Source organism: Acomys russatus, chromosome 16 (assembly GCF_903995435.1).
Source record: "Acomys russatus chromosome 16, mAcoRus1.1, whole genome shotgun sequence".
In the NCBI taxonomy this organism is placed as follows: Eukaryota; Metazoa; Chordata; class Mammalia; order Rodentia; family Muridae; genus Acomys; species Acomys russatus.
In genome coordinates, this window is record NC_067152.1 from 25,304,119 (window position 1) to 25,371,445 (window position 67,327).

Consider the following 67,327-nt stretch of genomic DNA (forward strand, 5'->3'; position numbering starts at 1 on the left):
ATGGATTGAGGCTGTTCAGCCTGTCAACTCCCTTTGGGTCCCTCCAACTCCACTGGGACCCGGTGAGTTAGTTACTTTGTTCCTTTCAGGCTTAACCCAGTCATAGACACACCTAGTGGTTTGCAGCCGAAAGACCGAGCACAGGAACTCCCTCCATCTCTTCTTCTCTCTCTCTCTCTCTCTCTCTCTCCCGCCTCCTCTCTCTCCCTCTCTCCTCTCTCCTCTCCGCATCTCTCCTCTCCTCCCCTCTCTCTCTCTCTCCCCCTCCTCTCTCTCTCTCCTCTCCTCTCTCCTCCTCTCTCTCTCTCTCCTCCCCCTCTCCCTCTCCCTCTCCCTCTCCCTCTCACTCTCTCACTCTCTCACTCACATACACTGGGCGCTGGTCTTAGCATGACAACTACTCTTCAACATTTATTTCCTAGTTTGGGTGGAGTGGGGTGGAGGGGCTCAAAGGGCAGCGGGCTGCCAGCCAGAGGTAGGGAGGGAGACAGGTGGGTGAGAGAGATCGGGAAATGAGTTAGAGGAGGGATTGGGTGACGGCCCACCCCCGTTGGCTTTGGTAACTCAATCCCTGGACCCACCCTCAAGATTTCTCTCCTCCTGCTGAACAACTTCAGCAGCTGCTGGCAGGAGAGAGGGAGGGAGGGAGGGAGGGAGGGAGAGAAGAAGGAAGGGAGGGAAGAAGGAAGGGAGGGAGAGAGAGAGAGAGTGGGGGGGGGGCAGTGGGGCGTGTGAGAGGGGCTGTGGGGGCAGGGGTGCTGCCAGGACATGTTTAAAGGAGACTCATAGCCTGGGTACAACTTGGGTGGCAGGAGGAGGTGGGGCAAGTCAGAGAGTGGGTGGTGAGTGAGTGATGGGCATGGGGCCGGGGGTGGGGGGGTTGGGGGGTGGCAGACTGCAAAGGGGGCAGGGCAGCCCAGCCCAAGGGTCTCACTAAACTTATTGTCCCTAGAGCAGAGCTGGTGTGTCATGGAGCTGGGCAATAGTAAGGGAGGGACGGGGTAGGGGCCAGCTGAGCCACAATCCTGGATGCTGAAGCCTGCTTTCACCAGGGGGCGCATGTAACCAGGAAGGATGTAGCTGGCCCCTGTCCCTGATCCTTAGTCCGTGCCTGCTGGGCAGCACAGCCCTGGTAGTGATCTAAGTCGCTTCTGTCGCGGGGCTGGCAAAGTACCAGACTCAGCTCTTCTCGGTAGGTGAGTCACTGCCCTGGCATCTTCCCCGGATGCGGCTGAGTCACCACCAGCCATGCCCGCCTGGTAGGTGGGCATCATGCTAGAGTTAGGGTGGGGGGGTTACATGTGTACCCCCCCCAAGAGCTTCCTCTAGGCTCTTCAACTCTCTCATCTCCTAGCCCTACCCACATACCTGCAGAGCTAGGCAAGCTCTGCAGAGATTCTTCCCCCACAGGCTCTGTTGAGGAGGTAAAGGAAGAAGTAGCAGGTTTGAGACTAGAGTAGGGTATGTTTGATTTAAAGGTTATCGGGAGTGGTGGCAGTGGTGACAGGAGAGTGGAGCAGACAGCTGTGAGTTTTGAGTCCCAGATCTGCATTGACAAACTGTATGACCTTGGCAAAGCACTTCCTTTTTTTGTTTTGTTTTGTTTTTTATTTAAGACGGGTTCTTTTATATTATTTTATTTTTTTGTTTTTGATTTTGTTTTTCGAGACAGGATTTTTCTACATAGCCTTGGCCGTCCTGGACCCGCTTTATAGACCGGGCTGGCCTCGAACTCACAGCGATCCACCTGCCTCTGCCTCCCGAGTGCTGGGATTGTAGGCATGCACCACCACGCCCGGCTTATTTTTTTGGTTTTTCAAGACAGGGTTTCTCTGTGTAGCCTTGGCTGTCCTAAACTCACTTTGTAGACCAGGCTGGCCTTGAACTCACACCGATCCGCCTGCCTCTGCCTCCTGAGTTCTGGGATTAAAGGTGTGTGCTACTACCCCACCCCACCCCCCAACAATGGCTTCTTACTCTGTAACCCAGGCAGGCTAGCCTGGAACTTACTATGTCGCTCTGGCTTGCCAGGAGTTCATGGCCATCCCCCTGCCTCAGTCTCCCAAGAGCTGGGGACTATAAGCAGAAACTACTACATCCAGTTGGTTGGCAATTTCTTTTTAGCCTCAGTTTCCTCTTCTGTACGATGATGGCAACAGGACCCCTGTTAGACACGTAAGTGGCTCCAGGATGCGCACTGGAAGGTCCCACCCTTTGGATAAATACGCTGAGAGGCTGGGGAGGAGGAAGTTGAGGCTGGTCCTAGGAAGTACCTCTAGCCTTACCCACTTCCAGGTGGTCTGGGAGCAAGACATTCTTTCCCCACGCCTACTTCAGGCCTTTCTTAGTGCTTGCATGTATGTGTGTGTGTGTGTTCTCTCTCTCCTCTCCATCTTTAGGCTGTCCTCAAACTTACATAGTTGTTTTGTTTTAGATTTATTTATTATGTATACAATGTTATGCATGTATACCTGCACACCAGAAGGGGGCACCAGATCTCATTATAGATGGTTATGAGCCACCGTGGTGCTTGCTGGGAATTGAACTCAGGACCTCTGGAAGAGCAGCCAGTACTCTTAACCTCTGAGCCATCTCTCCAGCCCGCCCCCCCCCCTTTTTTTTTAAATTGTTTTTGGTTTTTCGTTTTCTGAGACAAGGTTTCTTTGTGTCACCCTGGCTGTTCTGGAATCACTTTGTAGACCAGGCTGGCCTTGAACTCACAGAGATTCAATGGTCTCTGCCTCCTGAGTGCTGGGAGTAAGGGTGTGCACCACCATGGCCTCAAACTTCTGATCCACCTGCTTCCGGAGTGGAGTGCTGGGTGCACCACCAGGCCAGACTTAGTGATATTCTTTGGTTGTTCTGGTTTTGTTGTTGTTTCTTTCTTTCTTTCTTTTCTTTTGTTTACTTGGTTCGTTGGTTTGATTTTTCAGGGTCTCTCTATGTAGCCTTGGCTGTCCTGGACTCACTTTGTAGACTAGGCTGGCCTCAAACTCACAGCAATCCCTCTGCCCTCTGAATGCTGGGATTACAGGCGTGCACTACGATGCCCAGCTTGGTTGTTTTGTTTTGAAACAAGGTCTCACTCTTGTAGCCATGGCTGGCCCAAAACTTACTACCTAGCCCAGACTGGCTCTGCACTCACTCCAGCGATGCCCCCGTTGAAGCCATGCGTGCAGACATGTATGTAGGTGCTTTTTTTGTGCTAGGTGCTTATCTGTTTTGGGGGTGTACACATCACACCATGAATTTATATGGCGTTATAGGTCACAGGTGTACCTGGCTTAATGCTGTTCTTCAGAAGTTCCCACAGGCTGCAACTGACTAGGAGCTGTCACCGGGCAGTTGCCATTACCTATCTGAGCCCTCTCTGATGTCTAGTCTGAAGGGGACTCTTGTCTTGGAAAAGGAGTATTTTCCCATCCCAACAGCTTATCATCTGTGTGCAGGGACAGTGGAGACCCTAGCAGTCTTTTCCTAAAGAGCCCCGAGGCTCTTCTCTTCCTTGATAGACTCTTGCTGTATTCCTGTACTCTGCCTTTCTCCTGAAACAAGGTCCTGGCAGAAGTTGCTTAGGAACCCTGTTTTGAGACCAACATTGCTGCTGTGGATTCCTGGCTCCTGGCCCCCTACCTAGGGATCTCTTTTGATTCCACAGCCATGCTTAGGTAGGGCTGGATTTTAGACCAGTGGCACTGAGTGTCCTGGGCATGAAGGAACTGTCCTAAAGGTGTGTAGGCTATGTGTCCAATCTTGTATGTGTGTCTGACCCCTGTAGGAAGTGGTTTCTGTGAGCACGGATTTCCTCTCTCATCTCCATATGGATCTCTACCTGCATCAGTTCAGAAGCACACTCCACTCTGTTTCATGCCCGTGTATGCATAAATGCCTATAGGTGCTCTTTTGTGCGGGCTGTGAGTATCTGTCTTGGGGGGTGTACACATTCACACTCTGCATGTATGTGAGGTTATGCATTTGTGCAAGGGCGTGTTTGCAAGGAGACTGTACCTTTGAGGGTGGTGTCGGCGCATGCCTGCCTTTCATCCCAGCACTTGGGAGGCAGAGTCAGGCGGATCTCTGTGAGTTCTGAGTTTAAGGCCAGCTGGGTTTACAGAGTGAGTTCCAGGACAGCGCATGCACCTTCTCTTTTGGCTTTGTAGGATCTAGGCTGGGAGGAGGCTGTGAGAGCTAGAGATGGCCTGGCCTTAAGCCCCCTCTTAGCCAAATTCCTCTCTTGGATGAAGGCACCTGTTGATGCTGGAGGTCGGGCTGGAAGGATTGATGGGGGCTTGGGGTGGGGGCGGCAGACGTGGAGGGGAATGGGTTAAGTGAGGGCCTCCACATCTGGGAGCCATTGACGCATTCTTGCCTGCTGAGCGCATGTTTGTGGATGAATCTGGACGGGACTGAACGGGATGGGGAGGGAGGGGCTGGGCGTGTGATTTGCAAGGCGGAAATCCAGACGGGAGCCGGGAGCTGGAGACTGCTCTAGCCCAGCGGGACGGGAAGGGTCTGGGGGAAGCGGCTCTCCTTTGCTGAGTTTTCCCTGTGGGTCGGACCTCTGGGCAGAGCTTGCCACCGACCTGACCTGTGTTACCTTCCAAGGCCACAGGACAAGCAGAGACCTCAGTTCTGATCAGCCACCGTTGCAACTCTGGACAAAATTCCATGTGGGCCTTGAAGTGCTTGTTCCTAGTCTGAAAATCAGGCCACCGGGTCAGACTTAGAGTCTCTTCTCTAGGGTAGATCCTTGGGCAGGTGTGTGGCACTTCCTTTTCCAGTGGGATGTCCTGTGGGGGCACTTGCCACTTCTCTGTCCAGGACCTTGGTGAGGGAGGGCTGTTAATAGAGCTGTTTTTTGGGGTGACGAATACTGATACTTAAAGCTACTTGAGGGAATTCAGTTGAGCTAGAAGTTTCCTCTAGCCTGCTGGAGTTGGAAAAGTGTTTGGGGGAAAGATGGTTTATTCTTCCTACTCTTTGCATTTCGGTTTTGCAGATGAAAAATAGTTAAAGTCCAGAGGAGGGAAGTGGCTTGCTCAAGGTCAGAGAGCTTTCGGTTTCAGCTGGCCCCGGAGGATTGCAATTAGGAGAGAAAGACTTGACAGCTGGGGCAGGAGTCAGTGAGTCCTCTTCCACATTACACCACCTCCTCTCTTCCCAGGTTTAGTAGGTGTGTGTGTCCCTGTGAGTGTGGGCGTGTAGCTGGGGGAAGGGGCTGTGTAGGTTACCGCACACTGAGGTTCTTTCTCTGCTGAGTCTTATTTTTATTCTTTTCTCTGAACTTCGCACACGCACACGCACACACACACCCTTCTCACTCCGAATCTCTTCCTGGCGGTTTTTGAGGGATTCTCCCGGATTCCCACGCTCCAGGCGTAGGCTGGATGCGTCTCCTTTAAGACTCGCCCTTCCCTGGGTCTATTAAGGAGAGAGGGGCGGGTGTGAGCCTGAGAACCCGCCCCCGGCTAGTGATTGGCCCTGTGGCAGGCAGGGGCGGACCTGCGGCAGAGGGGGGTGCCTCCCCTCCCACCCCAGTTCCATACCCTCCGCCCCCCCACTCCAGTCTAGGGCTCCGGGTAAAGTTTCAGCCTCTGCACGTGACTCGCCATGGCCGCTGCCGTCGCCCTGCGCCCCTGAGCTGCGGCCCCCCGGACGGCTCCTCTCCGAGGACCTCACACCCCTGACGCTGGGCAGCGCCGAGGCGCCTGCTTCGGGCAGACCCTGTGCCCGCGGACACCCAGACGGGTTGCATCCCCCCCTCGCTTCGAGGTAACCTCTCCCTTGGCATCCTGGGGAGCCCTCAGCTCTCTCGGGTTTCGGGGGCCCGGTGGCCTGCCCTGGATGGGAGCTGCGGGCGGGGACCGGGTGCCGGGCGGTTTCGACGGGGACCTGGGATTTCCTGGGATTCCCAGGCTGCCGCTGGCGTGTCCGGGGTTGGGCAGCCCCGTCTGCGCCTTGTCTTCCGCGCGCACAGCCTTGAGGCTTTTGCGGCCGTCTGCCGCGCGTGTCCCCAGCGCTCCAGCCGTGGCGGATCCACCGCTGGGAACTCTCTTTCTCTCTTCAAGACCAACCCAAACAAAAAGACTTCTTGAAACCTGTTTGGGGAGAGATCATATACCCAACGGACTAGCCCCCTCCTACTCTCTCCTGTTACCTGAGCCGCCCGTGGTTTGGGGAGAATCAGCCAGGGGCCCACCCCCACCCGAGGGAACTGGCTGAGGGGGCGGGGCCCGCTCAGCTGGCGTCTCGGTCGGAGTGTGTGTGTGTGGGGGGGGGGGAGCCGTCAGAATTGGGTGCGGGGAGCCAGTGCAGTTGGGTGAGAGGCGCCTTAGCCTTGCGTTACTTGGGGGTTGTGGGAGGATTTCGGGGTGAGGGAAGGACAGAGTAGACTTGCCGACCTTGCCTCACTGAGGATGTCTGGGATTTCGTGCCACCCACGAGGCTTGGAAGCTGCTAGCCAGATGTGTGTATGTTGAGGGGTGGTTGGCAAATCAGTTTAACTGTGTCCCCTTTCCTTTCTGGGCACTGCCCCTGCTGTCAGACCGTTCGTGGGAAAGGGGGACAGATCCCCCAGTGTGCTAGGCTGGGGGGTGGGGGCCAACTCATATGGAAATAATTTTAAAAGCAGCAGCAACAACAACAAACAACAAACTCGGTCTTGAGAAGTTTCTCGTTTCCCACCCCCCCCCCCCCCACTGTCTTGGATAGGATGCCCAGCATGTTAGCATGAAAGGGATGGTACCCCTTCTACCTGGTGCCAGCTCCGGATTTTGCAACCAGATTGCTACCTTCTGCCTGCAGGCCGCGTGCACATGTATATGTGTACGCTTTCCAACACAATTGTTTCCCCTACTCTTTGCTCTTTCCCCTAGCTCTCAGTTCTGCTCTTGATCACCCCCATTGATTGAGCCTGGGGACTCAAGGGTGCCACCCCTTTTGTCTGTCTGAAGGGTCCATAAGGCGAAACCTCCAGGGAAGAATTATCCAGTAAGGACCCCTGTGTCCCGCTATGGAATTAGGGCTCAGGCTCCCAGACTTCTCCAGCACCTCCAGGGCTTTGTATGGAGATGTAGGTGTGCGGGGGAGAAGGCCCCAGTTTGGAGTGGGTGTGGCCTGGAGCCTTGAGGACTCCCTTGGGAGGGGTGGAAATGAGTCTGGCGGAGGGGACAAAAAGAGTTTTTGGAGTTAGATCTGTAGAAGAGGTGGGATGTCACGGAGTCACAGAGTTTGTGGCTGTCAAAGAAGGTACACAGGGAGGGGCTGGCCTATCCGCCCTGCCTGGGAGTAGGGGGTGGGGCAGAAGCAGAGAGGTCAGTAGGGTCAGAGTCAAGTAGTCCCTTGGGAGCCTCGGATATAGATGTGCAGGCACTTGGAGGGTGGGAGCCTGTGGGGTGTGTGTGTGTGGGTGTGTGCGCGTGCACAGACGTGCTCACGTGTAAGGCCGTCACTGTAGGGGTTCCTCAGATCTAGTGGCGGTTCTGAGAAGACCCTAGGCTGAGAACCAGCCTGTCCTGACCACAGCCCTCCTGAATATCTTAGGCTGACCCTGGATGCACCTGCTGCCACCCTGGGATGCCTCTCTAGTTCACCTCTTAACCATGTGGCAGCCCGGCAGGAAGCTAGCTGTAGGCAGTTGCATCCTGATCACCCCTGCGCCTCCTCCTCCGATGGGCACAGTCACCCACACAATGCTATGACGTTGGTTGGCTGTTCCTGTCAGCCTGTCTAGTGTGTGTGTGTGTGGGGGGGGGTGAGGACATTGTGAGTGGCCTTGATGTCGGTCTGCTTGGGGGGTACACTGGCACAGACCCTGAGGAGCTGCCTTTCCTTTTAACCGTTTGCTCTCTGAAGCTGGCTCTGCTAAGATCTTCCTCACCTACTCAGAAACAGGTTTTAGATGGATGGTCCTCAGAGAGGTGTGATAGGGTAGGTGGGACCATGATGACCTTTAATGCCCAGATCCCTGTCCTGTGGGGTGCCTGAGCCCTCTTCTCAGTTGTTGGGGAGGTGAGCTGAGCCCTCAGTAGGGTCTGCTGGGCCGCATTGCCTTCTCTCTAGGATGAGGAAGGTAATCCTATCGCCTTGACAAGTAAGCCGAAGAATTCCCCTCCCAGCACCCCACACTCCTGTCTGCTGGCTGGTTGGTTTTAGGATTGTGGGAAGCTGGCAGAGCCTCTGGGCAAGATGACCGAGGTTGTCTTGACTTACCAAGTCTTGGGAAAGAAGTGTAGCCACTGATATGCCCTTAGCTTGCAAAGGCTTTGGCTCCACACATCCTAGCTGACGCCTGCTGCCTTCCCACCCGGTGTTACCCTCCACCCTCCTGCTGCTTGTCTGGAGCCCTCACAGCTTTCTGTGGGATGTTGGGGGTGAGGGGGGTGGGCGGGCGGATCTCCTTGTGTGTCCAGGAGCGTTCTGGGAATTGGCAAGATTGGTGGAGGGTGTCTGGGTGTCCCTGCAGGGTGGGCGGCATGAGGGGACCTGGCCCAGAGTGTGAGAATCTCTGTGTGTGTGTGTGTGTGTGTGTGTGTGTGTCCCTAGTCTGCTGTGGGTGTGGGTGTCTCTTGCTTCGTCTGGATCTTGTCTGGATCTTGCCTCCCTCTCTGGTCCTCACCCACTCCTTGGATCTCCCTCCCTCCCCCCTCCCAAGCTGGGACTGCCTGCCTGCTCGCTCTCCCTGCAACTGGAACCTCCCTTGCCTGTTCCAGGAATTTAGTAAGGAGGAAGAGGCAGGCAGGCAGACAGACCTCCCACACGCTAGTTCGCCCGCCGGCCTGGCATCATAGGGACGAGGAAATAGGTGTTCTGGTAGGTTTTGCCTGGCTTCACTGGTTCCTCCATCACATGGGGGGGCTGCCTCCTGCAGAGGTCCCAACCTCCCTCCATTTAGCATCCTGGCCCCCAAAGCTTCCAAGCTGGACCTCCAGGCTCCACACTTAGTCCCAGGAGCTGGTGGGGGGGATTAGGTTGTTGCCAGTCTGGCCAGCACCTGTTGCCAAACCCTAGCCTTGTAACTGGAGCTGGCCAGTGAGGGGGCTGCAAAATGACAGGTGGATTTCGGCAGCCAGCCCCCAACCTCCACTGGATATGCCTTTCCCTTCTGGCTGGAACTCGGAAAGCCCATCCCCCACCTCCCCAAGATTCAACCTAATCTGAGCCTTGATGTTCCTATCCAGCCTGAGGACCCCTTTACCACTCTATCTTTGGCTGCTATAAAGCTAGGCGGCCCTTCTTCAAGTTCTTAGAGCTCTGCTGCCTTCACGGGGCTGTGTGTGTGTGTGTATGTGTGTGGGGGGGGGAGGCACATGGGGTGGTTCTCCTAATGTTTTAATTGCATAAAAACTGGGAGCTCAGCTCTCGGCCGGTGGGGAGTCTGGGGCTGGCTGGCCGCCCGGTTTGAGCTAAATATAGCCTGGGACATCTGCAGAGAAGGGGAGGGGAGGGGAGGGAGGTTCCATCCGCTCCCCCTCACCTTAGCCAAGGTGCCCTCGTCTGGGCGGGCACCTTGGAGCAGGCGTGGGGATTCCTCAGCACAAAAGGCAGGAGGGTGGTAGTAGGGGCCGGGCATTTTGGGAATTAGGCTGCTTGGAGGCCGGCAGAAAATCAGAATGAACGCGGAGGCTAAGGATAGGACCCATGTGGGGTACATGGGGTCCTGGTTTGGTCTTCTGGGCCTGGCTCCCTCTTCCCCAAAGTTGTCTAAGGTCAGGTAGTCTCAGTGTGTCACGGTGACCTACTACTCACTGTGTGCCTGTGAGTGTATTACCCGTTGGGTGGCCCCTCCCTGCCCCTCCTCCTGGAGCATTTGCCCCTTGGGGCCCTGCTGCAGGTCCCCCAACCCTTCTGTCCCTTGCCCCAGAGCGAAACCTTCGGCCCAGGAATTGAGACTTGAGAAGGGGAAGCTGTGGTATGGAGTTCTCTGATCTCCAGTCACGGCAGGAAGTGGAGAGGAGGGGGAGTGGGGGGGCACCCTTGAGTGGCAGGTGGAGAAGGAGGGCCCTGTATGAACTGACCGTGCACACAGCGGTGGGGAGTAGCCACTCCTCTGCCGTCTCCCTCTCCTCTCCAGCTCCAGGTATAGGGAATGTTGCGGGGAGGACAGCTGAGATTTGCCCCCCAAGGGCTGCAAACTCTCCTGTCAGCACCCCCTCCCCCCAACAGTGAGGGAGAGGAAAAAAAAGCCTTCCTGTCACGTGCCCACCACTTCCTGTCCCACTGTGGTTCCTGGGATGTTTGTTGTTGGTTGCCATGGTGACGGCCGCCCGTAGGCACTACCCCTGGTTTTTGTGGGGAGGGACCTGTCCCTCCCTTCTAGGCCCATAATTGGGGGGGGGGCACTTGGGAGGCCTGACTAAGGGGGCCCTTTCCATCTGAGTCTGTATGTGTGTGGTCTCTGACAACTCAGGTCCCTTAGGGCCCTCAGACTTGTGTCTGTGGGAAGGACTCGTCAGAGCCACCTACTCAGACTGTTGTGAAGATTGACTTGTGGCCATGACTGTGAGACTGATGTAGTAGCCACATCCCCTTAGTCTGGGTCCCTCTGCCCCTCCAGACCTCACTTCACAGACCCTTGCCTTCCTTCCTGCGGAGTTTGTCGCTTCTTGGATCCAAGCTGGAATATACAGTACTCTTGGGCCACTGGCTCCCTGGTTATTTTATGGGTGGGGAAGAGAGTGAGTGGCTGTGCAGCCAGCTGGTTTGTTCTCCTACACACAACGTGCAGGCTTCACTCTGGTGCAGCAAGCCCTGTTCTTGCAGGGAAAGGCTCAGTGACCAGATTTCCCCCACCTGATGTGGGCTTCTCTGCTCACTAGAGGGTCCCCCTGGTTCTTGCTGGATTGAGGGGCTCCCTGTGGAGTAGGAAGTTCCTGGGGGGGGGTGTTGGTCCTAGGGTGTGGGCTTGTGGGGTGGGGAACACTCTGACTCAGGCCTGGTCTGGGGTCAGAGCCAAAAGGATATCCTGAGGTAGGGGGTGTTCCTGGCTTCCCTGCAGCTTGGGTCCCCAGGGAGGGGTGATGGGAGGGGACTGGTAGCATCTAGTTCTTTGGCAGTGTGCCCTAGGACTCAGAGCACAGCGGGCTGGGCCAAGCAGAGGAAGACAGTGGCATTGAGTGGCCCACCCTTATGCTGCTGCTTTGTGTGCTTTTCTGCTCACCGCCCCCCGCCCCACATACACCGTCTCCTACTTATGACCGAATTGTGCATCCTGCATGGTGGAGAGGAGGTGGGGGGGCAGCTGCCAAGGTGAGGGTGGGGAAAGCCCCATGCCAGGCTGGGTTTGCACGTCGGGTGGTTTCCAAGCTGGGGGGTCCCCTTTGTGCCCCTTTGGTCCCCTACAGAGTTGCTGTTGTACTGTCCACACACTCCTGTGGTCTGGCTGTGGCCAAGGCAGTCTCATTTCTTCCTCTTCCTGTTTTCTTCCTTCCTCATGGGTTGGCCCCCCTCTTTTCCTGTAGGCCTGGGCTGCCCCCTGCCCTTTCACCTACTCTCGGCTTCCATGGAAGAGTCAATTACGGCCCTGGTTCTGGATGGGCCCCCTCAGCCACCCTGGGCGTGGGGCGTCCTGACTAAATGTGTACCTTAGGAACTGTTGAGGTGTGGTCCCCAGAGGTATGGCTCAGAGCCCTTTCTCCTTTTTCTTGTGACCCAACTTGTCCCGGGCTCATAATTGGTCTGATTGACCCTCATGGTTGCTAGTCAGTCACAGCTGACATGTGGTATCTGGGAGCTGGGACAGAATTTGGAATGTTGTCGAATGTACATTGGATCAGAACCATTCTTGTGGGACAAAGTGCTGTGTCTTAGAGCTGTGGGCAGCATTGGCACCAAACAGCAAAACACCTGTATTTCCCCGTTGCTAACCCTCTGAGGACATGCTGAGTGCCTGCCTTTACATCCTGGGGCAGGTTGGCCAGCCAGGCCTAGCTGTAGAGACACGTGCCGGCAGTGTGTAGGATGTAGGCTGCTGCTGGAAAAGATAGACCCTTCCACCTAGCCTTGCCTTTGGGTAGTTTTTTCCTCAGTGAGGCTGAGCAGCTTGCCTGTGAGGAGGATATTGAGTGCTATATCTGGGGAAGGACCCTTGGAGAAAAGAGTAAAGGCCACAACCACTTCTCTTCCCCCACCCCACCCCACCCCCACCCCCCCCCCCCACCCCGGTCTGGTCCACACATGAAGCTGTGTTGGGGAGGGGAGAGGTTGTGGCTTTGTGTGTACAATCATTTTTCCTGGAAAGCTTATAAATAGTTGTAGCCCACTGTTCTGGTTTGAAATTGGTCCTGCCCTGTTCCTGCTTGGCCCAGCTCAACCATCCCCAGGGCTTGCTTGGTAAAGGGGTCCAGAGGGTGAAGGGCTCCCTCTTTGCCAGGCCTGAGGCCCTCCCACCCAAGTTGTGTCTGAGCTGCGTGTAACATTTGCATATGATTCATTAGCTGTCTAGAATGCTTAGGAAACTCCCATCTCCCCTCGTTTTAAGCTCCCCAGTCTTTGCCCCTTCACTCAGCCCCTTCGGAGGGAAGCACTTGGGGCTGGGTTTGTAACTTGTTTTGGCAAATCCCTTGCGGTGCCGCCTGCTTGCCTGTGCGCATGCGCGGTGCGGTGAAGCCCTGCGGTCCATCCATAGCACCACGTAAACCTGTCACGGGTGGTGCCTACCCACCACCCCCAGGATTCTGGAAGCAGAGGTTTCCAGAAACTCGAGGTCGTCAGCTAGTTGGAGGCCAGCTTGGGCAGCAGACCCTGTGTCAAAAAAAAAAAAAGAAAGAAAGAAAAAAGAAAAGGAACAGCTTGACGCTTGTCCCTGGGGGACCCTTGTTTTGAAGGAGCAGAGTGCAGGGGATGAGTGAAGCGAGGCTGTGGGTGGGGGTTGTAGCTCAGCTACGTTTGGGGGGCCCTCTAGCTTCTCTCTCCCCAGGCCACGGGAGGAAATGACCTATTTCTCTTCCCTTTCTTCCCTCCCCAAATCCAAAGATTTCCCTTTTTTGGTTTATGAAATGCAAGAAGGGAATTTGGGAAAAGGTTTGCGGTCAGGCCTCTGCCCACACCCCTGATAGCCCTCTCCCCACAACCCTCCCTTCTGTCTGGAAGGAAGTAGATCCAGAAATATGGGTACTGTTCCCTGCTAGCCTTGTCCACAGAAGCTGGCTCTGGTTGGGGCAAGGCAAGGGGGGGGGGGTAGAGAAGAGAGAGAGAAGGAGGAGGCAAAAGAGCCCAGGGACCGGTGACGGTGAGAGATGGGGGGGAGGGGGGAGGAGGAGGAAGACTGCGTGCTTTCCCCGGGCCAGGCGGTGCTAGGTGCTTTCCAGGACCTCCTTTGTCAATGGAAGGCAGTTCACAGGCAAGTAAACTTCTTAGAGAGGTTAAGCCACTCGCTTAAGGTCACCCAGAGTGGCAGAGCAGAGATTTGACCCTTCAGACAACGTCTGCTTTGCTTTGTTCCCCCCCCCCCCACCCCCCCCTTCATGGCTGCCGCAGATCTCACCTCCTTTTTTTTTTCTTCTTGTAAAGTGTGAGACAGACTCTGGAGTGGTGTGCACGATTGGAGGGGTGTGTGTGTGTGTGTGTGTGTGTGTGTGTGTGCGCGCGCACGTGCGCACTTGGCCATGTATCCGAGTCTGAAGATGGCAAGCGGTCCTGATAACCTTTTAGGGATTAAAAGGCCTGGTAAGGAGGGGGTGTGTGGCTGGTGGCAGCACTCTTGCCTCCCACCCTCTTTTCTGTTGGGCTCAGTGGATTGGAGGTACAGGTCCCGTGGTGGTTTTCTTTCTTAGGGCAGGGTGCCTGTGAACGGTGGGGGGTCGCTGGCAGAGGGTGGAGGCTAGCTGTGGGTAGCTTCTTGTTTTTCCCTCTGTGGTGCTGGCTTAAATTCTCTGGCCTGGGTACAAGGAGCCAGGGCCAAGGCATCTCTGTGAGGGTCATGGCTCCCAGAGGCCCTTCGAAGCTCCGCCCTCATCATCTTTGTCCTTGCCTATCCCTGTTCCCTGGTCAGCCTGGCCCTTGGCCCATTTCTGTGACCTTTGTCCCTGCCCTCATTGGAGCACCCTCCCTCCTCTCTCAGGGAGCATTGAAGAAGTTTGCAGGCGCCCCCCCCCCCCCTCCGGTTAGGCTACAAGAGGCTTTGAGGCCTTCAGAACTCTGTCCCTGGAGGTGTGTGTTTGGGGTGGGCTGGTGCTTTGAAGTCCGATCCAATTTTAACCTCTTCAGGGACAGAGTTGAGCGTTTGTTCTAAGGTAGATATCACTAGTGGGCTCTGTGGGCAAAACTGGATCCTAGAGGCGTTACCTACTCCCAAATGTAAGGTCACAATGCCTTGGATTTGTAGGGAGTGGCTTTCTGCCTTCAGCCGTCGCTCTGGCTTGTCATCTCTTTGGTCAGCTGCCTCCTAGGCCTCACCTGTAGGGAGGGAAGCCCCTGTGTAGACATGAATCCACCAGAGGGTTTGGGAATCCTGCTGTCACGTTGGTGTTGGGGATGATCCACAGAGAGGACGCTGGAAGAGCTCCTGGCATGGGAAGCAGGTCCAGGGATCAGGTAGGGTGAATGTGCACTTTGGGAGACTGTAAGGTGGCAGTCGGTATGTCTTGCACAGCGCCATGCACACAAGTCCTGAGCTGCACTCTGTGTAGTTGGGAGACGCCATCTTTAGGCTGCCTCTGCTCCCGTGCTTGCCTGTACTCAGGCTGGGTAGCAGGCATGCTCTTGCCCACCCGGGCATTTTCTGGATGCCTGCCTGCAACGCGTGAGTTTCTGCAAGCGTGTAAGAGTATCCGTATGAGGGTCCAAGTGTATAGACCATTGCCAGTGAGGTCAGCCAGCCCTCCTCCTCCTTACTCCTGGCTTTTGCCAGCTCGTGCTCCTGTTGTAGGGGACCCCATAAGAGAGTGGGGACAGCGTGTCAGCTGGCCCTGTACGTGCCCCCCTCCAACCAGCCATCAACTTGTGAAGAGAAAGGAAACGCTGCATTTAGGAGTGAGGAGGCTCAGTGTGTAGTGTTGGGGATTGCAGTGGTACGGGTGTTGGTCTTCAGCACAGTGCACATTTCATTCCTGTGGCGGCAGATGTTGCTTCTACTACCTGCTGGCTGCTACCTGTCCCCTTTCTCCCTGTCTTCCTCAGTTGACAGAAGACACAGGCTGGGACAGTAGGCAGAGGACTCAGTGCTCTTCCACAGTGGCCTTGGCAAGGACTCACCCATCCTCATCCTGGTCCCCAGCCAAATGCTGGTTATGTATGCATCTCCCAGCCTCCAGGTTTAAGCCTGGAGTTTGGAGCTTGGAACCTGGTATATTGGGGTGTAGGGATGGAGGAAGAATGTTGGAAAGGGACAGTTCTTTTTGTTGTTGTTGTTGTTTGTTTGTTTGTTTTTCAAGACAGGGTTTCTCTGTGTAGCCTTGGCTGTCCTGTACTCGCTTTGTAGACCAGGCTGGCCTTGAACTCACAGAGATCCGCCTGCCTCTGGATTGCTGGGATTAAAGGCGTGTACTACCACCGCCCGGCTGGAAAGGGACAATTCTTATCTTCAGTGTCTAGGGCTCTCTCTCTCTTCCCTTTTAAAGAAAGAGCTTTACTGTGCGATATCAACTGACAACAAAATGTATCCATTAAAGTAGCCAGTTTAAGGCCAGCATGGGTGATGTACAGTAGTAATCTCAGCACTCTGAAGGTTGAGGCAGGAGGATTGCAAGTTCAGAGCCAGCCCGAGGCATTTAGGGAGTGAGACCCTTTTCAAAAAGAAGCCAGAGAGACGAAGAGTGTACAGTTGCACTGTTTTCACACATTTAGAGTCATGTAGCTGCCGCCAGCATCAATTTTTTTTTTTTTTTTCAAAACATTTCCAGCCACCCCAGAAAGTTCCGGTGCCCATCAGCGTTACTTCTCCTTTCCCTCACTTCCACACCCTAGTTCCTGGTAACCACAAATCTATGCACACAGATCTGCTTTTCCTGGGCATTCTTAGAAATCGAATCACACAACGTATGGTCTTTGGCAACTTTATTGTTCTCAAGAGTTTGGCCATGTTATTGTGTCAGCTCTTTGTTCCCTTTTTTTTGGGGGGGGCTCAGAAATAGTCTAGTGTATCGGGTCCCCAGCGTTTTCTTATCTGCTTACCAGTGACAGACATTTGGGTTGGTTTCACTGCTCGGCTATGATTTGCACTCCTGCTCTGAACATTCACACACAAGCATTTTTACACATGACTTCCATTGTTTCTTGTGTAGAACACCTAGGAGACGACTTGCTATGTGCACTAGCGCCATGTTGGAGGTTTTGAGGAACTGCTCAACTGTTGTACGGAGCAGTTGTAGTGTTTGACACTTCCACCAGCAGGGTGTGGATTCATTTCTGCATAATATCAACCAGTACTTCCTATCTGACTTGTATGTGTGCTCAAGTATATGTGAGTATGTGTGCTGGCCAGAGGCCAGCATTGGGTGTCTTATCCCAATAGCCCTCCATCTTAGAGTTTTTTTGGTTTGGTTTGGTTTGGTTTTTCGAGACAGGGTTTCTCTGTGAAGCCTTGGCTGTCCTAGACTCACTTTGTAGACCAGGCTGGCCTCAAACTCACAGCGATCCACCTGCCTCTGCCTCCCGAGTGCTCGGATTAAAGGCGTGCACTACCATGCCCCTGCGTTGTTTTTGTTGTTGTTTTTTCCTGTCGCCCCCCCATCCCCCCCCCCAGGGTTTCTTTTTTGTTTTTTGTTTGTTTTGGTTGGTTAGTTTTGGTTTTTGGAGACAGGGTTTCTCTGTGAAGCCTTGGCTGTCCTGGACTTGCTTTGTAGACCAGGCTTGCCTCGAACTCACAGTGATCCGCCTGCCTCTGCTTTCTGAGTGCTGGGACTAAAGGCGTGCTCCATCTTAGTTTTTGAGACAGGGTCTCTAAGCGAACCTGGAGCTCTCTGATTCAGTTAGGCTGGCTGGCCAGCAAACCTCAGGGATCCTCCTGCCTTTGCCTCTCCAGCACTGAGATTACTGGCGTGTGCCACTGTGCCTGGCTTTTTATGGGGTTGCCAGTATCCAAAATCAGGCCTGGTGCTTGCATAGCAAGCAGTTTACCAACAGAGCCAAATCTGTAGTCTCTGTTACCTAACCTTTTAGTCATGGCCATTGTGTGTGGACATTCAAGAAGGAAGCAGGAGCTGGTTGTGATTGCCTGTGATTATTTTTGTGTTTCTTCTATCATATATGTGTGTGTGTGTGTGTGTGTGTGTGTATATATACACACACACATAATATTTCATCATGCCTATACATGTATATGTATTTACATCCAATCTACACTCAAATGGACTTGAAGAATTCTTAGCTCTGTTTTGCCTTTTTTCTCTTTGCTCTGCTGTTGCCTGTCTGGCTGCGTCAGGGAATCTGGGGGTCACGGCTGTGTCTGTCGCCCAAGGTGTTAGCTGTAAATATCCTCTCACCTCAGCTGTTCAAATAGGGTGCGGATAGGTGTTTGCACTGGCGAGAGCATCATCTGGTCTCTCATCTCCTGTCCACCTACCCCCCACCTTCTGGTGCCGTGTGTTGGTCCCCTTTTGCAGGTGGCCGTATGATGAAGTCTGAACTCAGTCTCTCGTGCTATTTAGGGGCAGGGGCCATCCATCCTGGACAAGCCTTGCCTTCCTGACATAGGGCTTCCTGGAGCCACCTGCACTGTTCTGTATCGGAGATGTTGCCTAAGAGACCTGAGATTCACTTCCCTGAGTGTGTGGAATTGGGTGGTCTCCTTGAGGGGTGCACTGATCTGGCATGTGCTGGGTCTTAAGTTTATCAGGGAAATGACGCAAGACAGCCAAGAGAGCCCCCCACCCCACCCCACCCCCCAGCACAGTCATTTTTCTGAGAAGTGCCAATGCTTTAGGGAAGCGGCTTCTCTCACCCCCACCCCCACCCCCCCTCCGCCAGCACACGTTCTCTGTATCTTGACCTCAGGTAACCCACACTAGGGAGGAAGAAGAGCCAGCTGCCTGCCTCAGCTGTAGTGATCTTTGGGGGTGGCACTGTGGACCCTTTCCCAAGCGTTCTGGGTGAGAGGGCCCTCTTGTACTCCAGGCCCTGTCCCTGTATTCCCAGCCTGCTGGCTGTGCTAGCCTGCCGCCCCCAGCAGTGTCTGGGCCCTGGTCCTAGGCTGGCCCTGCCAGCCAGGCACAGTGCCAGGTGTCTGCTCAGCTGGGTGCCACAGGAAAATCTCTGGCCGCCCAGGTTGGGGAGCGCTGTGGGGAATCCCATGTGTCTGCTCAGTGCTTTCACTCACCTGTCTTTCCTCTTTCTGCAGCACCACAGGACATGCCACCTCCCAGCAGCCTAGCTGGGCCCCTTCTGGGAGTGACATCTTTTTTGATATCCTGAAGACCAGCCCTGGACCATCCTACAAAAGTGTCAGCTCACGGAACTGCTTAACCAAGGACGGACTCTTGGGACATCCCCCCTGCCCAAGTCCACCTGGTCCCTGGCTAGGGAGGGGCAGGCTGAAATTGACTCACTAGCTTCTTTGGACTGCAGCTCCAGGGACAGAAGGGGGTGGGGGTGGGCCAACCACCCGAACCCCCACTGGACCCAGGCCCCATGCCCGGAGGAGGAGAGACTGCGTGAAGCCCATCACAGCTGCCTGCCAGACTGTTTGCCTGCCCATCTGACTGTGGCCTCTTGGTATGGCCAGCAATAGCAGTTCCTGCCCGACGCCTGGGGGTGGGCACCTCAATGGGTACCCAGTGCCCCCCTATGCCTTCTTCTTCCCCCCTATGCTGGGTGGGCTCTCCCCGCCAGGCGCTCTTTCCAGTCTCCAGCACCAGCTTCCAGTTAGCGGATACAGCACACCATCTCCAGCCAGTAAGTGTAGGTGTGGGGAGTCTTGGGAGTGGTGGTGGGGGGGGGGTGGCGGTGGCAGGTCTCAGGATTTGGGTTCCTGGACACATCTATTCTGTTGGAGGTACAATGAATGAATGACGAGGTCTTTCCTAGACTAGGGAGACCATTGTGTGTGTGTTGGGGGGGGGGGGTCGCATGCGATTGCTAATGGTCTCATTGCTGTAAGCCAGTCAGTGGTTGTTTGCTACTGGAGGTGGGAGAAGAGAGATTGAAAGCATTTTGTCCCTTCCTACATGGTTGTCCCACTTTGTCCCTGTGTCCCTGGTGCTATGCTATCGAGGGCCTTACAAAATAGCTCTGAGGAGGGATGGATGCAGAGGCTGAGGTGGATAAACAACCCTCTCGACATTTTGTGGAAACAGCATCTCTACACAGGGAGAGTGGACCCCCCCACCTCTCCATGCCAACCCCTTGCAGTACTCTTGAGAGAAAGGCCTTCAAGAGACGACAGCCCAGGGTAGCTCAACACAGCTGGAGCCCTGACTCTCCCCCCCTGCCAACTCCCCCGCCCTAGGAGGGCAGGGAGGGACTCCGTGGGGGCTTTCTGCCTGGACTCTGGCCTTGGACACATGCACAGGCTTGGCAGGCCCAGTGTTTTCTGCCTCCTACCCTCTGCCATGAGGGTCACACGTTGGCTGGGCGGGGGTCTCGGTGCCCTTCCCTAGCTGGCCAAGCCAGGTAGTGGGAGGTGGCAGTGGCGATGGCCAGCTGGCAAGGTCTGGGCTTGGGGCCTGCCAGGCCGCTTACAGTAACTCTGGCCCCCAGGGCCCAGCTGGGCTCCAGGCCAGGGCCTAGGAGGAGGGAGCTGGGCCTGGCCTGGGGCTGGAGGGAGTAGAAGCCGAGCAGGCCATGGCTGGCTGGCTGGCTGGCTGGTCGGCTGGTCAGCTGCTGACCTGGGGAACGTGTCCCACCTCTCCTGGTTGGCAGGGACTGAGCACCCCTGCTCGGCACCCACTGCCCCCCACTGCCCCTCCCACAGCCATTGGCAAGCTGCCTGGCACCACTGCCCTGTGTGCCCAACTAGGCTGGGTCAGTGCCCCCTTCTTGGTGTGGGGGCAGTGCTATCCCTGGAGCCAGGGAGTCTCTTTGTCCCTGGGGCAGGCTCTGGCTGGGCGCCTCACTGCCCACAATTGGCTGTCTGCCCACAGCCACCACTGCTTCCTGGATCGGCCGCCTTTGGCTTTGTCGGAGCCCCCTCCCTTCCAGGCCCCATCAGTCTTCTGGAGCAAATAGTCTAGGCCCATATTCCTTTAAGTTTTCGGTCTCTTAATGCTATGGGGCTAGGGAGCTGATAAGTGCTACCTCAGTTTCTTCTTGCTAGCCACTCGCCGAACCTGTACCCTTTTATTTCTGTCTCCTCTTCTCCCCATCTTTTAACCCCCCCCCCCCATTCCGTTCCAGTTTTCTAGTTTTGGCTGAGGAGACCAACATCTGGGGCTCTGAATTGCTGCAGATTTGGGCAAATACACCTATATAAAACAAACAAACAAACAAGCTCCCTGTGTTAGAAGGGAGCGAGCGTTCACACTGTCTTCCATCTGAGGAACCAGAAGAATTTTTAAAGAGGAAAGGAAGCTGGGCGGTGGTGGCCCAGGCCTTTGATCCCAGCGTTTGGGAGGCGGAGGCAAATGGATCTCTCTCTCTGTGAGTTCGAGGCCAGCCTGGTCTACAGAGTGAGTTCCAGGGCAGCCAGGGTTACACAGAGAAAAACCCTGTCTCGAAAAACATAAAGCGAAAGAGAGAAGGAACTCAGGGGACCTGCAAGCTGGCGCCTGTGGACCTCTTGTCCTTACAGGTGATGCAACAGGAGGCTGGACAGGTGAACCTGGACTCACTGGAGGGCTGAGAAGGAGGGGGCCTAGGACCTGACCCCTGCTAGAGAAAGTAAATCCTCTACCCTCCCCTGAGTGTTGCAAGCGCCTTCCTCTTTCTTAGAGGTGGGTGGGGAGAGCCCCCACTCTGCTAACCTACTCCTAGGGTGGGGTGCCCATATTTTGGGCAAATGGCAGCCTTGTTCGGCTTTCTCCACCCAGGTTAGGCAATGTTCTCTTCCTGCCCCACCCCCACCCCACTCCTCTGTGAGCCTGTGGGTTTCCCACCCCTCCCCCTCGCCTAGCAGACAACAACTGTCTCTTCTTCCCTATGTCGCCTCAGCCTCTGAGGAGCTCCTTCTAGGATCAGGGACCAGCCAGTGGCCTGGTCTGGTGTCTTGAGACAGCCAGGCATCCTAACGCTCTCCTGCAGTGCTCATGGTACCTGCAAAGCTAAAAGTTTTATGCCTTTAGTTTCCCCTTGGGACTAGGTCAGGTAGTTCCTGAAGATGAGAAGGTGTGTGTGTGTGTGTGTGTGTGTGTGTGTGTGTGTGTGTGTGTACACATATATACATACATATACACATGCTCCCTCCCCCATTTCTGCATGGCGCGGTGGTGATTATGGCCTGGTGGGTGACCTTCTGGGTTCCTTGCCCCCGTCCCACATCACATAGCATTGAGATGGCCTCCCCTTCTTGGCCCTCTTGCCAGGTTACACCTTAGGAGTCTTATATGTTACTCTTCAGAGAGTGGGTGACCTGTTGGGAGGACCAAGGCCTCTCCAGGTCACAGTGGGGAGAGCTAGGGATTGTCCCATTGTGAGTCTCCTAGGGAACCAAGGTGGAGGCCCCAGAGATAGCACAAGAGTCCTGTCTCACTGGTGCTTGGTCCCTGAGGCCTAGTGTTTACCCGTGGCGGTCTAGTCTTCTGTGTGCAGTGTGAGGAGGGTCAGAGTTGTGTGTTTTCTGGGAGGAAGGAGGTCAAGGCTGAGTATGTTGAGAAAGAGGGATTAATGGCTTGTATATACCGAGGTGAGAGGGTTCTAGGGTTCAGTGTGTTTGCAGAGAATCTAATTCAGAGCGTAGGAAGGGAATGTCAGCTTGTATGCTGGGCCTGGGGAGCAGGCAGGCATGATTTAGGGCAGAGGTGTCCTGGTTTGAGGCCTTTCAGGGGTGGGGTGGGGAGGGGGTGGGAGGGGGGGTTGACTTTCAGAATGTGTTTGGGAAAAGAAGGGTTCTGTCTCTAATGGCCTGAGGGACAAGGGTGGACCTTGTTGCCATGTGCACCCTCAGAATCCCTTAGGCTTCCAGGTTAAAACCTTAAGACGCCTGTGTCACTTATGCGAGGCTCTCTTGGCATTGTTACCTTCTCGGCAACGCAGGGACATTGCCAGATACCTAAGAGGGCCAAGTTAGGCGAGCTCATCCAGGGAATACACTTGGTGTGCACCTGGCATGCGATCCAGTAGAATGAGAGGCTGCTGAGCACCTACGGTGGAACGGACATTCTCTGCCTTAGAAACTCATCTGAGAGGCAGGCCGTGAGTTCGAGGCCAGCCTGGTCTACAAAGTGAGTCTAGGACAGCAAGGCTACACAGAGAAATCATCTGGACAGTTGAATAGAGGCACCTCCTGCTCACAAATGAGTAGGGAGGGAGGACAGACAATGAGAGGTCAAAGTATGGCGGAACCAACCTGGGACCTCTAGAGCAGGCCTGTTTCCCTCCATGCAGATGCCTTTAGGAGGAGACTGTGCGGAGGCGGGCATTCTGGAGGTGGGCAAAGATTTTTGGGGCCTCGCTGACCTGCATTGTTGACTCTTGTCCTGGTTTATGGAGTCCCTGCCTTTGACTTCCCCCAGTAGGGGGCGCAGGGAAGGACACCTCTCCACCCCTTAACTGCCCCCGCCACCCCACCCCCCACCCCATCCCCTCCTTTCACGGGTTTGGATCTTGAGACTGGAGAGCAAAGATAAGAGGCGGCGGCAGGGAAGATTGCCATCCTGTCCTGGAGGCTGTGGATCCTGTCCTGGAGGCTGTGGATGCAATCTGTTCACGCCCCCACTCAACCCTACTCTGCCCTCTTGCAGCCCGGGAGCTGGCCGGGGAGCTTGCCGAACTCAGCTGCAACCGCCGCGGGCCCGCCGCCCCCTCCCATCCCAGACAGACTCTGAAAGAACAGAGTGTAAAAGCCGTAGCTGTTATTCATATTTTGTTGCAATTTCTGAGGTGGGGGAGGGGAGGGAAGTTGGGAGCAATCTGTAGAGGAGTTGGGAGAGGAACCTGAAAGGGTGGCTACAGCTTTTCCTTCCACACGTCTAGATATGGGACGTGGTTAACCTCCTCCTCCCTGTCTCTAGGAGCTCAGATCTAGGGGAGCCTGGGAAGGAGGCCCAGAGGAAGGAAAAGGGGGTGTACCTTTCTCCTCGTCCCCCCTGCTCCTTCCTGGGGTTTGTAGATTTGTATATCACCGCCCCCCACCCCCACCCCCTTGCTTCTTCCCCACTTTTCCCAGGACAATAGAAAAGACGGCTTGGGGCGAGGGAGGGGGTGGGGGGTACCGCCTAGCTATGCCTTCTTTGGGGTCCAAAATGCAGAGTCAGCCAAAAAGACCTTCACTTGGGGGTTTTCATTGAAAAACGGGGCCCCTTGTGGTCGTTTATCTTCCCGGAGGGATGAATGTACAGGCGCTCTCAGTGTAGCATCCCAGCGTGGAGTGGGGGAGGGGACACGGGGAAGGAAGCCTGTCTTCCTCTTAGGTAGGCCAGTCAGGGCCTCAGGCATTGTAGCTACCTCTGGCCAAGGGCTGTGTGCTGTGGGGCTGTGCCAGGGCAGCCCAGAGCTGCCTTTATATGTGGTGTGTGTGTGTGTGTGTGTGTGTGTGTGTGTGTGTGTGTGTGTGTGTGTGTGTGTGTGTAGGGTAGCATCAGTAAAAAGAGGAAATAGCAACCTCCAAATAATGTTGGGACAGTGTTTTCTCGCCCTCTGTAGTCAGGACAGATTGGGGGTCCCTTTGCCCTGGTAGCATCAGTAAATCCAGGTCTTCCCCTCCCAGCTGGACCCCAAGTTGCTGAAAATGTCAGCCAGCCTGAGGGCTAATGCCCGTTCTCCTTACTGATTCCACAGATAAATAGCTTTTCAAGTCAGTTCTTCCTGGGCAACCTTGGGCAGGCCATTGAGCCTTTCTCTGAATCTCTGTGCCCTTCTGCTCTGCCTCGGGCAGGCTGCTCGCCCCGGCCCGCCGGCCGTGAGGCCACAGTGACCCGTGTGCTGGTTATGGCCTCCAACAGCTTCAAGTACCCTGAAGAGCAGTGGGGACAAGGGGAGGGGTGGAGCTGGGTATTGTCTTGGGGGATGACCACCCTGTGTTAGGACCCAATTGTTGTCTTCAGTTTCTTGTCCCTTCCAGGTGAGGTTGAGCAGAGGAGGGCTCTAAGCCCTGGGAGAGCTAGGGATGGGAGGTGAGACTGAGCAGGCTGAGGCTACAACTTGCAGGCAGCTGCCACCCAGTATCCCAGCTCCTACTGCAGGCCAAGCCTGTCCCTCCCTCCTTCCCTTCCTCTCTCCTTCCCTCCCTCCCTCCTTCCCTGCTTCCCTCTCCCTGCTCCACGCTGCCCTAGGACACTGCATTCCTCCTTGACCTGCTTCTTGACCTTATGGCTGCCAGAGCAGACATCTCACCCCAACTTTTCTGTGTAGCTTTGGAAATCCTGCGCATCCTTCAAGGGCCTTTTTTTTTTTTTTAAATAAGCTAGAGATCTTGAATGTGGTCTCTTCCAGAACATCCTCAGATAGATGTCCCTTTCTCATCACAGTCTCCTCCTACCTTGTGCATGCCTGTGGCTCACGCTCTCTCACTCATCTCTCCATGGTGACGGTGACGGGTGTTCCTTCTCCCTGATTTCTGGATCGAGTGCCAGTCGTTTTGGGGAGACCTTTGCCTGACCATGAGGGACACACATTTCAGGTCCCCTTAGCATCTTGAAGCAGTGAACACAAAGTCTGCCACATCTCTGGTACCAGGAGCTGCGCAATGAGCCAAAAAAAAAAAGGAGAGAGTAGCCAGGCGGTGGTGGCAGGCGGATCGCTGTGAGTTCAAGGCTAGCCTGGTCTACAAAGTTAGTTCAGGACAGCCAAGACAGAGATACCCTGTCTTGAGAAACTAAAAAAGAAAGAAAGAAAGAAAAAAAAAATATGGAGAGCATCCATGCCAAGACCTGACACTTGCTCTGGGCCCCACCATTCCAATTGCAAGCCCCTGCCTTCTCCTGGGAGTCCCACAGATTTCTGACCTGCTGCAAGTAAGACTTTCTGCTGCCTCAGGAACCCAAAGCTATATATTCCCTCCAGCTCCCCAACTTTGCACATATCTTGAGAGGGCCAGGAAGATGGCTGGGTGGGTAAAGGCACTTGCCGCCAGGCTTGACGATCTGAGTTTGATCCTGGGGGCCCACACAGTGAAAGTAAGCCAGTTCCTGAAAGTCTCTGTCTTTTTCTCTTAAGAGGAATTAATTTTTAAGCTAGGGGGTGGTGGCACACACCTTTAATCCCTGCACTCAGGAGGCAGGGCAGGTGCACCTCTGAATTTGAGACCAGCCCGGTCTACAGAGTTTTAGGGCAGCCAGGGCTAAACAGAGACACCTTCTCTCAAAAGAGAAAAAAAGAGAACCAAACAGATTTTATTTATTTATCTGTTTGTTTGTTTATTTGGTTTTTCAAGACAGGGTTTCTCTGTGTAACAACCCTGGCTGTCCTGGACTCTGTTTGTAGACCATCTGGCCTCAAACTCAGAGAACCACTTGCCTCTGCCTTCTGAGTCCTGGGATTAAAGGTGTGTGACATCACGCCTGTCTTTACTTTTCCTTTATGATTATGTGATTGTGGGTATTTTCTATTCATGCATGTCCGTCCACCATATGTGCACTTGGTGCCTGCAGAGGCCAGAAGAGGGTGTTGGACCCTCTAGAACTGAAATTAGGAATGGGTTGTGAGGCAGCATGTGGGGGCTGGGAGTCAAAACAGGGTCGGGAAGAGCAGCCATTAATTTTAATTGCTGATCCTTCTCTCCAGCTTCCTCCCTCACAAACATACACCCTTTGTTGAGTCACCGTGTGTCCCTCGCTGGTGTGGAATTCACAGATATCTGTCAGCATCTACCTCCTAAGGGCAGGATTGAAGGTGCACACCACCATACCCCCTTGAAAGAGGCACTCTGATACCCATACGCAGGCCACAGCACACGTATACATGTAGAATAAATGAGGTATTATTGAAAATGTCTTGGGAGTCTTCTACCTCTGTGACCATTGCCTAGGCTAAGCCGACCCTGTCTGCTGCTCAGACTTCCAACTACACATCCTTTTTCTTTCTTTGTTTTTTCAAGACAGGGTTTCCTGGCTTAGTCCTGGCTGTCCTGTAGACCAGGCTGGCTTCGAACTCAGAGAGCTGCCTGCCTCTGCCTCCTCCTGAGTACCTGTGCCACCATGCCCAGCTCTGGCCTGGTTTTTTGTACTCCTTTCGATTTTTTTTTTTTTTTTTAATTATTGAAGACATTACTTTGTGTAGCCCTGGGTATCCTTAGATATCCACCTACCTCTGCCTCCCCACCTAGGGCTGGGGGTTAAAGGTATGCACCACCACTACCTGGCCTCATTTAGAACTTTTTTTTTTAAGATTTATTTATTTTATTTATTGCATATGAATGCTTTATCTGCAGAAGAGGGTATCAGATTACAGTATAGATGGTTGTGAGCCACCATGTGGTTGCTGGGAATTGAACTCAGGACCTTTGGAAGACCAGGCGGCACTCTTAACCACTGAGCCATCTCTCCAGCCCCCCCCCCCCCCCCCATTTAGAACTTTATTATTCATCCTTTCTGGTCTGTTTCTGATTGGTAGGATGAACATCCGTGGCTGTGGGATCTTTGCAGAACTCGCCCCTTACTGTCTTCCTCTTTGTTTCTCTCTGAACTTCTCCTTTCTTGGGTCTCTGCCTTGAGTTCTGACCCTTGGATTTAACTTTCCCTAAGAGCACACTGTGTGTCATAATACTTGTCAATTCGCAGTGTGCATATATGAATACATATTTGTGATGATGTAATTATTTGCCTGCTCTCTGACACTCCGTGAAGTCTTTTAAGGCTGTGCTCACCAGGACAGCCATATGCACTCACAAAATACATCTTATCTTGAGTTGGCCTGGTTTGATGGGAGCATGGGTTTTGGTGACAGAGTTCCATTTTCACTTTTTTTGTTTGTTTGTTTAGAGACAGGGTTTCTCTTTATAGTCTTGGTTGTCCTGGAACTCAAACTGTATGTAGACTAGGCTGACCTTGAACACATAGAGCTTGACATCCCTCTGCCTCCCAAGTGCTGGATAAAGGTGTACGCAACACCACTGCCACTGCCTGCACCACCACCACCCAGGGACCCTAGAACTTGATTTCTCCTGACTCTGCATCCCCAAGTGCTGGGATTTTAGGCATGTACCTACAAGGCTGCTGTATCAACTCCGCTAAATCTCCAGCGCCCCCTCATAAGTTCTTTTTATTTTATTTTATTTATTTATTTATTTATTTATTTTGGTTTTTCGAGACAGGGTTTCTCTGTGTAGTGTGGCTGTCCAGGACTCACTTTGTAGACCAGGTGGCCTCGAACTCACAGAGATCCGCCTGCCTCTGCCTCCCGAGTGCTGGGATTAAAGGCGTGCACCACCACGCCTGGCTAATTTTTTATTTTTTTAACTTGAGACACCATTTCACTGTGTTGCATATAATGTCGATTCATTCTGTAGCCTAGGCTGGCCTTGAACTTGTGAGCCTTTTGTCTCTGTCTCCCGAGTAGCTGGGGTAACAGCCTTGTTCCCTCAGGCCAGCCTGTAAAGATTCTTACAGTTGCTGTGAGGGTTAAATGGCAGCATACTGTCGATTTAGCTTTGGGCAGAAAATAGCTCGTCTGTTAAAGTGTTTGCTGTGCTGGCATGAGGCCCTCTGGACTTCACATATGAACAAAACCTGGCTTCTAGAAGATTAACGGGCGTCCTTACTCTTCTTTTAAGAGAACAGGATGGACCATAGGCTACCCTGGTCTTCCCTGGGTATGCTTCCTTTCTAGGGAGCTACCTAACCTCAGCGTTTCTTCCACTGAAACCCACATGCTAGGGAGGAAGTGGTCAGCTTGAAGGTACCAGTGTCTCCTTTCATCTGTCCTGTGTTGGCCCATCCCAGTTCCCCAGGCTGGGAGACACCCTGGGCGGAGCTTTGCTCACCGGAAGCACGCAGTGTGTGGGAGGAGAGCTCCTCGCTTGTGTTTGTGCTAACAGCTCAGTCGGATTCCGGCGGGTGAGCCGGCAGCCGGAGTCTCACATGATGTCACAGACAGTGACACAATTGGATGTCTCATTCCTACACAGCGCCCAAGCTGCACAATGTCACACCCGGGACACCCAGCATGCTGCATTCGTGGCTCTAATGCGGGGGCCACCTGCATCTGGGCCCTGTGCCCACTGCCGGCGTGTTTGGAGTCTGGGGCCGGACGGGGCCGAAAAGGGGGCCGGTGGGCGAGCCCCGAGGGCGGTTTGGCGAGCGGGTGATGTCACGGGCAGCGATGGGTGGGTCACCCGGAGGTGAGGCGCCGCCAAGCGAGTTCAGGGAGAGTTCAGCCGCATTGCATTAGGCAAATGAAGCCGGGGCTGGGTGAGTGTGTGTTTAGGGGGAGGACACCAGGACCACCCCACCTCCCTGCTGCAGCATCGCCTGGCCTGGGATTGACCAAAAGCACTAGGGAGGCTTGGCGCTCGAATTGGGATAGGGAGGATGCCTTGTACTCTTCGGTCCTGCCTCCTGGTGCACCTTGCTCTCTCTCCATGCTCATCCTGGTTCTGTGCTTGGCACATTTCCCGCCAGGTTCCCCTACTTGAGGTCCACAAACAGCCTCTGGCCCTCGCTTCCCTGTATCTTGCCAGACGCAACGGGACCCGCAGAGAAAGGGTTAAGCCAGGGGTGGTGCCTGGCCGGGGCGGGGCGGAGGCAAAAGGGGCTGGGATCCCAGAGAGAAGGGGCGCGCGGGCTGGGGGGGGGGGGGGGGGCGCGCACACCGGTGACCGAGCAAGCGGCCCGCCGGCGGGCCGGGCGGAGGCGGGGCCGTACGGGGGATCCCCTACCCGCACCCGGAATCTAAGCCACGGAGAAGCCCGGGAGCCCCGGCCGGCAGAAGGAAGTGCTTAGTGACCCCCGGTCCGCCCTGATCCCGCCCTGAGTCGGCGGACTTGGGGAACCGCTGGACTCTGCCTGGGACACCGGAGCCTCGAGTTCTCGGGCCACCGGGCGTTCCCTGTGAGCAAGCGCCGAGGGTACCTCCTCCCAACCCGCACAACTTCCCGCTTTCACCTGGGGACACGGAGCGACCTACGGACTTAGGCGCGGGCAATTCTGGGCAGGGCGCCCCACCGAGGGGGCCGCCCGTCGGGGCGAGGGGACTTGTCCCTTTGCCTCCCCCAGCTGTTTCGCTCGGGATGGCGCCTCCGGCTGAGTGACGGGAGCCTCTTCCAGGACTTGCCCTCCTGGATCTCCGACCTTCGTGGGGCAAGATGTATGAGAGTGTGGAAGTCGGGGGGCTCGCCCCTACGCCTAACCCCTTCCTAGTGGTGGACTTTTATAACCAGAACCGGGCCTGTTTGCTCCCGGAGAAGGGGCTCCCTGCCCCGGGTCCCTACAACACCCCACTCCGGACACCTCTTTGGAATGGCTCAAACCACTGTACGTACCGGTCTCCACTGTGCTACCATAGGACTTGGGGTGGGGGTGGCCGTGAGGGCCTCTAACCCCTCACTTTCTAGCAGTCTGTCTCGCTGTAACTCGGTTGCCCTCCACCTTGTGACCCTGGCACGTTACCATGTTAGGGCTCAGTAACTTTGAGCATTACTTTTCCAGGAGACATGAAATCCCAGCCCCCCCCCATGGCGGGGGGAGCGCCCATTCGCATTTTGGTTAGGATCCCGCTGGAGGGTGGGGTAAAGGTCCTGGCTGTGGGCTTGGCTGGCCTGAAGAGGAGGGGCCACCTCCCCAGATCCCACCCCTGCCCAAGGCCCAGGGAGAGCTCTCTCCTGTGTGGCAGCTACTGCCCACAGGCCCTGCGGGTGGCAGGGAACTGTTCCTTGTCTCTGATGTTGATAGTGGGGTGTCACAGACAAGTTGCTGTGCTGGCCACCCCTTACACTTTGAGAGGCACCTATTCCGTCTTCCTATTCCGTCTTGGGGGAAAGGTCTGGCTCCAGGTGCCTAGGCTGCCATCCTGGAGGCTTCCATGCTGGGGGCATGGGAGAAGCTGGTGTGTAGATCTTTCTTCTAGTCCTCATCAATCTGTTGTTCTCTAGAGGGTGTTGGGTGTTTAAGGTCTGGGGGTCTTCTGGCAGTGAGAGTGCACTTCCACCGTTCATGGGACCCTTTTGTTACCCCGTCTGGGGTCATAGGGCCAGACCTTGTGTTAAGAGGGACAACTGATGTTGAAACCCTTGCTATCCTGGCAGCTGAGCACCCTCAGCAGCCAGCGTGGTTCAGGCGGGTTCAGGCTGTGCTGGGAGAGAGGCCTGTGTTCACACCCAGGATGCGCGTGCCCCAGGGTGCACACCTGGGCATGTTTATGCCTGGCTGTGAGGTAGTGACACCCGCTCCATGCTAGGGTGTCATTGTTAGGTGGCTCGGGTTTCATCCCCTCCCCCCCCCTTGCTGTGGGAATCTCTTCTTCCCTGGAGGCTCCCCCACCTTCCCATACCTGCTGCCACCCTTCTGCAAGCCAGGGAGCAAGGGAAGACTGGGACTCTTAAGGCCTGGCACGGTGACCCTTGGGGGTCGTCACAGGTGTCATACATCAGGTATCTTGCATATCAGATAAATTACATTATGGTTCGTAACAAAATTACATAGCAACACAAATATTTTTTTTTTTCTTTTTGGTTTTTCGAGACAGGGTTTCCCTGTGTAGCCTTGGCCGTCCTGGACTCGCTTTGTAGACCAGGCTGGCCTCGAACTCACAGAGATCCACCTGCCTCTGCCTCCCGAGTGCTGGGATTAAAGGCGTGCGCCCGGACTGCCCGGCTAACAAAAATAATTTTATGACTGGGGGAATCACCACAACATGAACTGTATTAGAGGGCCGCAGCATTAGGAAGGCTGGGAGTAGAAAGGATTTGCCTACCCACAACCCTCCCTTTAGCATGAGAGAGACCTGAGGTTAATGACAGCCCACCCCTGCCCTTCCAGGGACACCTCAGTCGGGCCTTTCCTATTGTCCTGCCCCCTGACCTTTGCCTCCAAGGCAAGTTCAGCTGTGAGGTTTCTGACCAAGAGGGGTGGGTGATCATTGGCTTTGCAAAAAAGAGGAGGCGAGAGGTAGCACCTTGACCCTTCCCACTATCCCAGCGCTGTCGGAAGGAACCACCCCTGGGGGATATAATTGAGCTGAGCCTCCAGGCTTCCCTCTCCATAGCAGGGCTGGAAGCTGGGATCTAAGCCCCCTAGGGTCCAGCTCCCTCTAGGGCACCTGAGCTCTTCTTGGCCCAGAACTTGAAGGGAGGAAGGCCAGTAGAGAACTGGAGAGAGACAGCCCATGCAGGAGCCTCCCTGTTCCCGCCTTCCTCCCACCACAGGCCATGGGGAAGTGGAGACCTGTCTGCACACAGAACCTGCTGTAGGGTGGAGGTGGTGGTCTGACAAGGGCTGTGTATGTCCACCAGCCTTCACCGTGTCTCATGGAAGCTCCAGAGTTGCTCTGGGGCCTGAAATCAGGGTGGCTACTGGATTTCTTTCTGGTAGTGGAGCCTGGGTTACCTGTGTGGAGACGATCTGGTTACCGGGAGTCACCTCTAGTTTGTCTCGGAGACTACTACCTCCAACCAACTGAGGGAAGAGAGCAGGTTGGCTGTGGGTGGAGACCTGCTGGGTGTACTGCAAAGCCCTTGGAGACTGCTTCCCTCCCACGGCCCCCATCTTCAGTGCACTAGAGGACAAGGGGTACACAGGATCCAACTCCCCATCTGTCCCCCACCAGTCTCCGCAGCTCACGCCTCCGCCGGCTTCCAGACATCCAAGAATGTGAAACACGTGGCTGCCCGTAGTGGAATGGGGGATGGGGGGGGAGATGCTTATCAGTGACCGATGCCTAGGTTCGGGCCTTGCGCCCAGCTCCCTGGCTAGGCTGCACCCAGAGCTATCCTCACGGTCTCCTTGTGATGAGGAAGGACATGGGGGGGGGGGCTCCACATCCCCTCCCCATCCCTCTCTAGGGGGCTGCAAAGAGGGCGCCAGCTGGATTGGGAGGGGAGCCGCTGGCCAGGGGCCCAGCTGATTTCCTGCCGATCTCCTCCAGGAAACTGGCCCCTTGCGCGAGCCTGCGAACGGCTCTGGGGCGGGCGTGGGGGCCCGAGCCCGCCCGCCCAGGAGAGGAGAGGGGGAGGGGCCTCCTGGCAGCAGTTGCGAGAGGGGACACCGGGCTTCCTGGGCTGCTTCCAGCCCTTGGCTGCTCACTGGAACTTTGAGCTGAGTTCTGGTCCTTCTCCAGCCCCAGCCCTTCTTCTGCAGGAAGTGGAGAGATTTGTGGGCTGGGGCCTCTAGGGAGGGTGGCCTGTGGGGTGGGGCCAGGGCAGGGTAGGCCCTCTCTCTCCCTCCCCCCCCCCACCTGCCTGTGCTACACTGTAACTGTTCTAACTCAGCAAAGGCCGAGAAGACCTACACTTCTGGCTAGGTGCTGACACTGGCCTCCCTGGGCTGCTGTCAGGCGGCCGGGGGTGGGGGGTGGGGCGGGAGCGGGGGGGGGGGGGGGGGAGTGGGCCTTGGGCTGGAAGTTCAAAATGCTGAGTTGGAACCCTCAGAGGTTGAGTTACCTGGGTGACAGGTGGGGATAATACCGAGAGTAGGGTGCAGACAGAGCTACGGCCTCAGAGGTAACCTGCCAGCCAGCTGCTGGGGGTAGTTTGAAAAGAGGCCTCACCCAGCCCCCAGCCCTTCCCAGGGTCATGTACGCCATCTCGCCAAACACGCTTTTTTAAAAAGCACAGCTCTTTCATCTCCATAAACAATTCTCTGGACTTTGCCTTAACTCTAAATTTCCCTGAGCCTTTGCCCCCTCTGGTCTGTCCTTGGCTCTTCATCCTGGTTATCCTCCGCCTCCCTGTGCCATGCCTCCCTCCCTCCCCTCGGCCCTGCACCCCCAGAACTCCTTCAGTCATCCTCTCCCTCCCAGTCTGGCCCGGTTTGGAGGTTGGGACTTGAGGGGGGGCAGGTCTAGGGCAAAGGGTGCGTTAAAAGGAGGAAAGGGGGGGGTCAGTGCTTTCTTCCTGTGCTTGTTGGAATGCTAACCAAGATTGGAGGCCAGCGACCCCCTCTCTCTGACGCCCCCCACCCCCAAGTCTGGATTGTCTATTGTTACTGCTTTTACGTCTTGGAAAAAGTTAGCACAACAAAGGGTTCCTTTGTCACTCACCCCTTTGCCTCCTGGCCTCACCCAGGCCCCCCAGCCCCGCCCCCCAGCAGCTGTTCTCCTGGCCTTCCTGCCTGTTTGATTTGCTTGTCAGGCCTCCTGAGAAGGAAGTGGGGTGAAAAACCAGGGCAGGGCAGTTCTGTGTAGGTATGAGGGGCAGGGTGTAGTACGTCAGCCCTCTGGACATCCCCCCCCTTCCTGCAGGATGGTCTCGGGTTAGGGAAAGGGGGCCCATGGGTCCCAGCCATGCTGGATGGCCAGGCCCGCGTAAGAGCCAGGAAAGCCCTGCCAAGGCCGTTGGCGTGATTCCCTGGTGTGTTTGCAAGTAATGAGGGATAGTGGTAGTATTACGCAGCCTGGCTCCAGTGTCCCCAAGTGTCCTACCTCTCTGCCTGGGTCTCACAGCCGCAGAAGTCATTCCCAACACACACGACAGGAACTGTTGGATGCTTGAGCTCACAAACTGTTTATTTCCCCGTGCACTCGCTGGGTATCGATGGGGTTGGGGCGTGGGGTTGGTGGTGGGGCCCCGAGCCTGCAGCAAGCAGACTCTCTCACCCATCCATGACTATACAGATGGATGTGGCAAAGGAGGATGCTGGAGGGCCCTCTGGGGAGTTGGGATAGTCTCTGCTGTGGTTATCTTTCACAGGGCATGCCTAGTTGCCCAGGCTCTGGGCACAGTCACCTCTCAGCCAAGTAGCCACGTTCTGTCTGGGGTGATGACCACAGAGAGCCAGGCACAGAGGTTTTGCTTGGCGGGGAGGGACTGCCCCCTTACCCACCCCCCACTCCCTCTGGCTGGGTCACCCCCTCCTGGCTGCTCTCTCTCGGAGTTTAATGACAGGAGCGGAGGGGGTAGGAACCCGGACATAGTATTTAGGCCAGACAGACAGAGCATTGATAGAACAGACCCCTTTTGTAACACTGTCTCCCAGCAGACATGGGGCATCCAAAGTGATAGGCTTCTAGGGGCCCCCCCAGGGGGACTCTTCCAATTGTCTTCAGGAGTCACCCCCCCCCCATCCCCACCCCTCCCCCATCTATCTCAGGGACTGCCCTCCTGCTTGGCCCTGTCCTGGGTGAGTTCTCCAGTGCTGCCTTAGACCCCACCTTAGCCAGGGGATTGTTTGGGTGGGGGAGGGGCTGTGACTGCTGTTGGAGCGGGGTGGGGGGGGGTGGAGGAGGAAGAACGGAAGCTCAAGGGGCCAGGGAGTGGCCAGCTTTGAATATCCTGTTGACCCCAGTTTCCTCTGTTTCTAGTCTGTGTCCTTCCCTCCCTCTTCATTAAGCCTTAACTCTCCTTCTGAACTGGGGGGGGGGAGCCCTGGCTAGGGTACTATTTGTTGTTAGAGCTTTGAAATCCAAGCTTAGCCAACCCCCAGCCTCCCAGCCCCCCCAACTATAGCTGTGTCTCTGCATTTGTGTGTTCACACACAGATCTGCAATTGAAGGTAGATCCCTGGGACATGGACAAGAGCGATGGGGCCTCAGTATTGAACTGTCAGTCCTCCTTGCCCTGTCTGTCTGGGGAACACCAAGTTTGCAGGGAGCACCTCTGTCCAGGCTTTGACTCCTGCCCTTGGTGGTCAGGCTAGGATTACCGCAGGCAAGGTGGACAGGGTTGCTGAGGAGATGGACCCTTGGGTCTCTCTAAGTCCCTCCCTTGTTCTCCCTTAGCCATCGAGACCCAGAGCAGCAGTTCAGAAGAGATAGTGCCCAGCCCCCCTTCGCCGCCACCCCTGCCCCGCATCTACAAGCCTTGCTTTGTTTGTCAAGACAAGTCATCCGGCTACCACTATGGGGTCAGCGCCTGTGAGGGCTGCAAGGTGAGTAGAGGGACCTGTGGGGTCAGATGCATGGGATGCCCACGCTTGTGTCTTTAGTATGCGGTTGGCAGCCGCCCACTTTTGCTTCCTCAGCAACTGGGGAGGAGGATTCCTATAGCCCGACCTCCTCCATGAATGAGCAGTGTTCGCTCAGACCAGGAGCTCCCCTCCTGCCATGCTCTCCTTGTCTCTGTTGCTCGGGCTGGCAGGGTATGCACCGGCCTTGCCACTGTTGCCCAGGTTGCCATGGTGAGCTGGCTGCTGCCTGGCTCTTGGCTAGGAACCCAGGAGGCCTGCCCCCAGTGGCCTCCTCGCCTGAAGCTTTCCATGGCATCTTTGCAGGAGACAGCTAGTAGCAGACACCCTGGCTTGGCCTCCCTTCAGGTGTCCAGGCTGTGGGTTCCCCAGTGGCCACTGGGTTTCCTGCCATCTTAATTATGCTGGTCTCTAGGCACTCGGGTGCTGTGGCTGAACCTTCCTGGCCACTCTGCCTAGGAGCTGTGCATCATCAGAACTTGGTACCTTGGCCCTGCAACCTCAGCCTGGAGTAGTCATCTCCAGGAGTGAGGTCAAGGTCAAGGGTAGTGTAGACTGTGTGCGCTGATCCTGTCTGGTTTGTCCTGTCTTGTTGCTGCCTAGTCATTCTGTTTCTGTGATAACTTAACCTGTCTTGCAGAACCCTGGACAACCTGGCTTTTCTGCTAACTGTCCAGTGTGTATGTCTAGTTGACGAATGTCCTGTTGTCTTGCTCACAAGTGTAAGTGACTGAGTGCACACGGATGTGATGTGCCTTACAGGTGGTGTGTGGCTGTGCGTACTGTCCCTTCTCAGCTTTCTCTGTTTGCTTTCTTCTTTTATTTTTATTTTATTTTATTGGTCTTTTTGAGACAGGGTCTCTCTTATAATGTTGCTCTGGCTGTCCTTGAACTCAGTATAGACCAGGTTAGACTCAAACTCTGAGCGATCTGCTTGCTTCAGCCTCCCAAGCGCTGGGATTAAAAAGCGTGCTCCACCACACCCAGCTCCTCCCATGGTCGTTTTCTCACTGTGTCCTGAGTCCCAGGCTGTGAGTTCCAGACACCTCCTCTCCCGTCTCCAGCCGTGTGTTTCTGACTCAGCCCTGAGTCCTGTTCTCTGAAAGACAAAAGTCAGGTACAGGGACGTAGCTTGGAGAAGGCTCTGGGGCCAGCCTGTGGGATAGATACAGGCCGGCTCTGTCCTCAAGTCCAGAGAGTCACCTGACCCCCCTTTTCCTGCCTTCTTAAGTAGGCTATGGCGGAAGGGGCAGCTATGTGTGGGGTGTGGATAACTGGGCTCCTTCTCCTCTGTGCCCAGGGCTTCTTCCGGCGCAGTATCCAAAAGAACATGGTGTATACGTGTCACCGGGACAAGAACTGCATCATCAACAAGGTGACCCGGAACCGCTGCCAGTACTGCCGGCTGCAGAAATGCTTCGAAGTGGGCATGTCCAAGGAGTGTGAGTGTTACAGGGCCAGGGGCCAAGCCCCGCCCAAGGTGGGGCCTGCAGTGCTTCTTAAGGCTTCTTAAGGTGCTGTGTGCCTGTGTGCACAAGTGGGGACATGTGTGCTGTGGCAGGAAGGCAGGCAGGCTTCCAGTTAAGGGTGCTTTGTAGATAACTACACAAACCTGTCTGTGTGAGACTGGCAGGCTCTGTGGCCGTGTGTGTCGTTTAGTCTTTAAACGCACAGAATGCACAGACCCATCCATCCCGTTAGCACGTCTGGTTGTGTGCCTGCGTGCTTGTGCATGGGGGCCTACCCCCAGGATAGCGTTCGTTGGTCCGTGCTTTGCTTGGCTTTGGGGTGTGGCTCCAGTCCCCAGCGAATCTTAGGGGAGGGGCCTGAATTCCAGAGAGTGTGAAGTTGGTATGTATATGGGGGGGGCTGACATAGGACCCCTGAAGCCATTGTCTGGATAAGCCCGGAACCCAGGGTTGGTAGAGAATTGGGCTTCTCAGATCCCAGAGGAACCGGGTTTCCAGTTTGAGCCCAGCTGAGGCCCTGACAGAGGGAGGGCTGGACAGGGAGACCCCTCTTGTGTTGAATCATGGGTGTTGCCTTGGTGACCAGTGATTGATGATGTCAGAGATAAATGACGCTGACAGACGCCTCCTTGTCTATGTGGCCGTTGCCATGGAGCCTGAGCCTTGGGGGATGAGGTGGGGGAGGGGGCCGCAGGACCCCCTCCAGCCTTTTGTGGGGAGGGGTGCAGGGGAAGATGGTTGGAACTAATATACCAGGGGAGGGGGCGGCTACGTATCCTGCTGCCTCCTGTCACCAGAGGCTGGCGAGTGCTGGTCCTGCACTTAGGAAGTGATGACTGTCCTCCGCAGGGTCTAGGACAACTTGGGATGTGCAGAAACTAAGGCCTTTTGCTAAAGGGCTGTCACTTCCTTCTCCCGTTGGTCCACCTTCCTTCTTTTCACTGCAGAAGGACAGGATGAGGGTGGGACCCCCTCTCCTTCCCACGACAACTCCCCCTTTCTCTCCCTCCTTCCCCTCTCCGGGCTGCTCTGTGCCCCGGAGCTGAGCAGCTGCCATTTCAATAGAATTAAAGCTTCCGAATGATAAACGTCTTGTCACAGCTGCAATTTTCTCTTCCCAAATTATCCCCCCACTCTGCCTCTCCCTCTCCTGTCTCTCCCCTGCACTTTATTGAATTTGCAGAATCGACATGAGTGATCTCCAAATTATGCCAGCTCCCCCCCCAAGTCCCTTCCCTGGACCCCCACCCCCCACCCTTCCTTCCTCCCGCGTCAGCAGCCACCACCGAGGCCTTGTGAGTGATTGTGTGTCTGGGATAATCGTCTGGTAACGACCCCATCGCTTCTTTAAAGCCGAGTGGTGTGTGCGGCTCAGCGCCCCCGGTGATTTGTCAGCTCCCCTAAGCTAATGGGCCAAGAGATTCTTCTGCCAGGGGGCCCCCCATTCTCTGGTTGGGGAGCCCTATTCCCTGCCAGCCCCAGGGAGCTGCTTCGAGCCAGTCTTAGGAATCCCCCAGGGAGATTGCTGCCAGGAGAGCTGGGACACCAAGGATTCCTGGCAGGCACAGATGAGGGAGTCGGTTTGCATGGCTGCCAACCTGGGCATATGTTCTTAGAGTGTGGGCTGGAGTTAGGTGCATGACAGGATACTACATACTGGCCAAGGGCATGTGTGCACATGTGTGACCTCAGCTGCAGTCATGGGGCCTGGAATAGGACTTAGGATGTGAGTCAGGTGGACATGGAGGGGCGAGTGTGGCGCACTTGTGTGTCTGTGTGTGTGTCTGTCTATCCAGGTGGTGGTCAGTACGGGCTGGGCCTGGCCTGGAGCCACAGCAGTCACTCTCTTAACGCACCCATGTTCCCCCACAGCCGTGCGAAACGATCGGAACAAAAAGAAGAAGGAGATACCAAAGCCCGAGTGCTCGGAGAGCTACACGCTGACGCCGGAGGTCGGGGAGCTCATTGAGAAGGTGCGCAAAGCGCACCAGGAGACCTTCCCGGCGCTCTGCCAGCTGGGCAAGTACACTACGGTATGCCAGCCAGGGCGGGTGCTACGCGCCCAGGGCGGCCCCCTCTGCCGCCCTTCGTCTGTCTCTTCCTGCATCTCCAGGAAGCAAAGGCCGGGTGGAGGCCAGGCAGGGGCCAGGCTGGAGCGGGTGCATGGCCCAGGCCCTGACTTCTCCCTGCCTCCCCCAGAACAACAGCTCAGAACAACGCGTCTCTCTGGACATTGACCTCTGGGACAAGTTCAGTGAACTCTCCACCAAGTGCATCATTAAGACGGTGGAGTTTGCCAAGCAGCTTCCTGGCTTCACCACCCTCACCATTGCCGACCAGATCACCCTCCTCAAGGCTGCCTGCCTCGATATCCTGGTGAGAGTCAGCCCCTGCACTCCCGCCATGTTTTCTGCCCTGCCCCCGTAGGATCTAGTCTCAGCCAAACAGCCACTTTTCCTGCACCGTTCCCAGAATTCAAACGCTCACCCCTCCCATGGGCCCCTTTCTTCCTCTCTCACGTACACACCTGTCCACTTTAGCACCCAGGAGTGGTCATCCATGGGTCCACTCGTCAACTCCTACCCCTCCCTGTCCGCTTAGCCCATAGATTTCCCTAGGCCTCCTCTGAGCTGGTTGTCAAGAGCCCAGAGGTGGACACACCACCAGCCTTCCCCCCAGTGTTGCAAGCTGATAGTGCTGGCTGGAGGTGGGGTGAGAGCTCCCTGAGAAGAGCTCTGTAAGTACTAGGGCCCCCTGTTGAAGACGCACCTCTAATATTTGGTAGAGGGGCATCATGGGAAGGTGGCGTTTCCTGGGAGCAGGAAGTAAAAAGGCCTACTGCTGGGACACAGTGCTGTAGCACTTGGTGGCCTGAGTTGTGAGTGTGTTGCTGGAAGTAATGAGAACTGCCCAAGTGAAGGCTAAGAGGAAGACCCCCCCGTAATCCCTCACAGGGGTTCAGTGCACCTCTTCCTTCAGAGACACACCCTGGGTTGAGAACCAGGGACCTGGAGAGAGTCTGCCGGGATGGGCATAGTATCATGTGCCCATGTCCCCAGCGCACAGATATGGGAGGCACTGTTGGGAGCAAACGGTTGAGGCTGAGTGGGACAGTCCTGGGAAGAGATCTGCCTTGTTTCTTGCTGCCTGGAAACCCGTTTCCCTCCGATTTCTCTTTGAGGCGGCAGCATGGCCTAGATCTGCTGCCCAGTGCAATAGTGACAGACACACGTGCGTCTATTTAAATTTAATTACAATTAGACTCAGTTCAGTCCCTCGGTTGCATTAGCCACATCTCAAGTGCTCAGGAGCCACATGGGGCTGGTGGCTACTGCTCTGGCTGCTGCAGACAGAACCTTTCCATCACTGGAGCAAATTCTGTCAAACAGCCATGCTCTGGCTGCTTGCCAGGGAGGCCTCTGGGGATGCTGGAGCTGGTGCCAGGGGCTGGGGCAGGAGATTGGGGGGGGGCGGGGAAGGGGGCACGCCAGTCTCTGAACCTGTACATCCTCTGCACCCAAGATTCTGCGAATCTGCACACGGTACACGCCTGAGCAAGACACAATGACCTTCTCAGATGGGCTGACCCTGAACCGGACGCAGATGCATAACGCTGGCTTTGGCCCCCTCACCGACTTGGTCTTTGCCTTCGCCAACCAGCTGCTGCCCCTGGAGATGGACGATGCTGAGACTGGACTGCTCAGTGCCATCTGCCTCATCTGTGGAGGTGGGTGAGGTGCAGGTGGCCCAGAGGGGCAGGTCTGAGCTCTGGGCACACAAGGCAAGGGTCTCGGTGCTGCCTCTCTCCCAGGCAACACACTCTCTTCTATGGGGTCAAGAATAAGACCCAGTCAGCGTCAGTGGTTATTGTTCTGTTTTTGCCGTGTCACACTGCTACATCTTGTCATAGTAGTGATGGCTGGGAGGGGGACCTGCTGGAATTCCCCGCTTTGTATGAGGAGAGCTGCCCGTGTTGGGTGGGTGCATGCGCGTGTCTTGTCTCCCAACATAGCTTCTGTGGAAAGCTTTGAGAAGCCCACACCCTACTTCTTTTTAGAGCATAAAGCCTCTGTACTTGCCCACCAACCCAGAGACCCTCCTTGGCCGACCTGCTGGCCAGGTGTGTGGAAGCAGCTGCCTGCCCTCTCTGGCTTGGGCAGACCTGCCCCCAAGTGGCCACATCTGGGAATGCAGCTGTATTCCTGGTTGGTGGAGTTGGAAAGGGGCGGGGGCAGGGGCGGGGCCTCCTGCTCAGGGGCAATTTCGTGCTCAGACCGACAGGACCTGGAGCAGCCAGACAAGGTGGACATGCTACAGGAGCCGTTGCTGGAGGCACTGAAAGTCTATGTCCGGAAACGGAGGCCCAGCCGTCCCCACATGTTCCCAAAGATGCTGATGAAGATTACGGACCTTCGGAGCATCAGCGCCAAGGGTGAGGCTCCTTCACCTGGAGAAGGGGTCCCCAACATGACCCTTTCACAGGGGTCACCTTCATCACGGTAGCAAAAATGAAAGGTTCAGGGCGGCCCACCCAGGACTGCCTTGGGACCTGCTGCCCACAGCCGAGCTGGCACCTCATGTCTTTGCATCTGCGTGGTGTCTTTGTCATCGGAACCCGGCTTGTCCCTGTCAGTGTCTGGGCTATGGCTCACTTTTCCATGGTAGTTCAAGACATGCCTCTGTAGGCATCGTCTATGAATAGGCCACTTGGCCAGCTCTGAGCCTGTTTCCCGTGAGGAAGAGCATGGTGATTGTGTTCAGAAGTGTCCGCTGGATTAACCCAGGATATGAGGCACAAGGGACAACCCAGGGCCCAAGCAGACAAGTAGAAACTTGAATTCAGAATACTTTACCTAGTTGCCACGCTGTGGCCTCAAGACAGCTGTGGCCTGTGTCAAGTAACTGAGCCCCGGGTGCATGTAGTATTTGGTAGATGTTCATGTGGGTGGGCACTGGGCCGGTCACCATGTGACTCCCCCGTTCTGGGCTGGGTCTCTGACCTCTGCCTTCTTCCCCCACAGGAGCCGAGCGGGTTATCACGCTGAAAATGGAGATCCCTGGCTCCATGCCACCACTGATCCAGGAAATGCTAGAGAACTCTGAGGGCTTGGACACTCTAAGCGGACAGTCGGGGGGCGGAACACGAGACGGGGGTGGCCTGGCTGCCCCGCCGGGTAGCTGTAGCCCCAGCCTCAGCCCCAGCTCCCACAGAAGCAGCCCAGCCACCCAATCCCCATGACCGCCTCGCCACATGGACGGCCCTCACCCCTGCCCTGGCTTTGTCTGCCTTCCTACTGGCCACGTGCGACCCATCAGCCCAGCCCCGCCTTGTCCTCCCAGACAGAACTGGGGACCTTCTAGGGGGGGATAGGAGGGAGGAGGCAGTGACTCTGCAGACAGAGGCCTGGACCCCAAGATGGGCTGCCCTCTTCCAGCAACCTGGGCTGGCATCAGGGTCCAGGCGTGGAGCCACGTGAGGACCTGGGCCTCAGCCCCTACCCGTCTTGCCACGTCTTCATCACCAGCAAATGCCGGGACCTGGCTCCCTGTCCTCCGAACTCAAAGCCATCGCTCCCCAGTCAGGGGAACCGCCTGCCCCCTGCTTCGGATGGTGACAGAGGGGTGTCCAGGGTGGGGGAGACCCCCTGTACATATCCTGCCCCACCCCCCCCATATTAATTCTCGCTGGTTTTGTTTTTATTTTAATTTTTTTGTTTTGTTTTGTTTTTTTTTTTAATAAGAATTTTCATTTTAAGCACATTTATACTGAAGGAATTTGTGCTGTTTATCGGGAGCTGGATCCAGAGCTGAAGGGGTGGGTCCTGGGGGTGGGCAGGGCTCAGAAGGGCTCCCCTCCCCCCCAAGTCCCCGTGGATGCTCCCCACCCCCAGTCTTTCCTCCTCAGTTTTCTCTAATACTGTGAAATACTAACTTTCAAGGCCACCTCCCCCCACCCTGTGCAGAAAGCAGCCTCCCCTTCTCCCTCCGCCTGCCATTGTTGTGGGCGTCTTGAGCAGCTACCCCTGGGAGGGGGGATCCTGGCTTTTGCTTTGTCCCCCTGCTCGCCAAGAAGCAGGGTCAGGGTGAAGCTAGGGCCCCTGGGAAGAGTAAGGTGTTAACTGGTCATTGCCCATCAGAGCTCACTTCATCCAAGCCCCAGCCCCACTGTGAAGGGGCCGGCTAAGGGGTCCAAGTTAGCCCCACCCCCAGCCTCATAGCCACCAGCACCCCACGGGGCCCTTCAAAACACACACACACACACACACACACACACACACACACACACACACACACACACACACACACACACACACACACACACACACACACACACACACACACACACACACACACACACACACAGCCTGAGTTCCTCCAATTCCCTGGCCTATCCACAACCCCTCTTGCCCCTGCCCCCACCAATGGCCCCCTCCTTGCCCCGCAGGACGGGACTCCAGGGGGTCTCCTCCCTCCCCGCTACACCCCTGGGCTCAAGGGGGAGCAGGCTCTACCCTGCCCTCCTGCCTGGGTGGGGGTCTCACCCCGGAGCCCACTGGTGCATCTGTTACTGCTGGGTTTCCACTGAGATCTACTGGAGAAAGAATAAAGTTCTATTTATTCTACAATGCCTCTGCCTCTCTGCCTCCACCCTCTCCTCTCCCTGTCTGGGCGGGGGACTTGAGATGGGGGGGAGGGCTTTCCTCAGGCTCTGGGCCACAGTGGCTGAACACAAGCACTAAGTGTCCAGGGCTTGGCCAGTGTCTCTGCAATTTGCCCTCTGGCAGGGTCAAGGTCTCAAAGCCCCTGAGAGCTGATACAGGTCCAATCTGGTAGTGCCCACCAACTGGGGGCAGGGAAAGTCTGTCACTTACAGCAGGGGAGCCCTGGCCGGGAAAGGGGAGCAGGAGAAATCACTCTTGCCACAATCAGAGTTCGCCAGCCCTTGGCCTCAGAGCCTCTGGCCTTGAAGTTACCCAGTGACAGTGGCTACAAACTTGTTCACAAAATTCCTGGAGCAGGGCTCATGGCACCCCAATAACAGGCAAGTGGGGAGCCTTGTAAGCAGCTTAACAGAAAAGACTGTCCTGCCCACTCTGAGGCTCTGCCAGGCAGCTGCTGAGCCTGAAGTGAGTTTAGCTGCCTGTTTCCTTACTGTCACACTTCTCAGCCCAGAGAGGCCAGTGTCCTTGCCGGGGAGGGGGGGGTGTCATACGCACAGTGGGCTGTGCGCAGTCAGCACTCAGAGTTCCTTCTCAGCACAGGGTTCTTCCTTGGGTTCTTGAGACCCTAGAAGCATCACATACCCCAAGGTGATGGTGCTTGGAGTCCTGTCCTTGTCAAGGAAGGAGAGAGACAAAGGGTTCCTGATCCCTGGAGGTGCTAGCCATTTCTAGATCAGCCACTAGGTGGCAGCAACTGCTTGCTTAACACTGTCTTAAAGGGGCCTTGGGAAGCTACCTCTTCACTAGTGATTTTCTAACTTTTTTTGTTTTTGTTTTAATGCTTTTTTGTTTTTTTGGTTTTTTTTCGAGACAGGGTTTCTCTGTGTAGCCTTGGCCATCCTGGACTCACTTTGTAGACCAGGCTGGCCTCAAACTCACAGCGATCCGCCTGCCTCTGCCTCCCGAGTGCTGGGATTAAAGGCGTGCGCCACCACACCCGGCTTGTTTTAATGCTTTTTGAGACCTACGACAGAGTTTCTCTGTGTAACAGACCTGGCTTTCCTAGACTACTTTGTAGACCAAGCTGGCCTTGATCTCACAGATAGCCACCTGCCTCTGCCTCCCGAGTGCTGGGATTAAAGGCATGCACCACCACTGCCTGGCTCTAACAGGCCTCCAAGAACCAATATGTGCTTGGGAGGCAGAGGCAGAGGGATTACTACAAGTTCAAGGCCAGCCTGGCCTATAACAACAACTTCCAAGTTAGCTTGGACTACCTAGTAAAATCTTGCCCCAACGCCCAAAAAAAAAACCAAAAAAACAAAAAAAACAAAAAACCAGATGCCAGCACATGGCATAGAGCCGAAGACAGAGAAGGTCAATTTCAGTACATTAATAGATAGGTACTTTAAGAGAAGAAACCTGAGTGGGGCGGTGGTGGCGCACGCCTTTAGTCCCAGCACCTGGGAGGCAGAGGCAGGTGGATCGCTGTGAGTTCGAGGCCAGCCTGGTCTACAAAGCGAGTCCAGGACAGCCAAGGCTACACAGAAAAACCCTGTATCAGAAAAGAGAAAAAGAGAGAGAGGAAACTTGGGTTGGAGAGAGATGGTTAAGGGCACTGACTGCTCTTCTGAAGGACCCAGGTTCAAATCCCAGCATCTACATGGCAGCTGTGGGAGTAACTGTTAACTCCAACACTCTGACATAGAGATACATGCAAGCATAACACCAATGCATTTAAAATAAAGGTAAATTAAAACACATAAACACATAAAGCCAGGCGGCGGTGGTGGTGCACACTTGTAATCTCAGTATTCAGGAGGAGGAGGCAGGTGGACCGCTGTGAGTTCGAGGCCAGCTGGTCTACAAAATGAGTCCAGGACAACCAAGGCTACACAGAGAGACCCTGTCTGGAAAAAAACAAAACAAAAACAAAAAATGTATACATTTGCTTTTCGGGTATTTGTTATTAATTTCTCCCAAGTAGTTACTGCAAGCTCTTTGCCAATCTTCATTCATCAACCATAATGACATAATCTCAGAATTCGTATCAGGCACTGCAATTTCTGCCGGATCTGTTCCTGACAGTTGATGCAGTCTTATTCTACCTTTTATAATTCAGAAATTTTTCTATGTCGATTTTTTTTTTTTTCCCGAGACAGGGTTTCTCTGTGTAGCCTTGGCCATCCTGGACTCACTTTGTAGACCAGGCTGGTCTCGAACTCACAGGGATCCGCCTGCCTCTGCCTCCCGAGTGCTGGGATTAAAGGTGTGCGCCACCACGCCCGGCTTATGTCTTCGATTTTTTACTTTGTTTATGTGCTAAGAAAATCCATCCCATGATTTTATCTTCCCTTTGCATAATGAGCCCAGTAGGAGAGTGAGTTGAAGGCAAAATAACCAAAATACAACCAAGCTCAGGATCAATTCTATCCACATATGCAACTTGTGATCTTTGTTCTACCAGAATTAACTCTTTTTTTCTGCTTCAGCCGTTAGACACCTTGGACTGTTAAATCTGAATCCCCTTGTAATGTTTGAAGCAAGTTACTTCACTCATAATTAGCTAGTCCATAATTACCTAGGCCTCAGCCAGTTAATATCTCCTATCAATTTTTGAAAATTATTAACAGTTTGCCACTGGTCTCTACGGATCTGTGCCTTTTGTGGTTGTTTTTGTGGTGGTTTTGTTTTTTGAGACAGGGTTTCTCTGTGTATCCTTGGCTGTCCTGAACTCACTTTGTAGACCAGGCTGGCCACGAACTCACAGCAATCCACCTGCCTCTGCCTCTCGAGTGCTAGGATTTAAAGTATATGCACGCTTTTAATCCCAGCACTCAAGAGGCCGAGGCAGGAGGATTGCTGTGAGTTCGAGGCCAGCTTGGTCTACAAAGCGAGTCCAGGACAGCCAGTGCTAACACAGAGAGACCCTGTCTCAGAAAAAAAAAAAAAGTGCGCCACCACGCCTGACTAAAAACAATCTTTTAAGTCAATTACTATTACAGGTCATGACCTACGTAACAAGGAAGGTAAAGGAATTCCAGGCTGTAAAGGACCCATTGGTTGAATTACTCTATTCATTGCTCTTAAATCCATTACTATCCTCCATTTTCCTGGTTTCTTTTTTTACAGCAAACGCAGGGGAATTCCATGGGCTGGTAGACTCTTCTATATGGTGAGACCCCAGCTGCCCTTGTGTCAGTTGTTGGAGTGCCTGCAATTTCTCTTTTGTTCTGGGCCACTGCTCTTGCCTGGTTGATATCCATTTTAGGGGCAAGGCTATTGGTATATTAGTGGTCCTTTTTATAAATTTGGAAACTCAACACCTGTGAAGTTCTGTTTTGGGCAATGGGCACAGCCTGTGACTGTTCCTGATTACACATATCAATACCTTCCCCAGGAGCATCTACCTAATTTCACCCCTAATTTCATCACTGTCTGTCTCTGTGATTGCAGAAATAGTAATTTGAGATGTCAGCCACAAAGGGTCTCAGCTTCCCTGTCTGCCCTGCTGGCCCCACACACTTAATCCACCGTATACTTTGTCTTATTTGAGATAATTTATCAGTTCCCATAAATTGTAAATAAATCTTCTGGAGTGGCCAATCTGGTTTCTAGTACTTTTGAGAAAGGATCGTGACATCTGCTGTTGTATCCACCAAAACTTCTATTTCAGCCCCATTCATTTGTACCATTAATTTAGGTCTCTGATCATTGACCATTGTTTGCCAGAGCACAGGTCTTCTAGTACTCCCAAATGCACCTGCTCTTTCTACTGGAGTGGCTTTGCCCTTGTTGTAAGGAAACAGTAACAGCTGAGCAATTCTATCCCCTACATTAATTTGCATCTCCTTCTTTACATAATCCATGATTTTAATTTCTTCCTTACAGTCCCCATCTATAATACCAGGATGCACAGTAAAGCCTTGAGAAGTTAATCCACTTCTTCCCAAGGTAAAAGACCACTGTAAATACCAGTGGTTATTTTGTAGCATTCAACCTGTGAGCATAAGTGTAAGACATTTATCTGAGGCCAGATCCAAAACTGCACTGCCTTCAGTAGCATGCATCAAATCATGATACCTAGTCTTCCTTTTCCTGCAAGTTTGTTACCTCCCAACTGACCAAAGAAAGACAGCTTGTATGTTTGCTGTGGGGCCTCAAACTAACAGGCCCCTCCTTTTGTTTCCTGATGGCAAGAGATTGCCTTGTATATCTCTCTTGGATTGACCCTAGACCAATCCTAGACAATGCCTAGACCAATGTTTTCCCTTCCCACAGAGACTACAATACCCTGCAAGTCTCAGGATATCATGGCCATCACGGCCGGAAATTCCTTGTACGAGTACCATTTACTCCAAAGTTAGTGCACCTGTTATTTTGAGGTTTGCATTTTTTCTTTTCTTTTCTTTCTTTTTTTTTTTTTTTTTTTTTTTTATTTATGACGTATACAATACTCTGCCTACGTGTGTGACTACCCACCAGATCTCATTATAGATGGTTGTGAGCCACCATGTGGTTGTTGGGAATGGAACTCAGGATCTCTGAAAGAGTGGACAGTGCTCTTAATCTCTGAGCCACCTCTCCAGCCCCCTTGTTGTTTGTTTGTTTTGGCTCCCCCCCCCCCCCCCCCCCCCCCCGAGAAAGGGTGTCTCTGTGTAGCTGTGGCTATCCTAGATTCACTTTGTAGACCAGACTGGCCTCGAACTCACAGCGATCTGCCTGCCTTTGCCTCCGGAGTGCTGGGATTTAAGATGTGTGCCACCACGCCCACCCGGCTGAGGTCTGAAACTGTTAACCTTACAGTTTCTTTGTAAATGGCCCAATTTACCACAATTAAAGCACCAAGTGTTTTGATACCTGATATACCTCTACATTCGCTATACCTCTAGCTACAGCTTGTCCTATGATGCTCCTGAGAGCTAATGTGAACCTGCCTCCCTCACCCATTCTTCTAACGGGGCTCCTTGTGTTTTTACAATTTTTTTTAATGCATACAGAGCCCCCGCCTGCACATACACACCTGCACACCAGAAGAGGGCACCAGATCTCATTATAGATGGTTGTGAGCCACCACGTGGTTGCTGGGAATTGAACTCATGACCTTTGGAAGAGCAGACAGTGCTCTTAACCGCTGAGCCATCTGTCCAGCCCTCTCCTTGTGTTTTTAATGGTCTAATTGCTCTCTTACATTCCGTATTCGCATTCTCATACACCATGATCAGTGTCGATGCCTGGCCGGTCGCAGGATTTAGTATGGTGGCTCTATCTAGAGCGGAACCCAATCTCTGTAAGAATTCTGTGAAGAAGTCGGGCGGTGGTGGCGCACGCCTTTAATCCCAGCACTCGGGGAGGCAGAGGCAGGTGGATCGCTGTGAGTTCAAGGCTAGCCTGGTCTACAAAGTGAGTCCAAGACAGTCAAGGCTACACAGAGAAACCCTGTTTCTAAAAACCAAAAAAAAAAAAAAAAGTAAAAATTTCTGTGAAGACTTTTCTTTTTCTTTCTCTCTATCTCTCTCTCTCTCTCTCTCTCTTTTTTTTTTTTTTTTTTGGTTTTTTGAGACAGGGTTTCTCTGTGTAGCCTTGGCTGTCTTGGACTCACTTTGTAGACCAGGCTGGCCTGGAACTCACAACGATTGCCTGCCTCTGCCTCCCGAGTGCTGCGATTAAAGGTGTGCACCACCACACCCAGCTTTTTTTTTTTTTTTTTGGGGGGGGGGTGAAGACTTTTTCAGGGCCTTGAGATACCTAAGTAAATGAAGTGGTTGTTTTACCAGGGTCCTCGACCATGTCCCACGCTGTGAAGGCTGCAACACGACACTGTTCAATCCTACATCTTCAGACCGCGTTTGTTCTCTTAAGTCAGCATAACGCCCTTCGCCAAGCGATTGGGCTCTCTCTCTCTTTTTTAAAAGGATTTATTTATTTAGCCTGGCATGATAGGACACACCTTTAATCCCAGCACTCAGGAGGCAGAGGCTGGCGGATCCCTGTGAGTTCGAGGCCAGCCTGGTCTAGTCCAAGACAGCGAAGGATACACAGTGAGGGAAATCTTGTCTCAAAAAACAGAAAACAAAACAAAAAACAAAAAAACGAACCAAACAAAAATAGATTTATTTTGTATACGTATTCTGCCTGCATGTGTACCTCCACACCAGCAGAGGGCACCAGATCTCATTATAGATGGTTGTGCGCCACCATGTGGTTGCTGGGAACTGAACTCAGGACCTTTGGGAGAACAGCCAGTGCTATTAACCTCTGAGCGTCTCTCCAGCTCCCCCAAGCAATTGGTCTTTAACAACATTTATCCCTCTTGTTATATTTTGTTGTTTTATTCTCGTGGCTTCATTTCTTCAGCATGATAACCGCTGTAACTGTTGAACAGCTTCTAACACAGCTGACACCAATCCCTTCCAATCTTGGGGGATAAATGTATGCTTGGGTTAGCCCAGTTACTTAACTTTTGTTTTAAAAGAGATGAACAAATTCTATGACGTGCAGCAGCCTCTTTAAAAATGCTTTAAATCTAGCGTCTCTACTGGACGCCACGCCATCTGATCAGGAGCCTCACCACCATCATTAGCAGGGCTATGCTGCACAAAGACTGGAAAAGCTGATGGTGTCTGTGCAGCCCTAGAGAGCTCCTCTATGGGAGCAGCTGCTGCCACAGCCCTTTTGGCCCGTCTGCTTTCCTGTTCCTCTAGAATCTTTTTTTTTTTTTTTTTTTTTAAGATTTTTATTTTATGAGCCGGCCGTGGTGGCGCACGCCTTTAATCCCAGCACTCGGGAGGCAGAGGCAGGCGGATCGCTGTGAGTTCGAGGCCAGCCTGGTCTATCTACAAAGTGAGTCCAGGATGGCCAAGGCTACACAGAGAAACCCTGTCTCAAAAAAAAACAAAAAAAAGCTGGGCGTGGTGGCGCACGCCTTTAATCCCAGCACTTGGGAGGCAGAGGCAGGCGGATCGCTGTGAGTTCGAGGCCAGCCTGGTCTACAAAGTGAGTCCAGGATGGCCAAGGCTACACAGAGAAACCCTGTCTCGAAAAAAAACCAAAAAAACAAAAAACAAACAAACAAAAAAAAAGGGGGCTGGAGAGATGGCTCAGAGGGTAAGAGCACCGACTGCTCTTCCAAAGGTCATGAGTTCAATTCCCAGCAACCACATGTTGGCTCACAATCATCTATAATGTAATCTGTATACATAATAAATAAATAAATAAATATTTAAAAAAATTTTTTTTTTAACTATATATACAATGTTCTGCCTGCATGTATACCTGCACACCAGAAGAGGGCACCAGATCTCATGATAGATAGTTATGAGCCACCATGTGGTTGCTGGGACTTGAACTCAGGACCTCTGGAAGAGCAGACGGTGCTCTTAACTGCTGAGCCATCTCTCCAGCCCTCCTCTAAAATCTTTACAGCCTCTCTGGCTTCCCGTTTCTCTCTGCCCCCTTCCTCACACTGGTGCTCTGGGCACCTGGCGCATGGGGCAGGGCGGGGCAGTAATTGTGGCAAGCACTGGCTCTCGGTTACCAGGTGTTTTCGCTTTACCAGCAGTGCTTTTTGCTTTCCAAATGCTTCAACCTCTACCCGCATATTCTCTAGTTGTACAGCCAACTCTGCAAAGATCCTTTCCAGAACAATAGAATTCAGTGACCCTTCTGGTCTTTGAATCTCATTTTTATTATTTATTTATTTTGGTTTTTCGAGACAGGGTTTCTCTGTGTAGCCTTGGCTGCCCTAGACTCGCTTTGTAGACCAGGCTGACCTCGAACTCACAGTGATCTGCCTGCCTCTGCCTCCCGAGTGCTGGGATTAAAGGCGTGCACCACCATGCCTGGCCTGGTTCTTTAGTTCTTTTTTTTTTTTTTTAATTCATTTAATTTTATTTTATGTACATTGGTATGGGGTGTCAGATCCCTTGGAATTGGAATTACAGACAGTTGTGAGCTGCCATGCGGGTGCTCGGAATTGAACCCGGGTCCTTCAGAAGAGCAGACGGTGCTCTTAACCACTGAGCCATCTCTCACGCCCCCGATTCTTTAATGCTTACACCTCCCTTCCAACCCACCTATCCTAGAGAGGAGAGAAAAGAGGTTAATGGGAACAGGAGAAGTAGACCTTTTTTGACCTTAGTTCCTGGGAGCGATTCCCCTGGCGTAGTAGGCAGGATTTCAGCAGACCAGCAATTCAACCAAAGTTGCTGCTGGAACCTGGAGCAGCAGCCAAAACCCCGAGCCCCGAAGTGTTCTCTGGAGCGGTTCTCTCAAAGTGCAGCGATGAACAGCCAAACAACACCAAGACCCGAAAAGCCCTGCCTCCTGTTTTGGGCTCATATATAATCTCCTCTCAGCGTCTGTGCTAGGATGTGTTTCAGCTGGCAAAAGCCAAGCCCCCGCACGAGGTGGTTCGTCTTCTAGTGGATAAACATCACCTGTTCTCTCACAAGGCTGTTCCCCACCCCACGCTTGGGATCAAAACAAAAACGTGGGTACATCTACTACAAAACCCTGTCTCAGAAAAACCAAACCAAACCAAACCAACCAAAAGAACATGTTTTGAAAAACAGAAGAAACCCAACTTGGGAGGGGGAGGGGAGGAGCACACACACTTAGTGAGGCAGAGGCAAGCAGTTCTCTGTGAGTCCAGGACAGCTATGGCTACCCATAGAAAAACTCTATCTTGAAAAACAAACAAGCAAACCAAAACAACAACAACAAAGAAACCTGGCTGGAGAGATAGCTCAGAGGTTAAGAGCCCTGGCTGCTTGTCCAGAAGTCCTGAGTTCAATTCCCAGCAACCACTTTAATGGCTCACAATCATTTGTAGTGAGATTGATATGGTGCCCTCTTCTGTCTGATGCTCTCTTCTGTCATGTGGTCATACTTTCAAATAGAGTGCTTATAGACATAAATAAGACATAAATAAGAAAATCTTAGAGAGAGAGATGGGAGGAGCGGGAGAGAGAGAGACAGAGACAGACAGAAACAGAGACAGATAGGCAGGGAGACAGAGATGAGAGAGAAGCTCAGCAAGGTGACTGGGTTAACAGTGGCAGAGTACTTGTCCAGCATTTGTAGGTCCTGGAGTCTGTCCCAGCACAAAACAAAAACCAGGGAAATTATGCCTTTAATCCCAGCAGAGGCGGGTGGATCTCTGAGTTCAAGGTCAGCCTGATCTACAAAGCAAGTCTAGGACAGCCAGGGCTGTTACACAGAGAAACCCTGTCTCGAAAAACCAACCAACTAAACCAAGAAACCGAACAAACAACAAACCAGGAAAATTAAAGACTGGGTAGATGTAAAAGCTGGGGGCTGGAGAGATGGCTCAGAGGTTAAGAGCACTGGCTGCTCTTCCAAAGGTCCTAAGTTCAGTTCCCAGCTCACAATCATTTATAATGAGAGTTGGCGCCCTCTTCTGGCAGGCTGTATAAATAACAAAAATTTAAAAACAAAACAAAACCGCAAACCAAACAAACCCCTGACACATCCAGTGTCCAAAATACAAAATAGGGAATAGTGTTTCACAAACAAAATAGGTAAATGACAACTCTATACAATGTGTGTGTGCAGGTGCAGATAACGTCAGGAACTAGCCGAGGGTGGCAGATGCCCTGGAGGTGAAGTTAGCTGTGAGTCATGTGACATGGGTGGTGGGAACTGACCTGGAGCACTCTGGAAGAGGAGTGTGCATTCTGGGCTGCTCAGCCATCCCCAGCCCTCAGAGTGAGTGCTTCTCCACTGTGTAAATGTCCAGGGGTGCATTCCAAGAGTTGTGTGTGAGTTAGTGAGACGGCTGAGCAGGGAAGAAGCAAGCCTGACACACGCAGTGGAGGGAGAGAACCAACTCCCACAAAAAGTTGGCCTCCACATCCACAGCCACATTGTGGACACACATTCACCCGCATACACAAACACAATGGAATATTTTCTCAAGTTTATATGACAACTCATGTGTATTTGAAGCCTTCCACTATCTTTTTTTCTTGAGAACTTCATACTTGTGTAAAATGGATTTTTATCAAATCCACCCCAGTTCCCACTCTTTCAGCTCCTTCCCCACACCCTCCCCCACTCCTCCCCCAACTTCATGTGCCCTTTTAAAATATTTATTTATTTATTTATTATGTATACAGTGCTCTGTCTGCAGTCCAGAAGAGGGCACCAAGTCACATTATAGATGATTCTGAGCCACCATGTGGTTGCGGGGAATTGAACTCAGGACCTCTGGAAGAGCAGTCAGTGCCCTTAACCTCTGAGCCATCTCTCCAGCCCTATATGCCCTTTTTAAAAACCCACTGAGCCTATTTTGTGCTGCCTTTGTGGGTGTAGGGCCACCTGCTGGGGTATCCCCAAAGAAAACTCACTCTGTCTCCAAGAAGCTAGCTCCTTAGCAGCAGGGATGGGACTTGGTGACCCCGTCTCTGACCCATGCTGGGACTGTGGTGGCTTGTCTACCTTATCTTTTAGGCAGGCTCTGTCACTGAGCCTGGAGCTCACAAATGCAGCCAGACTGGCTGGCCAACAAGCCACATAAATCCCCCTGCCTCTGTATCCCAGCTCCTCAGTGGGCCCAGCATTTCTAGGTGGATGCTGAGGAGCTCAATTCAGGCTCTCGTGCCCTCATGTCAAACACATTACCACAGACTACACTGCCTCCCCAGGCTCCTGGAACTTAAAAACAAAAAACAACAACAATAATAATTAAAAAAAAAAAAAACTTTGAGATGATACAGTGAGGTTTATAGTCCCTTTCCACAGAATGCTGACAGGATGTCATTATTATGGCAACCTAACTGAGGCCCTATGTCGAAGAGGCTCCTATATTGAAGAGGCTCCTACTCTTTTTATTTTTATTTATTTTTTTCGAGACAAGGTCTCTCTGTGTTAGCCTTGGCTGTCCTGGACTCCAGCGATCTGCCTGTCTCTGCCTCCCGAGTGCTGGGATTAAAGGCATGCGCCACCATGCCTGGCTGAGGCTCCTACTCTTGACGGACAGAGTGTCTTCCCTGTGGTGAATCGCTGGGCATGAGCTGTATTTGCTGTTCACAGTTATCACTGTGAAGCATTTGCTCAAGCTGTGACATCCTTTTGTCTTTCTTCCTTTAGAGTTATTTATTATGTATAGTGCTCTGCCTGCATGTACCCCTACAGTCCAGAAGAGGGCACCAGATCACATTATAGATGCTTGTGAGCCACCATGTGGTTGCTGGGAATTGAACTCAAGACCTCTGGAAGAGCAGGCAGTGCTTTTAACTGCTCAGCCATCTCTCCAGCCCCTTCCTTCTTCTTCTTTTTTTTTTTTTTAAAGATTGATTTATATTTATTTATTTTGTATACAGCGCTCTGCTTGCATGTACACCTGCCCACAAGAAGAGGGCATCATCAGATCTCATTGTAGATGGCTATGAGCCACCATGTGGTTGCTGGGGATTGAACTCAGGACCTCTTTCTCTGGAAGAACAGACAGTGCCCTTAACCTCTGAGCCATCTCTCCAGCTCCCCTTTTCTTTCTTTTCTTTCTTTCTTTCTTTCTTTTTCTTTCTTTCGAGACAGGCTTTCGCTACAGAGTCCTGACTGGTTTAGACATTGTATATGGAGCAGTGTCTCCTAAATTCTGGCATGAAAGGTGTGCATCACCACCTCTGGTCTAATTTTATTTTAAAGCTTTGTCTCTTTATGTAACCCAGGTCTAATGGTGACTTTTTTTTTTTTTTTTTTTTAACATTTATTTATGTTTACAGTGTTCTGTCTGCATGTACACCTGCACGCCAGAAGAGGGCACCAGATCTCACGATAGATGGTTTTGAGCTACCAAGTGGTGGCTGGGAATTAAACTTCTGGGAGAGTAGGCAGCACTTTTAACCTCTGAGCCATTTCTCCAGTCCTAGTGGTGACATTTTGAGTGGGATAATTTTTTTTGCCATGAGAGTTTATCTGGAGCCCTCATGATGGTAATAGCATTCCTGATCTATGTTGGTCTTGCTGTGTAGCCTAGGCGAGCTTGGAATTTGAGATTCTCCTGCTGTGGCCTCTCAAATTCTTCTCTTTTGTTTTTTGTTTGTCTTTGTTTTTTGAGACAGGGTTTCTCTGTGTAGCCTTGCCTGTCCTAGGCTCGCTCTGTAGACCAGGTTGGGCTCGAACTCACAGCAATCTGCCTGCCTACCTCTGCCTCCCGAGTGCTGGGATTAAAGGCGTGCGCCACCACCGCCCAGCTCAAATTCTGAGGTTACAGTTGTGTGCCTCCACATCAAGTTCACTTTACCCCACCTATCTCTGTTCCCAGGATGACCTTAAACTCACCATACGAGCAAGGATAATCTTGAACTCCTGATCCTTCCCCCCCCCCCCCCAAGTGCTAGGATAACAGCCAATTACCCCCAATCCCCCACGGTCTCCTGTGGGTTCGACAACCAAGCCACCAAACTGAATTCCATCTGCCAGCCTCACTCTTTGGATGTTCAGAATGCCTCCTCAAAGGCTGTGACAATATGCCCTGGGGGAGACACATCCCTAGCTGAGCTCTGTACTGTGACAAGACTCATCATGGACAAAAGGGGACACAGAGGATCCTACTGGACCCAAGTCAGAGGCATTTCTCCATCGAGATTCAGGGAATCTTTGTGGATGAGCTGCCCCTCCCCCAGTACTGTGGGAGTAATTAGGTGGTTTGTCATGGTGAGAATTTTTGCACTTTAAAAAAAAATTATTTATTATATATACAGTGCTCTGCCTGCATGTACACCTCCAGGCCAGAAGAGGGCGGCAGATCTCATTATAGATGGCTGTGAGCCACCATGTAGGTGCTGGGAATTGAACTCAGGACCTTTGGAAGAGCAGGCAGTGCGCTTAACCTCTGAGCTATCTCTCCAGCCTTGTATTTTTTTTCTTTTTTAAGATAGAGTTTCTCTGTGCAGCCTTCCTTGGCTGTCCTAGACTTGCTTTGTAGACTAGGCTGGCCTCGAACTCACAGCGATCCACCTGCCTCTGCCTCCCGGGTGCTGCGATTAAAGGCGTGGGCCACCACACCCAGCTCATGGTCAGAATTTTTCAGCAGCTCAAGTCTGGTTGTGAGTGAATACGGAGAAGGTGAGGCTTCGGGGCCTCGGCTGAGGGTAGCCGGAGCAGGTGTGAGTGACTGTGTGATTTGTAGAAGGTGGTCTGTAGGTGGGCAGGACAACAGCCAGTAGAGGTGGCCACCCGGGATGGAGGAGGCAGTAATGGGATGGAGCAATTAAGAAAGGTACAAGTGTTTCTAGGTTGCAGGTTACTTACTCCCTAGCACGCACCCCCGTTGCTCGATCAACTCCAGCCACACTAATCCTTGTCGGCCTTGGCACATCGCCTCCTCAGGGTTTTGGCACTTGCCACCTGGATGTTTTTCTTGGAGGCAGCTTCGTGGCCTGGCCCCTTAAGTGCCAGCTCCTCAGGGACATCACTTTCTTTTTATCCTTCTTTGATGTCAGAATGCAAGCTCTGAGAGCACCAAGGTGCCAACCTGTAGCAGTCCAACATCTGGGCCTGTGTTACAAGGTGTCAGGCGCCAGCTGTGTGTGAGGACTGGCTGGCTTGAACTGGCCTGCTCTTTACGCAAGATCGTGTGGGAAAGAGAGTGAGAAGTACCACCGTAACTCTTCTGATTCCTGACGGAAATGGAACTATTTTGGATAAAGTGGGTTCAAGAAAAGAATACTCCTTACATCCATCTTGCCTGCTCCCTTCTGACTTTTTAATGTGGCTAAAGGGAAAATCTGAAATTTCATTGCAATCTGGGCATGGTGGTGGCCTTTAATCCCAGCTCTCGGGGAGACGGAGGCAGGTGGATCTCAGTGAACTTGAGGCCAGCCTGGTCTACAAGAGTAAGTTTCAGGATAGCCAAAGCTCTGTAAACATATCCTGAACGAGACCAGCAACCCTGATAAAAAACTAAGACCAAACCAAAGAAAACAAAAAACAAACAAACCGACATTGTGTCTCATGCGCAATTGTATTGAATGATGCTGACCTTGAACCGGGATCCGAGCTTCAGCATGCCCAGAGCACCTACTGTGCGCCATGCCCAGGAGACGGTGCAGCCGTCTGGCAGAATGGCTGGAAAGAAGGATCTCTGACTCCAGTTTGGAGCAAGGAAAGTCCTTCCTGGAGGCACTTGTCTTCAGGTGAGACTGACAGGCAAGGGCTGGCAGCGGTGGGAGACGGGGCTTCAGAAAGTAAGACTGCACCCAACGGTGTTTCTAAAACTGGCATCACAAGTGGGCACGCTGCCTGGGACAGAAATGTCAGTCTGGTCTGACAGATGGCAAGATGTGGGCGGAGGCCCAACCAAGGGAGCCCGAGCTGGTGTGCAGGAAGCCTGGGGGGGAAACGGCTAGTTGTACCCCAAGGACAGGGAATCCCCCAGGGGCCAAGGAATGCTATGCAGAGGGAAGGCTGGTGGGGGAGAAAATGGGCGGTTGGGGTGTGGCGGCTAAAGCAGAACCTGGGCAACAGACTTGACCGGAGCCAGGGGTGCTGGGGAAGGCAGCCCTGCTCTGCCAGGCCTTATCGCGTGGTCCTGGAAAGTGGATTCAGAGTGGCCACACGGGTGATGAAGGAGGGAGGCAGGTGAAGAGACGACAGAGAAGGGGACGTGGCCTTATGACAACTCTTTGAAAGTCTGGGCTAGAAGACAGGCTAGTTTCAAGGGAATGGGGGACCCAGAAACAAATCTGTTTCAAGGGCAGCTTCCCTTGAAGATGGAAGGGACTCAACCTGGAAGAGCGAAAGACAAAAGACCAACACTGTTTTATCTTCCAGCCCCGCTCCCAGTCTGCCTTCAGTATGAGGCTCGGCTACCCTGCCTGGCCACTGAGGGCAGAGCACAGTCTCACAAACCTACAGAATGAGCATTGTTACAGGGCTCCATCCCTCGCCCCACTCCCGTTCCTGTGGGGGAAGACTTATGCCCTGACTGCTGCCTGGGTTATATCAATGGGGAGGGAGCCATCATGGCTGCCACTGGCATTGGTTCTGGTGATGAGTAACAGCGATGGCACATACACAAACAGAATGTGTGTGTGTGTGGTTGGGGGGGTGTGTTATGTACACAGAGCTTATGTAGGACACATTACACATGCATCCACACAGAGCCCACAAGGCCATACATGCGTATGTCTGTGCACATATGCATGAACCCAGGTGTGTAACTCCTGTCACTTTGAGAGGTGCATACTTGTGTGTACATGCATGTGTGGAGCTTCGCAGTGTACACATGCAAGCACACACACACAGAGCCCACGGAGGTTGAATGTACAGAAGCAACCAACCCATTGCAGCGGCTCCTGATGTGTGTGTGCCAGAGAGCCCACAGACAACTACTCTTCTCTGAACAAGCAGGGGACCCGGGAATGTTGTGGATTTTGCCCCTGGTGCAACAATCAGCTCACCCGTTGCCCTTGGCCTGTTTGCTTCCTCTCGGTGAGCCCCTGGCATCCTCCCTTTCCATAGCGGTGGTGACAGATCCCAGCACGGAAGAGGCTCCCTGACTCAAAGTAGCCCCAGCACTAGGAAGTGCGACGCCATCCCCACCTGAACCCGAACCCCCTCTGCGTATTTTCTGCTCAGAGGGTCCCCTCCGCTCATCTTCTTGTCCCTACGCAGTCTTTCAGAAGCCACAACTCGCTTCTGCCGCCAAGGACCCCAGGTGCTGAGGTTCGGCCTCTGCCCTCGCCCGCCCGCTAGATGGTCAGGTCCTGGCGCATGGTGGCCAGCGACGCCTTGCTGTGGCCGCTGCCGCCTTCGCTGTCACCGGCCGGGGCGCGGTGCGCGTAGGCTGGCGGGCCAAAGGGGTCAGGATCCCCACGCTGCGAAGGTAGAGAGGGCGGCGGCGGGGGCGGGAGCAGCTTCGCGCGCTGGCGACCCTTCCAGAGCAGGTGGCCCAGCTCGGCCACGCTGAGCAGCGCCGAGAGCAGCCCGACGGCGAAGTAGAAGACCACGAAGACGGTCTTCTCCGTGGGCCGGCTCACGAAGCAGTCCACCGTGTGCGGGCAAGGCGGACCGGCGCACGCGTAGTGCGGGGCCACGCGGAAGCCGTAGAGCAGCGCCTGGCCGCCCAGAAAGGCCAGCTCGGCGAGCAGGCGCAGAGCCACGCTCAGCAGGTAGCAGCGGCGCGCGCGGCGGGCGCGCAGGGCGCACGGTGGGCACGGGGCCTCGGGACGCCCGCGCGTGCACGGCGTGGCCGGCTGCGCACCACCCGCCTCCTTGCTAGCCTGGTGCATTGAGTAGATGACGAACAGGACCGGCGGCGCCGACAGCAGCAGGATGTGGAAGAGCCAGAAGCGGTAGTGGGACACCGGGAAGGCGCGGTCGTAGCAGGTCTGGCGACAGCCGGGCTGCAGCGTGTTACACACGAACTCCTCCTGCTCGTCCTCGAACACGGCACCTCCCACCGTGGCCAGCACCAGGATGCGGAAGATCAGCATGATCACCAGCCAGAGGCGACCCACGAGCGGCGACTGAAGCTGCACCGCGTCCAGCAGGGAGCCTAGAAACGCCCACTCCCCCATGACGCTGGGGACAAGGAAGGGGAGGTAGTCAGATGCTAGGACGGACTGGACCCCCGCCCCTCCACGCCCTCCACAAGCTCTAATCTCGGAGGGCTCCAGGGATCAGAGATTTTGTGGGGTTCAATGAGTTAATGTCTGAGTGTGAGGATAGTAGGTGAGTCCACCCTCAGCTGTGGCTTCCCTTCACCTGGGATCCCTTCATCTGGCCGTAGAGGGGTGCTGAGGAGGGAGTCCCCTGTTTGGTTAGACCCTATGGTCTCTCGAATTCGAGGCTCTCCCTGCCTGGCATTTCGCGCCAGGATGATTTCCAGGAGCAGGAGAAGCTGCTCTAATGCGGAATTCCAAGTTGCGTTTGAGACCCCTGGGAGCAAGGGGGAGGGCCAGGCCAAGTGAGCCCTCCTCCTTTCTGCCCCTGCTCACAGCAATGAATGCCTTTCAGGCTTGGAGGCTGACACAGAAGCCTGTTTTCCTAACTTAGGGCCCTCTCTCTCTCTCTCTCTCTCTCTCTCTCTCTGTCTCTCTCTCTCTCTCTCTCTCTCTCTCTCTCTCTCTCTCTCTCTCTCTCTTTCTCTCTCTCTCCCTCCCTCCCTCCCTCCCTCCCTCCCTCCCTCCCTCTCTCTCTTCTCTCTCTCTCTCCTGTCTCTCCTGTCTCTCCTGTCTCTCTCTCTCTCCCTCCCTCCCTTAATCCTCCCTTCCTCTCCAACCTCACCCAAGGAGAACAGGAACAGCCCCCTGGCCTCCTCTCTGGCACCTCCTGTAAGCCTCCCGAGACACACAGAATATACCATGTCTCTGTAGACCCTTGTGGTCCCTACATGTCCTCGACCCCACTTACCCTGGGACCTGGGCCTTAGAGCTGAGCGTAGGACCTTGGGAGACAGCTGGGACCTGTTCCTCTTGGTCCCTCTTTCATTTTCCTTTTTGGATTTGGCCGGTGTGGATGACAGGACAAGGATGGCTGAGAGGGGCTAGCTCTCCCCCTTCTCTTAAAGGGACAGGGTGACCCTGTTGTCTGGCTCCACCCTGGGAACAGACCCAGGGCCACACCCCTTGCTGGGTTCTTTCAGCCCTCTCTTTCCATCTCTCCTTCACCCCCCCCTCCCACACCCCATGCCCATCTCATAGGCATGTCTCCATCTGGTGAGATTAACTTAGAGACATATCTTTTATTGAGGGAGCCAAGGGAATCATGGGGACCACCCTCCCAACGAACTCCCCAAACTGAGGGAGTAGGTCTACTAACAACTGACCTGACCCCTTTTGAAGCTGGTCTTGTGGACCCGAGGGAGATGTCGGTTTTTAGGAGACAACAAACAGCTGATGGCGTTTGCCTCTGGCTCCACTACCACTTGACTTCCGATGAACCATTTAGGTCTTTTGGGCCAAGGTTTCTTGTTCTGTCACCTGAGCCAGCTGAGCTCTCAGATCTCGCTGAGATCTGTTCTCGCTGTGCAGTTCAAGCTGGCCTGGACCTTACTGTATAGGCCAGGCTGCCCTTGAAATATTGATCTTCCTGCTTCTGCCTCCTAAGGGCAGGAAATTAGCTATGTACCATCACACCCAGCTTAGCTGCTCATCTTTTTGTTTGTTTGGTTGTTTTTTTTTTTTTAAATAGGGTTTCTCTGTATCACAGAGTCCTGGCTGGACTCTCTTTGTAGACCAGGCTGGCCTCAAACTCACAGAGATCCACCTACCTGTTTCTGGAGTGCTGGGATTAAAGGCGTGCTCCACTATGCCTGACTCTTTTATTTTTTTGCACCCCCCCCCCCCACAGGGTTTCTCTGTGTAAGCTTGGCTGTCCTGGACTCACTTTGTAGACCAGGCTGGCCTCGAACTCAGCGATCCACCTGCCTCTGCCTCCCGAGTGCTGGGATTAAAGGCATGCGCCACCACACCCGGCCCTATTATTATTTTTAAGACAAGGTTCTTCTGTGTAGTCTTGTCTGTCCTTGTCTTTGTAGACCAGGCTGGCCTCGAACTCACAGCGATCCGCCAGCCTCTGCCTTCTGAGTACTCGGATTAAAGGTGTGCACCACCACGCCCGGCGCCTACCTGACCGTCTTAATGCTCAGGTCTCAGCCGTGTTAGAGAAACCCTAAACCCCAGTGCCTGGAAGGACTCCATGTGGATGGCACGGAGGTATGGAGAATGGCTAGTTCCTGTGGGTAAACAAAGGCTCTGCTCTCTCCTTTCTGGTAATTTCTGGGTTTACCATGAGTAACGTGACACTTCATAAGGTTGGTCAGGAAAGCTTCCACGGAGGGTTTTCCAACATGGAATGCCTTCTAACAATCGGGGACAGGAGATGCGAGGAGGAGGCAGAAGATCTGTGGGCACCTGAGTGGGCCAGGAGGAGATGCTTCCCCAGAGGTGGTTTCTTTGTCCCTTCCTTTGGTCTAGGACAGTCATTCACCCATTCAAGCTTTGCAAGCTAGGTGGGAGGGGGCTATTTACATCTGGCGATAGGGAGACTTAGAGAGTCACAGATGTGCAGCCAGTGACTGGCAGATCCTGCACTCACCCTCCAGAGCGCATGCTTATAAAATACCGGGGAGACCTGTCCCCTCTCTCTAGCTGGGCTGGGCTTCCCCAGGGTCTTGTGTGGGGCTAGCACTGAGGGGGGCTATGCTTATTTCTGTGTAGGGGAAGGTCTTTAGTCTTCATGTACTCTGATACTTTCCCCCCAGTAAGTCACAAAGACCTGCATGAGTTTCCGTCTGTTAACAGAGCGTCCCTAATGGGACATGTATTCTCTACCCACTGCCTCAGTCAGGGGTCTAAGCCCAGCCTGGAAAAACTTTTGGTTAACTTCAGCTTAGGTGTGGCCTTGGACATTTCCACCCTTCTGCAGGGTCCCTTAGAAATAGGCCCGGTTGAGGGAGGTGCTGCCCTGGATAAAATCCAAGAAAATAGCACGTGGTTGGAACCAACCCCACATTCTGAAAACAGGATGTGAGGTGGAGCCCCATTGACCTTTGCCACTTGCCTCTGTCCTCAGCCATGGGACTCAGGGTCACATCTCTCCTAACTGCTCAGCAGTGGTCCCAGCCCCTGTTGCCTCCATTGCGTCTGCTTCGTTAGCCTGGAAAAAGCCCACCAGACCCCACCCCACTCTGTGTGCCTGCAGGGAGTGGAAAAGTGCCAGAGTGATGGCTCAGGTGGGGCAGTAGGTGGAGAGCCCATGGTCACCCTGCCCTGGCGTCCCATCCCCCACCACTAGCTTCTGATGCCAAAGGAGACTACAATCTCCAGGACCCGGTCCCCTTACCAGATAGCACTAGGCAGCCTGGGAGGTGTTGCTGACACTATCCAGTGCTGGTGGCATTGGCCCTTCTTGAAGAAAGACTGGGCTGAGGGTCCTCCCCTGTTTGTCTGTGTCCCAGACACCTCTATCTGGCCGTGGAGCCACAGTCCTGCACACATGCGCATGGATATGTTTGTACCTAGTTCATAGCAATGCTGTGACTTATACATTTGTTTATATCTATCATCCATCAATCTATCCATCTATGCATGTATGTATGTATGTATGTATGTATCTATCTATCTATCTATCTATCGGTTTTTCCAGACAGGATTCTTCTGTGTAGCCCTGGCTGTCCTGGACTCATTTTGTAGACCAGGTTGGCCTCAAACTCACAGCAATCCACCTGACTCGGCCTTAAGAGTGCTGGGATTAAAGGCGTGTGCCACCATGCCTGGCTCATGACAGCATTTTTCAAGATGAAACAAACAAGCTAAAAAGCCCCAAGGCTGTATGAAATCATTCCTGGCCGTGAGGCTTTCTCACGGGTATTTCTCTATTTGCACCTAATTCCTATGTTCTCTCCCTTACTGCTTTTCTCCTCTGCACCAATCATTAGATATTTTGTCTGTTCAGCTAAGCATATAAGTGCTACTAGTGGTGGGACTTGAGGTGCTTCCTTTTATGTCACCCCCAGCACCTACAACAAACACTTGGGGTCACAAAAGACACTCTGACATGTCCACTAGGTTGGATAAAGCGCAGCGAGTGAGAGGGCAGAAGCTTAGAGCGTCCCCAGCCCCTGCCAGCTGCTCACAGAGCTAGGAAGAATGAAGTAGAGTCCTGAAAGTTTTTGGAGTGAATCCATTTCAGTGGTTATTGCTGTGATGATGTTCTATCCACATCCAGGTGCCAGCTGTGCAACTACTTGTGACTACCTTGAGAGTTGGGGGTCGCCAAGTTACCTGCGCCATGGCATGCAGGATCAGAACAGGGAGTGGTTCTTACTACTGCTGATCTCAAGTTTGCGGTGTCCAGGGTTTAAACATGCTCCACCTCACCAGCTCCCCTGGTGGCATGGTCCCACGCGCTATACTTGGGAACTGGAGGTAGTACTCAGAGACTAGGGTATAGAAGGCCTTGAATGTTCACTAAGATTAAAAATGTGTTTAAAAAGCATATGCATACGGAGTAGGGCTGTGCACATGTGTACGGGTGCCTGTGGGAGCCAGAGGATCCCCCTGGAGCTAGCTACAGGGGTTGTGAGGTGCCCTGGAGGGATGGTGGACTGTGCTGGGACCAGAATTTAGGATTTCTAGGCATGTCATCTTAACCAGTGAGCCATCTCTCCAGCCCCTTGAATTAAAAATAAACAAATAAATTATTGTGTGTGTGTCCCCCGACATGTGTACTATCACATATAAGTGGCGCTCAGAGGATAAGTTTTGGGAGTTGGTTCTCTTCCTCCTTGAATTCCAAGGTCCAAACTGAGGTGGTTAGGGGGCTTGTGTAGCGAGTTCTTACCCCCCCCCCCCCCCATCTTGTTGACTGACCCCTTTAAAAACAGGTGTTTTAGCCTGGTGTGGTGGGGCACACCTTTAATCCCAGCACTTGGGAGGCAGAGGCAGGTGATCGCTGTGAGTTCAAGGCCAGCCTGGTCTACAAAGTGAATCCAGGAATGCCAAGGCTACACAGAGAAACCCTGACTTGAACCCTCCCCCAAAATAAACCCCCAAACAAAAAAACCACAACAAAAACCCATTTGTTTTTGCATTTGTAGGTGTGTGTGTGGTTTCTTTTTTGTTTACTTTTGGAGACAGGATTTCTCTATGTAGCCCTGGCCATCCTGAAACTTGCTCTGTAGGCCAGGCTGGCCTGAACTCACAGAGATCACCTGCCTCTCTGCCTCCTAAGTGCTGGGATTAAAGGCATGCGCCACCACTGCCTGCTCTGTGTGTGTGTTTACATGTGTGTGTGCATTACAGCATGCATATGGAGGCCACAGGACAGCTTCTGGGAATTACTTCTCTCCTTGAAGCACATGGGTCTCATGGATTGAACTCAGGTCAGCAAACTAAGCCATTTCACTACCTACACTCCATCTTAAATGATCCACCTGTCTCTGCCTCCCAAGTGTTGGGATTAACAGCATGCAACAGTACAACACCATGCCAGATCATATTTTATTAAAGAACAGGCATACAGGTAGCCTGGGCTGGCCTAGACACATGCAATTCTCCTATAGGGTCAAGAGGCGGCACTGGTGTGTGTGTGTATTATTAGGAATTGAATTTTGGGCCTCCTGCATACTAAGGAAGTACTGTACCAGTGACTTATATCCAGCTTGGGCTTGAGTCTTCAAGAAGCATCCTTTGGGGATGGAGTGCCACCTCAGTAATTAAGAGAACTTACAGAGGACCAGGTTTGGGCCCCAATACTCACATTGCAACTCACAACCATCTGTAACTCCAGTTCTAGGGACTGAGTGTCTTTTTCTGGCCTCTGCAGGCACCAGGCACATGGGTGATACACATACACATATGCAGACAAAACACTCACACACATAAAGTTTAAAGAAAAACAAAACAAAACAAAAAAGCATATTTCAAAGTCCTTCTCCTCAAAGCTCTGAATGGCCGGTGTTTGTAAATGTGAAAGTATAGGCAGCTGGGTGGTGGTACTACAAACTGGAAAGTCCTGAACTCTGGATGTTGAGAGGAGGGGTGCAAGTTCAAGGCCATCCTGGACTATAGAGCAAGACTGTGTCTCAAAAAAACTGCATCTCTATGTGCATCTATATATACAAGCAGCCACAATGGCTACACACAGCGTAGTCATGGCTGCCAGTACCCCAGGTTTAGGATCCGGTAGTTGGCACGGTCCTGAGAGCATTCTGAGGTCTTTCCCAGCATCTAGAAAGGAAGATAATGCAGGCAGACCTGCAGGTCAGCCCAAAGGCAAGGCACTAGTGGACTACAGCCACGGCTCCCTGGCAGCAGTTCTCCACCCGAAGGACTAAGCTCCAAACAGGTCCTGCAGTTACTGGGCAACTGGGGTCAGAAGGCAAGGTCACCTGTAGACTGGGCCTCCTTTCTTCCAGCTAAAATGACATACTCTGGTATATCTTTTGATTTAAGGATGAATTGGGGCAACCTGAGGTGAGTGAGTCTAACATTTTACACCAAAGAAACATCTGATTTTCCAGGAAAAATGTAAGAGGGAATATAAGCAAAGCCTATGTTTGGAAAGACACCTCTTCAGTTTATAGTTAAGCATGAGATCCAGCAGTCCACTACTGCCAGGAATTCCACCCACGGTGAGAAAAAAAAAAAAGTGAAACGGATCTGTGCTATACAATTCACAACAGCTTTACTATACTAGGCCTGACTGGAAACAATCCAAGCGTCTATCAACAGGTGAATGGATCAACAAACCCATACAGTGGAATAATACTCAGCAAGAATAAAAACAAACTATTTCTGTCTGTTTTGATAAGGGAACTAGTGACATATACAATGTGGGTACACTTTAAATCTTATTTAAAATTTTTAGCTGGGCGTGGTGGCGCACGCCTTTAATCCCAGCACTCGGGAGGCAGAGGCAGGTGGATCGCTGTGAGTTCGAGGCCAGCCTGGTCTACAAAGTGAGTCCAGGGCTACACAGAGAAACCCTGTCTCGAAAAAAACCAAAAAAAAAAAAAAAAAACCAAAAAAAAAAAAAAAAAAAATTATATATATATATAAAAGTTTTATTTCATTTTAATTTAATTTAAAGGCTCTGTAGCAGGGCTGGGTATGGTGGCGCATGCCTTTAATCCCAGCACTCAGGAGGCAGAGGCAGGGGGATCGCTGAGTTCAGGATAGTCAAGGCTAACACAAAAAAACTCTGCCTTGAAAAACCAAAAAAGACTGTATTCACCAGCATGCTTGGTTGTTTCTTCATATAGATATAATGTAAACTATATCTATTTAAAATGTTTTAAGTGCACACGCATGCACACACACACACGCACGTGAGGATCTTTTATCTGTTTTGAGACAGTCTCACTATGTAGCCCTGGAGACATGAAGAAAATCACTCTGTAGAGCAGGCTGGCCTCAAACTCAGAAATCCACCTGCCTCTGCTTCCCAAGTGCTTGGATTAAAGGTGTGTGCTACCTTGCCTGGCTTTATATTTTTAACTTTATGTGATTGTTTTGCCTGCCTGTGTGTCTGTGTGTTATGCATGCCAGCAATTTGAGTGCTTGATGCCTGAGGAGGTCAGAGAAGGTATCAGATCCCCCAGGAACTAGGTTTACAGTTGGATTTGAACCACCACCGCAGGTGCTGGGAATGGAACCCCGGTCCTTTGCAAGAGCAACAAGTGCTCTTAGCCACTAGGCTATCT

At 53.3% G+C, this 67,327-nt stretch overlaps 2 protein-coding genes across 4 annotated transcripts; one reads left to right on the plus strand and one right to left on the minus strand.

Moving 5' to 3' along the window:
* Positions 1-18,435: 18,435 nt before the first annotated feature.
* Positions 18,436-42,142, plus strand: Rara (retinoic acid receptor alpha). 3 transcript variants are annotated; one of them, XM_051158514.1, is made up of 8 exons: positions 18,436-18,834; positions 34,834-34,982; positions 36,319-36,460; positions 38,360-38,520; positions 38,687-38,863; positions 40,010-40,214; positions 40,761-40,919; positions 41,509-42,142. In XM_051158514.1, exons 1-8 carry the CDS (start codon positions 18,651-18,653, stop codon positions 41,724-41,726), a joined length of 1,395 nt encoding a protein of 464 aa, XP_051014471.1. In that variant the 5' UTR covers positions 18,436-18,650; the 3' UTR covers positions 41,727-42,142. The 3 variants fall into 3 exon arrangements, with proteins under 3 accessions (XP_051014471.1, XP_051014472.1, XP_051014473.1); XM_051158515.1 differs by having other exon boundaries at positions 18,436-18,828; XM_051158516.1 differs by lacking the exon at positions 18,436-18,834 and adding an exon at positions 29,021-29,435.
* A 16,723-nt stretch (positions 42,143-58,865) lies between these two features.
* Gjd3 (gap junction protein delta 3) lies at positions 58,866-59,696 on the minus strand. The gene has a single exon (XM_051158517.1). It carries the CDS (start codon positions 59,694-59,696, stop codon positions 58,869-58,871), a length of 828 nt encoding a protein of 275 aa, XP_051014474.1. The 3' UTR covers positions 58,866-58,868.
* Between the last annotated feature and the right edge of the window lie 7,631 nt (positions 59,697-67,327).

Bases quoted from the DNA above. Each gene is read 5' to 3' on its own strand.
- Rara (XM_051158514.1), top strand. From the start codon at position 18,651: ATGGCCAGCAATAGCAGTTCCTGCCCGACGCCTGGGGGTGGGCACCTC. The intron at 18,835-34,833 runs GTAGGTGTGGGG...GTTCTCCCTTAG, and splicing joins ACCATCTCCAGCCAGTAAGT to CCATCGAGACCCAGAGCAGC. The intron at 34,983-36,318 runs GTGAGTAGAGGG...CTCTGTGCCCAG, and splicing joins GCGCCTGTGAGGGCTGCAAG to GGCTTCTTCCGGCGCAGTAT.
- Gjd3 (XM_051158517.1), bottom strand. From the start codon at position 59,696: ATGGGGGAGTGGGCGTTTCTAGGCTCCCTGCTGGACGCGGTGCAGCTT.